The sequence below is a fragment of the Myotis lucifugus genome, unplaced genomic scaffold (assembly GCF_000147115.1).
Source record: "Myotis lucifugus unplaced genomic scaffold, Myoluc2.0 scaffold_1, whole genome shotgun sequence".
NCBI lineage: Eukaryota > Metazoa > Chordata > Mammalia > Chiroptera > Vespertilionidae > Myotis > Myotis lucifugus.
In genome coordinates, this window is record NW_005871049.1 from 24,299,621 (window position 1) to 24,371,709 (window position 72,089).

At 39.3% G+C, this 72,089-nt stretch overlaps 2 protein-coding genes across 3 annotated transcripts; one reads left to right on the forward strand and one right to left on the reverse strand.

The window, feature by feature from the left end:
- Window positions 1–5,004: 5,004 nt before the first annotated feature.
- On the reverse strand, window positions 5,005–24,481 carry TMA16 (translation machinery associated 16 homolog). 2 transcript variants are annotated; one of them, XM_023755320.1, is made up of 8 exons: window positions 24,347–24,481; window positions 23,287–23,335; window positions 17,931–18,043; window positions 11,110–11,147; window positions 9,769–9,853; window positions 8,432–8,580; window positions 6,841–6,883; window positions 5,005–5,393 (listed from the first exon to the last, which is right to left on the reverse strand). In XM_023755320.1, the coding sequence occupies exons 2-8, from the start codon at window positions 23,296–23,298 to the stop codon at window positions 5,213–5,215; spliced, it is 621 nt and encodes a 206-aa protein (XP_023611088.1). In that variant the 5' UTR covers window positions 23,299–23,335; window positions 24,347–24,481; the 3' UTR covers window positions 5,005–5,212. The 2 variants fall into 2 exon arrangements, with proteins under 2 accessions (XP_023611088.1, XP_006081891.1); XM_006081829.3 differs by lacking the exon at window positions 23,287–23,335.
- A 4,402-nt stretch (window positions 24,482–28,883) lies between these two features.
- TKTL2 (transketolase like 2) lies at window positions 28,884–30,635 on the forward strand. Its single transcript, XM_006081834.2, has 2 exons — window positions 28,884–28,981; window positions 29,096–30,635. The coding sequence occupies exons 1-2, from the start codon at window positions 28,899–28,901 to the stop codon at window positions 30,633–30,635; spliced, it is 1,623 nt and encodes a 540-aa protein (XP_006081896.1). The 5' UTR covers window positions 28,884–28,898.
- Window positions 30,636–72,089: the final 41,454 nt, after the last annotated feature.

Below are 72,089 nucleotides of genomic sequence, written 5' to 3' on the forward strand. Positions count from 1 at the left end.
GCTCATCAGTGCAGTGACATTATTATCATTGTCACTAGGGTGAGATGGGGAAGACTGATACAGTTTACCTAGCCTTGCCTTGCCAATGAACATTTTGGAACAAAGTGGAGCTATTAAAACTCATTATCGTCATTATTGTAGTTGTTATGTAATAATGGTGTAGGACTCACACTTTAAGAAAGATGAAAACCTTTTTTCTTTCCTTAAATCAGCCCAAAGGTGCTATTTTACATATCAATACAGTTGAAAGGACATCCTGTTATTTTGGGCTGTTTCCTCATATCTGATGAAAGCCCACTTTGAGATTGGATTTTGCATTAAAACAAACAAGAAACAATTATTTTGACTGTGTGCAATTTTTGAGGTTGAGCATTTGTACTTTTTTGGTTTTACCTAATTCTCTTGCATTAACACTTTACTGTTTTGTGAATAATGTGTATTAAGACAAATTAAGGAAAAGAATATAATTATCTGTGAAAGACTTTGTATATTAAACAAGTGACTCGTACCTTTTTTGTGGTTTCCATAGTTTTTTTTTTTAACTTACCAGAATTTCTGCTGATTTGTATCTGCAACATTCAAATGAGGGAGTTATTCAGATTTTTCAATGGTCTGGGTTTTTAATCTGAGTGTGAACATATTTAAAATTATTTTAAGGCCAACAGAGACTGACTAACCCATGAAATTGTAGAGTCTGATAAACATGCACTAACGGGGGAAAACAACAGAAATAATTATACAAACTTTCAAACCCTGCTTTAAAGATGACAGCACAGGCAGAGAAAACAGCAAGTGCCCAAGTCCTGACTGGGAAATGTCAAGCAAGGTTCAGCCAGTAAAGAAACCACAAGCCCTTGTTAGTGTCAGACAGTTCATTACCTAGATAGCAAAAGAAACCCGAGCTATGGAGCCAGCTGTCGAGTCTTGCCCCAAGGAAAGGCACAAAAAGAAAAGGGCCAGATGACAGGATGACGGAATGTATGGACTGTTACTGAGATGCTGATTCCACATGCAGCTGAGCAATGTTATGGCCTGCAGCTACACCCAGAAGAGATGACAGGTGGAAACACTGCTACCTCATCAGAACCCAGGAGGCAATGACAAACTGGGCCACAGGTCATCCCTGTAAGATAGGGAGGCAAAGGTGAAGGGGCCGATGACAGTTTCTCACAAGCATCTCATATCGTGTTCCAGGAAGATCACAGGGCATTCTAAAGCTCAGGTTGGCTGTGATCAAACCTGGCCTAAGTGGCCACACTCATGGTCATCAGGATGCCAGCACAGAGCTGTTCCACTGTAGGAAACAGCTTGGGTATTTTAGGAATGGACAGAAGGCCAGTGTGTCTGAAGGGCTAGTGGAAACAAGCTGAGGTTGGAGAGGCAGTCAGGAATCATTGCAGGACTCTTTGGCTGCGCTCCGAACCTGAATTTCATTCAAAATGTGATGGATGTCATTGTAGGCTTGTCAATTATTACAGGTGTACCATTCTGGTAGGGGATGTCGATAATGGGGGAGTCTATGCGTGTGGGAGGGCTATATGGAAGATCTCTTTTACCTTTCTCTCCATTTTGATGTAAACCTGAAACTGCTCTATAAAAGTAAAGTCTTTTTAAAAAGTGGTTAGAAACAAAATAGTACATCAAAGAAACAAACACACCACTAAAACTGTAACGGAATGATACTGCGACAACATTGAACAAATGAGCAGCATATCTTAGTGTACATTCTTAAAAAGCGCAGCTCTGGAGAATGGGTTAAGTGGAGCAAGAATGGCGACATGAAGGTGCCAGGAAGCCACTGCGCACAGTACAGCCAAAGGCATGGTGGCTCAGGGGAGGGTGACCAGCGGAGATCGCCTGACATGGGCTGATTTAACATTCTTTTTGCAAATAAGAAACCAGAAATACCCACTAATTACATTAGACTGGGGGAGGGCAGGGAAGAAAGAGAAGAATCAATGATGATTTATATCCATTTTTTTTTAGCGGGGGGGGCTTGAGAAATGAGGTGAAAAACTTGGGGAGAATCAAGGTTCCTGAGAAGGCAATAGGGAGTGGGATCCAGAACAGGAGTGGAAGGATTGGCCTTTGAAAGGAGAAAAGCTACTACACCCATTAAATCGAAAGAAAATAAGTTTCTGTTTTCTCAATTATGTATAAAAAGTTAACAGCTGAACACTGGGGAAGGTAGTATTAAAGTCAAACTAGGAAGCATGAAAGAGCAGTAAAAAGAAATTACCTCAGAGTTGAAAAATGAGCTTCTTAGGGGAAACCCAGTAGAATTGCTAAACAGTGTTGAGAATCCACTTGAGATTTGGAAACATAAATGGGAAAATGGTCTGTCTGATAGTCTCTAGCAAGGCTGAGCTGCTTGGGAGCAGGTAGAAGGGGACAGTTAAGTGAGCCTTACTTGGTTTGGGTGTTGAAAGAGGAACGCTGTGCAGTCAGGCAGGAATTGAGAGCACATGCAAGGAAGCCACTAGGAACTTCAGCAATGGAGAGGAATGGGAGACAGAGAATGGAGAATGAAATGCTCAAAGTCAAGTTTATAGAAACTTCAGGTGCTAAGGATCTGGGTGGGTGTGACCACCTAAAGGCCTCTGAAGGGAGAGAGAAAAAGACTGAGAAACTTCAAGAACACAGTGTGAGATCTGTTATTCACAAGGCTACTGGGATCACTAAAATCATTGAAATAGGAGAGAAGAAAACTGAGCCAAGAGCTAAAATCTTCAAGGAATGAACAGAAGGTCCTTCTGGGAGGTAAGACAATAAGGAAAGGGGGAAAAAATAACAGAACTGCAAGGAACTAAGGGAGAAATTACCTGAACGTGGCAGTAGAGCAAAGAGGACACCTATCCAACCTCTGCCCCTGAAGTACAGGGGGTAGGAGTAGAAAAAGCTTGTATTTGAGGCTAGAAAACGAGAAAAACACTTCAGTTGGAAAGGCAAGGAAGTGACTAGGATATTAGGAAAAGAGACCACGGATGTCAGAGTTAGTTGCTCTGAGCTTAGAAGTGTATCACTGGCCTATGTCCATGGAAGTTCAGCTCACTGATTTAGAGCAGCAGTTGGCAAACTATGGCAAGCAGGCCAAATCCATCCTGCAGCCTATTTGTGAATGGCATTGAACCAAGAATGGTTTTTACATTTTTAAAGGGTGGCAAAACACAAACACACACACACACACACAATTATACAACAGAAAGCACACCTGGCCTGTAACAACCTAAAATATTTCCTGGCCTGTAACAACCTAAAATATTTACTATCTGGCTCTTACCAAAAAAAAAAAAAAAAAAAAACTTTGATAGGCCCTAGTTTATACAGAAGTGCTAACAAAGTGAGTTACTCTGTCTCTGTTCCATGGCCATGGACTACAGAAGCCATCATACAAAGACAGACTACTGATCTAAAAGGAGTCTAGATAAGGGAGCACAAGTTATTACTGCAGAAAGAACATGTTCCATAGATAAAGATTAAGTGTATCACTTAAAAGCATTACTCCAAAGACAAAGTATGTCTTAGGCTACTTTGGTCCAGCAAGAAGTGACATGGCAAGTGTGGTTCTAGAGCAGGGGTGGGCAAACTTTTTTACTTGAGGGCCACAATGGGTTCTTAAACTGGACCGGAGGGCCGGAACAAAAGCATGGATGGAGTGTTTGTGTGACCTAATATAAATTCAAAGTAAACATCATTACATAAAAGGGTACGGTCTTTTTTTTTTTTTAGTTTTATTCATTTCAAACGGGCCAGATCCGGCCCGCGGGCCGTAGTTTGCCCACGGCTGTTCTAGATGATAAAGTCAATCATTCAACAAATATTTATCTGTTCTAGTTCCAAGCACTGTGTCTTGTTACATTTTTCTTGCTTTGATATCATAGGGAAAACTAGGAACAAATGCTTGAGGGGAAGAATAATATGTCACTTTCACATAACTGTCAGTTACTCACCTGACAGCATGGCTTTTTAAATATCAGACCACACAGCGCACTTACTATTCTCTTTACTGTAATTTATGACTCAGTTTTCATAGCTGTTTGAGACTAAATATAAATCCTCCAAAAGGAAATTTTCTAATGATTAAAGAGATAGAGACCTTCTTATGTAACCATAACCCATACTTTCACACAGATCACTAAAGCAAAGGCAAGTCAGCAGCAGTTACATCACTGCAAATGAAATAATTAGAAGTGAAATTATGAAAATAAATTTTATTTTTAATTTTCAAAAGTAAAACATCCATAACATTTTTAATAAACTGTTAATATAATTTAGTTGATACCTAGTTAACCTCATATGGCATTAATGTTTTATTCCTTTTTCTTGAAAAGACTCCAATATACTTGCATTTCATCCTTCAGGAATAGACTAAAGGATACTTGCATGCAAGTTCTGCAAAGAACAACCTTCTACTACCTCCATAATATTCATGACACTTGAAATACTGAGTTATACTAGTTGTCATTTAACCTACCTCTTAGAAGAAAAAATAACACAATTGAAAAAATTGGTTCTCTAATCTTTAGGTCTGTTTCCACAAATAAAACCTATCACTTTTCACAATGAGAAAGCAGAAAATATACAAACAAAAAGAGCTAACCTGAAATCATCTATTTCCTTTATCAAAAGATAGCAGATTATGTGTGAGAGATCAACCTAAGAATAGTCACTGCATTTTTTTTTCTTACCATTTAGCTCTGGCTCAAAGATAATAAATAAAAATAATGTATAATCCATCAGTGTATAGGAATTCCATATTATATTTAGATTTAATGTTTAAGAGGAACATTAGTGAAAGGCAATTTTGCTGTCATCACTGCTAAAGAAGTACCCACAGGACCCTTTTAGAAAACAGGTTGCTGTCATTGCCCCCAAATGTGAGATTAGGTGATCCTAAGTAAACATGAGGAAAAGAACTAAAACATTTTTTGTCCTTATTCATAATGCTCCTTCCTGCCCCAGATAGTAAGATAAAATCGATCTATTTTATTTTATGTCACTGTATCTATTTTAGCAATTTAATGTAAATAAAAAGCAATATTCATTTTTAAATAAAAATCAAAACATTGTTTTTTAAGCTGCAAATGGTATTCTCATCTTGTAAGATGAGCTAAATAGCAAATTCTTGTATCTAGACAATTCTTTAACATAATCAATTCAAATGTAACTTGAGGTTCTCAAATTACCTATTTTCAACTCAAGTAAAGAACAATTAGGCCACTGCAGTCATTTCCTCATCTGAGTCACTTGATTCCTCATGTAGCTGTAGCTCCCCTAAATCTTTGTCCACCGGTGTAGTAGTTTTCTTCTTGTGCTTCTTGGGAACTGCATCGTTAGCACACATTTTTCTCATTTTAATGTTTGGCAATTTCTTCAGATCAAAATCCCATTCCCTACGCAAAAGAAAGAGTATACATGGTTGGCAGGCTGTGAGGTGGGAAGCAAGAAAAAGTCAATATTCAAAACTCTGAAAGGAGCAGAACAAAATTTGTAAATTTACAAGCAGATTCAAATGCACTAGAGAGAAACGATATAAATGCATTAGACAGAAATCCCATATATTCAAAACTCCCAAAGCAATACAGGAAAATGTTACACAAAAATTACAAGGAGGCTCTGTTCCATTCTTTTACTCTCTCTAACCAGAACACTTCGGTCAATAGGGCTCTATGGTATCAAGAATCTCACAAGTAGGAACTGTAACATACCTGGCAACTCTCCAAAATACATAGTCAGAAAAGTTTTTTTCACACACAGTGGTAAGTCACAGATAAGTTTCAGTCATCAAACAACTTTTATGGTTATAATAGAAAACTGAGTTTTTCAATCTCAGCATTTACTGTGACAATCCTACATTTTATTTACTTGAGGGGCAATGTGAAGATTGTTTTGAGAACTGAACTCCAGCAATACTAAAAATAGTCTATGCTAAATTCTTCTCTTTTCTGGCTTTCTTTCAGAGAGGCAGAACATACTTGTTTTAGAAATAAAGAGCACATTTATATATCTAATTAATATTACAGGCAAATAAAGTAATGAAGGTATGAAAAGAATCTTAAACTCTATGTATCTAAATTATAAATACATATACATGAGCTAAAAAGTAAAGTATTTCTTAAATATGATCGGTGAACTTTATTAGAGCCAATATTTTTTAAGTACTAAATACCAAGTATTTTTCTATGAATTCAAAAGTATAAAACTATAAAATGATCTTAAAGGTAACAAAGAATATGACTGGACTTAATTTATCTAATTGCAATTAACATAAAATTTGAGACCCATCAACATAATCTAATATCAAAAAGGTTAATAGGAATCATTTTTTCAAGACAAAGAAGCCAAGTTGGAAAAAACTGAAATCCTACTCAGGGGTCTGGCTGGTCTGAGTTCTGTTAGAGACCAAGGACCACCTGGTTCAGGAGACTCAGCCTTCCCCTGTTATCACTTTCCATTAACCAACTTCTCCAACAGAGGATCCTGCAAACAGTCTGGGATGTGACTCTGAGCCATCACATCAGTTGCTTTTATTTCTTTTTTTTTTTAAAAAATAAGAATTGGTGAGGAATAGCGAGATCGGGTTCTTTTAAGTACTCCAGTAAAGCATTTTAAAATGTTTTGAAAAGGAAATAAAAGGCTCATGTCACTAGCATTTCAGTGTGTATCTGGTGTTTCAAATAAACACAACTTGGAAAATTTTACTTTGTCTGATAAAAGAGAAAAGGTTAAAAAAAACAACCTGACTTTCTGTCAGCTCTGATGTCTACACTGAAAAGAAGGAATTTTATGTCTCATGTATCTGACATGCTGTTCAGGGAACAATAAAAGTGACAAACTCACCTAAAAGTTTTCAGATTACCTGCATTTAGAATATCTGGAATCTCTGGGAAAGAACATAATTCATATCCATTAGGTAATGTTTTCTAAATTACAACATTTTATAGTTTCATTTATTATATCAGATGCAACAAATAATAATTGACAGACAACAAGATCATCTAAAGCAAAACAAAACTCCAAAGCACTGTTATAATGCTACATGAAAGTAAGTTTTGCAAAAATAGAAGGCTTAGCTTAAGGTGATTTAAGAACGCTATTAAATAATAAATTCTAGCATAGAATATTTAAAAGAAAACAAATCTACAGTAATCCTCCCTTATCTGCAATTTCACTTTCCAAAGTTTCAGTCACCTGAGGTTAACTGCAATTTAAAGTTATGAAATGGAAAATTCCAGAAATAAAACAATACCTAAGTTTTTAATTGCAAGCCATTCCGAGCTTGATGAAATCATCTCACAATGCCCCGCTCTGTGCCGACTAGGACATGAACCATCCCTTTGTTCAGTGTCTCAACCAACCTGCTGTCGGCCACTTAGTAGTCGTCTTGGTTATCAGATCTCCTGTTGTGGGATCCCAGTGCTTGTGTTCCCTTATTTTACTTAATAATGGCCTCAAAGCGCAAGTAGTGATGCTGGAAATTCGGAAATGCCAAAGAGAAGCCATAAGGGCTTCCTTTAGATGAAAAGGTAAGTACTGTACGTCTAGCAGATTATGCTGCCAAACCATCTGATTTTTTAAGGCAAGCCAGAAATCTATATTTTTCATGAAAAATCACCAGGTTTTTTTTTTATACTAAGAATTAATAAGCCAATCAATACCATTTGCAGGCTATATGCAGGCTTTGGGTTGTGGCAGTGGTCGGCAAGCTCATTAGTCAACAGAGCCAAATATCAACAGTACAACGACTGAAATTTCTTTTGAGAGCCAAATTTTTTAAACTTAAACTATATAGGTAGGTACATTGTTATTAACTTAATTAGGGTACTCCTAAGGCTTAGGAAAAGCCACACTCAAGGGGCCAAAGAGCCGCATGTGGCTTGCGAGCCGCAGTTTGCTGACCACGGGTCTGTGGGCTTTGTAAGCCTTAAGTACCTTCTCCGTTTAAGTGCTTTTCTTCAGACAGTGTTGGTAAACTAATGACATACTTGTCCTTAGGAATGGTAAGAAGTACTATCATGCCCAGAATGAATATTGGATTTCTGTATTTCTCAAGAATGACTGCAACAACCACTGCTTGGTTCTATAAGAATTACAAAGACGACAAGGACACAGTACCACCTTCTAAAGAAACTTAGATGTAGCTGGAGATGGGCAGATATTAACTCTATAACAAAGCAAACAGGTATGTGCCAGAGGCAAGGAAAAACTTTACTTTCACAGTAGAAAGAAATGATGTCACTATCACAATGGACAGTTTTGGGGAGTGTAGAAAAAAAAAGAATGAATTAAAAATGATTCCATATACTCACAAAAGAAAGGAAATCAAAGGAAGAAAATCAAACTAAATAGAATAATAAACCTTTGAAGTGCACTACAAATCTGATATTGCTATGTATGTTAGAAAGAAAAAGGAGCATGGCAGTGAACACACCGAGGCCATAGCCTTCATACTGCTGTCGCTCCCGCTCCATCGTCTGTTTGATGACTGTCTCCCGGGAACAGTGCCGCCTTCCCTGCCTGTCTTTGATGCTGTTATGTAATTCAATCTGCTCCAGCTCACTGCTGAATCGATTTAAATACCTGAAAAATAAGAAAATGATCTGAGTTACAAAGTCTGCATTTTGGCTTACGCTATTTCATTGAAAACATAATTCCCAGCCTTTGCCTGTCTAAATCTTTATATTCCTCTGAGTTCAAGTCCTTAGACCTCAGACCTTCCCTGGATAACTCAACCATTCTCAATATTTTTGCAACCAAATCACCGCCTGCTATTAAAATATCTATTAAACTTCAGATGCTCATTTTCAACTATGTCCTGAACATCTTTATTTGAAAGTCCTGTTAAGGCTTAACACATCAAAACTGAACTTGTCCTCCTCCCCGACCCCACCCATCCCTACCAAGCCTACTCCATCTCTTTGGCTCCCTATCTCAAGAAACAGTACGACCATTCATCCGACTGCCCAAATAAGGAATAAAAGTGTCCTCCTTCATTCCTTTCCCCCTTTTATGCCACATCTGTTTTCACTAAAGATTGAGACTTCTCCCTTTTTTATATCTCTGGAAACCTTCTCTTCCCTTCCCTTCACCACACTGCTACTAAGCAAGCAGAGACTACCACCATCTCTTGCCTGGAGTATTTGTTTCATCAGCCTCTCAACGGTTTCCTGGCTAATGCCAGGTCTCTCAGGCCATTGTCCTCATTCTCACTACTGTGACCTTTCTAAAGTTTAAACATGATCGATCATCACCAGAGCTTGCTGTAAAAGCCTCCCATGGTTCTGAATGTCCTTTGATAAAGTCCAAACTCTTAAAATGATATCTGAGGTCTTTCACGAGTTGGTTGTCACTTATCATACCTGTCACAATTACCTCCTTGAACCTGTTATTTCAGTCATATCAGATGTCTGCCAGATCTCTATATAAGGCACTCTCACCTGTTGGCCTTTTAGATATTCGTCTCTGCCAGAGGCTCTTCAATCTGCCCTCAGATTGAAGAGCCTCTGACCCCTACCCTTCAGCTGTCGCTTCAGATGATATATCCCCAAGAAGCCTTTACTGACTCCAAAAAATTGGATTAACCACCACTGTGAGGTACAGAACGGTTACAGCCTGATAAAGTGAAGAGGCTAGGATATAAATCCAAAGCCTCTTTGATTATAAAGCCCATTTGCTCTTCTATAAATCCAGAACACAACTGTCTCTTGAAGAACCAGAGTGAAAAATTCCTTTTTCTGACCCTTTTCTCATAACATGCCCAGTGTTTACCTTTCAATTAATTCACAAGCATCCTTCTTTGAATACCCTCCTTTTTTGGGATCCAGATGATTTTGAAACCACTGCAGTTTTTCACCTATAACAAAAAGTACCAAGATTCATTTTAATTTTCAACATCAACGTGTTTATAACAGTATCAAATTTTATTTCCACACTAAATATAAAACCTTGTGTGGGCTCAAAGCTAATTAAACCAGTCGTAAGAAATTAAATTGTCACATTTTAATTTGGGGAAGAAACAGGAGCGAGAGGGATGCTTCTCTGTATATATTTCTTATCCAATAAGGATGCAAAAAATTTTTAACAAGAATACTTAAACAGAACATGAAGTTCTAAGTATTTAAAAAGCAAAGGGTAGAACTTGTCTCAAATAAAATGAAAACATTAGATTAATAATGAAAATGGTATCTGCAGAACATTTTATAAACAGCAAGCACTAAGTCAAGAGCTTCACAATTCTATAATTAGTACTATTATTATTCCCACTTACAAATGAGAACGGTTAAGTAACATGTTCAAGGCCTCAAAATTAGTAAATACATTAAGTGTACAAGATCTGCCAGATACAAAGAGCTAATGGACCTCATTCTTATGAGTAAATCAGACCATCAGGGTCACTTGCACAGTGATTTCTCAAAATTAGAGATGAAGAAATGGCCTACCCCAGAGACTGATAACCCACTTAGAAATACTACTTCATTACCTTATGAAGTGTTTGGTAAGGGTTCAAATACCTTTAATTTTAGTAATATTTTGAAATTTCAGGCTTATCAGTAAAAATTTACTAACAGTAAATTTGACACCTCTCACCCCCAAAAAGAGATTATGATACTGAGATATAAACTGAATATTTGGGAACATAACATATGCTGTTTCCAAAATACTTAGGCCATAATTCTAATGATTAAGGAGCTAGAATTAAACTTCAGCCATAGATAGATAGATAGACAGACAGACAAAAGCAAATAGGTAGACAGGTACATAGGTAGGTGATTATAAACCAAACAATTTTTGAAATACAAAATTAGATATTATTAACAACTAGAGGCCTGATGCACGAAATTCGTGCAAGGGGCTCAGCCCACACCACTGCGGCTTCGTCTGGAAGGTCGTCCAGGACTTCCGGTCTAATTAGCATATTACGTTTTTATTATTATAGATGTTCTAAGAGTTTAACAATTGATTTTATTTTGTACTGTTTTAATCAAGCCTGGTAAAGAAAATTCACTTAGATAAAAATAGTATTTCACTAGGAAAGTCAAAAGAAAAATAGGTATAGGGCAGAATTTCACTATACTCTAGCAAAAATGTCAAATAAGTAAGTCCACTTACCAATAAGATTGAGCCGCAATGCCTTTTCATTCTTCAACCTTGGAAGAAAAGGTGCATAAGTATGTTAGAGAATTTTCAAAGCACGTTTTTAAAATCTGTCAAAACAACAAAAAGAAAAACTGCCTAAAGAACCTTAATTCAAAGATCATTCTTTCATACACATGAAATTAATTTTGTTAATAAGGAAGCACTGAACATCATGCTTTTTTTTAAATCACTGGAATGAAATGTTATTAGAAAAATTTTCTTAGCTCTTCAGTGACTAAAGGATATGTATAAAACAATAAGTTTTATACAAATAGAGATGAGAACTTGACTAGATTATGAATGTTGAGGTGGGTTTTGTAGAATATTGTGCACAAAAGAGTGATGACGTAATTAATGCCTTCTAGAAGACTGAGTTCTGCCACTAAAACCAAAATACATTACTGTCACTTTTAAACTTCAACAAGAACAAAACAGAATGTTTACTGTTCATAAATTTGAAAAAAATTATAACAAAGAACTCATTTATTCTCAGAAAACAGTTTAGACAGTACGTATCTCCTTTTGTTTATATTCTAAATACTAAGTCACCCAGAAGAGAGCTTTGTATAGCTAGTGTTTGCCATCCACTAAGAATACTGTCCCTGTCCTAACAAAGCTGACCAGATTTACTCCCCTACTTTAAACTGGAAAAGTGGAAAATAAAATAAAACGTCTTTTATAAAAAAAATTTTAACCATAGAATGGGAGAAAATATTCACAAAATAAATAATTAACAAAGGATTTGCATTCAGAATATACAAACAGTTCTTCCTACTTAATGAGACAACCCAATACTAAAAAAAGCACAAAAGATTTCAACAGATTTTTTTTCATCAAATCAAAGGTATACAAATGACCAATAAACACATAAGATACTTAACATTGTTAGCCATCAAAATTACTAAGTGTGCAAATTAAACCACACTGAAATACTACTTATACTGAATAAATTTTAAAAAAACTGATAATACAATATTTTTGAGAGGATATGGAGCAAATGTAACACACACACTGGTGATTAAAATCTAAAGTGGTACGATCATTTTGGATAAGACAATTTCTTACATACTTAAACATTACACCTATCATATGACCAACAATTCTTATAAACTTAATTTCTTATATTCTTAAACATACATCAATTCCAATTCGAGGAACTAAAAGAAAAATGAAAATATATGTCCACATGAATGTTAATGGCAGCTTTATTTATGATAGTAGGGGCTGGCAAATATTTTCTTAAGTGGCCAGATAGTAAGATGTTAGGCTCTGCGGACCATGTGGCAACTACTTGCCTCCGCCATTGTAGCCTAAAAGCAGAAACAGACAATGCAAGAGGAATGGGCATAGCTACTTTCCATTAAAACTTTTTTATATAAAACCAGTGTTGGGCCCTTATTTTGCAGATCCTGATGACAGCCAAAAACTTTCAACAATCCAAATGACCATCAACTGGTGAATGGATAAACAAACTGCATAGCCATACAATGGAATACTATCCTATCTAATAAAAGAGAAACATGGTAATTAGCCATACCTCCGCTACCCTTCCCATTGGCTAATCAGTGAGATATGCAAATTAACTGCCAACCAAGATGGTGGCCGGCAGCCAGGCAGCTGACGCGAACAGGGAGGCTTGCTTGCTCCAGTGACGGAGGAAGCCAACGTCCCCGCCTGCCTTGCCGGCCTCTCAGCTGATCTCTAAGAAACATTGTTACAAATATAGAAGCTAAACAAAACCCCAGAAACCTGCTTTATGTCAGCCGGGCTTCAGCCAGCAGGACCGCAACATTGTTTCAAATACAGAAGGTAAACAAAGGCCAGAAACCTGCTTTCAGCAGCTGAGGTCTCAGAGCTGGAGCCGAGTCTCAGAGCTAAAGACGGCTCTCAGCTCCAGTGACAGCCATAGAAGGTAAAGAAACCCCAGAATAAAAAAGAAATAAGAAATAAAAGAGAGGTTGGGAGCTTCAGTCACCTGCCAGCCTGAAAACGGCCCTCAGCCCCTCACCCAGACTGGCCAGGCACCCCAGTGGGGACCCCCACCCTGAAGGGGGTGTGACCAGCTGCAAACCGCCATCATCCCCTCATCCAGGCTGGCCAGGCACCCCAGTGGGGACCCCCACCCTGAAGGGGGTGTGACCAGATGCAAACAGCCATCATCCCCTCACCCAGGCTGGCCAGGCACCCAAGAGGGACCCCCACCCTGATCCAGGACACCCTTCAGGGCAAACCAGATGGCCCCCACCCGTGCACCAGGCCTCTGTCCTATATAGTAAAAGGGTAATATGCCTCCCAGCACCGGGATCAGCGGAGCCGCAAGGCCTCCCGAACCCGGGATCAGCGGAGCCACGAGGCCTCCTGGCACCGGGATCAGTGGAGCAGCGAGGCCTCCCAGCACCGGGATCAGCGGAGCCACGAGGCCTCCCGGCCTGGGATCAGCAGAGCAGCGAGGCCTCCTGGCCTGGGATCAGCGGAGCAGCAAGGCCTCCCAGCACCGGGATCAACGGAGCAGCGAGGCCTCACTGCCCCTGTGTCAAGCGGAGCCTCGAGGCCTCCCAGCACCAGGATCAGCGGACCAGCGACGCCTCCTAGCACCGGGATCAGCTGAGCAGCGAGGCCTCACTGCCCCAGTGTCAAGCGGAGCTGCGAGGCCTCCAAGCACTGGGATCAGCGGAGCCATGAGGCCTCCTGGCCCCTGGAGCAGCGTGACAGGGGGCAGCGCCCAAACCCCCTGATCGCCCTGCGGCTCTGTGACAGGGGGCGGGGCCACAACCTCCCTATCCGCCCTGCTCTGTTCGTGACAGGGGAAGGCGCCCCAACCCCCTGATCGACCCTGCTCTGTGCCTGATAGGGGGGAGCTCCCCAACCCCCTGATCGGCCCTGCTCTGTGTGTGACTGGGTGCAGCGCCTCAACTCCCCCATGGGCCCTGCTCTGTGTGTGACAGGGTGGAGCCGCAACCTCCCCATCAGCCCTGCCCTGAGTGTGACAGGGGAAAGTGACCCAACCCCCCGATCCGCCCTGCTCTGTGCGAGACAGGGGGTGGCGCTGCAACCTCCCCATCGACCTTGCCTTGAGTGTGACAGGGGGTGGCGCCCCAACCCCCTAATCGGCCCTACCCTGAGTGTGACTGAGGGTGGCATCGCAGCCTCCTGATCCGCCCTGCTCTGTGCATGACAGGGGGCAGCGCCCCAACCCCCTGATCGGCTCTGCACTGTGGGTGACAGGGTATGGAGCCCCAACCCCGGATGGGCCCTGCTCTGTGCATGACAGGGGGCAGTGCCCCAACTCCCCAATCGGCCCTGCTCTGAGCCTGACCAGGGGCTGCAGGGCAGGCACCTAGGGATTGGGCCTGCCCTCTGCCACCCGGGAGCGGGCCTAAGCCAGCAGGTTATTATCTCCTGAGGGGTCCCAGACTGTGAGAGGGCACAAGTGGGGCTGAGGGATACCCTCCCCCCACCCCGCCAGTGCACAAATTTTTGTGCACCGGGCCTCTAGTTCAGTAATAAAAGAGAAAGACAACTAATATGTAAAATAAAATGGGTAAATTTCACAAACATTATGCTAAGTGAAAAAAGCTGGCACACAATATTACCTACAATATGATTCCATTTATATGAAACATTAAGAAAGACAAATCTCATCTATCAAAATAAAGAGCAAATCAGTGGTTGCCTGAGGCTGGAGTAAAGATTGACTGGGAAGAAGCATAGGGAATCTTTTGGGAAGATGAAAATACACTATACACTGACCATGGGATTACACCAGTTTATTATCAAAACCCCAGACCAGTACACTTAAAATATGTCTGTTTTATTGTATGTTATTTATACCTCAAAGTTGACTTAAAAAAAAAAAAGATGCTTCAAAACTGGGTAGAGAATGGCTTTGAGAAGAATTCATTCCTTTTAAATAAGCCTGGAGGGAAGAATCTAGTGAGTGGTCAGGCTGAATGAACTCAATGACGGCCTGAACCTGAAGAGAATGAGTTGGGATAATGAAAAGTAGAGAGATATGAGATTAATTCTCAAAAGTAGTTGTTTCCTAGATTCTTACCCATTATACTTAATTTCCCTTTTTTACCTTTTCATACTAAGTCATTTTCATTTAGTGTCTAGAGTTCCTTACTACATACCCTGTGGGACAAGACATGACAGTACATAATGAAATGTTGCTATGCTGGGAAATCCTATCTAATAATGGACAAACATGGTAATTGACCGTACCTTCACTATGCCTCCCATTGGCTAATCAGTGCGATATGCAAATTAACCACCAACAAAGATGGTGGCTAATTTGCATACTGCAGGCAGGGCGGGACAGCATGAGCCGCCAGCGGGAGCCGCCATCCAGGCCCCGTGTGCAGCCCCAGGAGCCACCTGCCTGCCACCCGGGACCGGATCCGGTCCAGGCCGCTGGCCGGCCCCAGAAGCCCCAGAAGCCGCCTGATATGGCAGTAACTCTATCAGTAAGCACTCTGAAAGTCAGTGGCATAAATGCACCAATTAAAAGACAGATTATGAGGGTGAATCAAAAACAAAACCCACTTTAAATATAAAGACACATATAAATTAAAAGTAAATGAATTAAGCTGCACCTGTTTTGCTCAGTGGATAGAGCATTAGCCCGTGAACTGAAGTGTCCCAGGTTCAATTCCAGTCAAGGGCATGTACCTCAGTTGCTGGCTTGATCCCCAGTCCCTATCAGAGCATGTGCAGGAGGCAACCAATCAATGTGTCTCTCCTTTTCCCTTCACTCTCTCTAAAATTCAATGGAAAAATATCTTTGGGTGAAGATTAACAAAAACAAAGTAAATGGATTAAGTAACATTAAAGAGATTATAAGAAAAATATATTCCAAATTTTGTTAGTTGTATAATGGTTATGTTTAAATTAGTAACACCTAAGAAATTGGGTGAAGGGTACATTTAATATGCTGTAGTATTTTATAGTTTTTTTTACATGTATGAGATTATTTCAAATTAAAATATTAAAAATTAATAAAATATTAATTGAAATGTGTATGCATTACATGAAAAATCTCCTAATTGCTTCTAGCATAATTTATTAACACATTGTTTGCGGGTAGTTTTTATCGCGCGCTAACAGGTGGCTCTACTACTTACAGTCAACGTAAAACGTATAAAAACGTTTCCCGCATACAATGTGTTAAATTGTGCTAAAATTTACAAGGGTTCAATTAAAAAATATCTTAATTCTAAATGATATAATAGAAAATATATAATAGTAAAATTATAAGCACTTATCTGAAAATAAAAATGTAAAGAAGTGAATTTAAAGAAGGGATTAGCCAAAGAAAATATATGCACAACCCATGGACACAGACTACAGTATGGTGATGGCCAGAGAAAAGTGGGGGGCAAGAGCTGGGTAGAGGGGGCAAAAGGGGGGGAAATAGGGACATCCTCTATCTAATCTAATAATAGACAAACATGGTAATTGACTGTACCTTCGCTACGCCTCCCATTGGCTAATCAGTACAATATGCAAATTAACCACCAACAAAGATGGCAGCTAATTTGCATACTGAAGGCAGGGCTGGCCAGCGCGAGCCACCATCCGGGCCCCCGTGTGCCGCCAAAGCCCCACCCCCAGCCAGGACCCCCGTGTGCGGCCCTGGGTGGGTGGGACCCCGTCTGCAGCCCTGGGCAGAGGGGCTCCCTGGATGCCAGAAGGATGTCTGACTGCAAGCTTAAGCCTGATCCCCCGGGGAGTGGGCCTAAGTCAACAGGTGGAAGCAGTATTTCACATAGTTCTAAATTAGAGCATTCAAATACTGAAGATGAGGACATGTTTGAACTCTTAACTCTGTTGCTACTCACTCTTGCAACATCTTTAAGTATTCAGAGGCCGTCAATAAGAGTCGATCTGATCAACCCAGCAGATCTGGTTCTGTATTCTCTATCACTGGACAAAGGCACTGCATCCTAACAGATGTCCTCCCAGATCCCTGCCCCCTCCCTAAAAAGAAGCCTTAGGACAGTGATGGCGAACCTATGCCACACGTGTCAGAGGTAACACGCAAACTCATTTTTTGGGTTGATTTTTCTTTGTTAAATGGCATTTAAATATATAAAATAAATATCAAAAATATAAGTCTTTGTTTTACTATGGTTGCAAATATCAAAAAATTTCTGTATGTGACACGGCACCAAAGTTAAGTTAGAGTTTTTCAAAATGCTGACACACCGAGCTCAAAAGGTTCGCCATCACTGCCTTAGGAAATGGTACAAAGAATCCTGGGTTCTGTGAAAAAAGTATGGATATTCCAAGCTGCCTGACTACCTTTGTTCCTTCGAAAACCAAGTGTCTTTGGTAGGCAGAGAGTAACAAGAGGTGGTAATATCTTAAAATGATCCCCACTGATTTTTACCTCTTCATATTCATGTCCTCACTCTCCAACCCATAACATATCTCTTATTTATTTATTTATTTATTTATTTATTTATTTAATCCTCACCTGAGGATATTTTTAGAGAGACTAGAAGAAAAGGAGGGAGGGAGGGAGAGAAAAAAAGAGAAACATTGATGTGAGAGAGACACATAGATTGGTTGCCTCCCGCACACACCCTGGGGCCAGGGATAGAGTCTACAACCCAGGTACCTGCCCTTGACAGGGAATCAAACCATGACCCTTGGTGCTCGGGCCAACACTCTAACCACTTAACACACTAGTCAGGGCTAATATAATTTTTAAAGGAAGAATACTAATGAGGAAGAAATGTATAAATGGGCTTTTCACCAAAGCACAATACAAATAATAAAAAGACACTTACTTTTCCTTTTTTTCTTGTTTGTGGGCCTCCCTCGTAATTTGAGCTGCTTTTCTACTATATGGATGGATGACTTTTTTTTCTCGTCCTACACCTTTTCCCTTTAGTGCTTTAGGCTAAAAGGTAGGAAAACATATGATACATATAAGTCAGATATATAACTAATTTATGTCAAAAATTTTTCTTCAGAAATAAATGTTAAAAATAATAACATAACAGAAATACTTTGAGCCTGAAACACGACATCAGGATTCAGAAGATAAGCCAGATCTTTTAAATAATTCAAACAGTCTGTTTCCATGGTCATAAGAGAAATGATATATTGAGAACTATTCTCCATGATGTAAAAAAATTAAAGAAACAAACAGGGTCAATAAAGCCAGCTCTTCAGCTGTTCCCTCTTCAAAGTAGGTACAGAGAATGCTGAGAGTGAAGGGCCTTACAACTGGAAATTTGTGTTACAGTTAAGAAAGTTAAGGGGGCAGAAAGAACATAAGATATTAATAGGAGCTTTACTGGAGAGGATGCACATGGAACAGATTGGGCAGTGAATCAAACAAAATCAAAGTTGGGCACATAGGAAAATAGGAACAGAGGAAATAATAGGAGCCATCTCAAAATTAGCACATCCCCAAAGGAAACCATTATTTTCCCATTCAAGCCTTACGCCAGGTACCAAGGTCATAATTCATTCAGTTCTCTAAACCTGTACATTTCTAATAGTAAGTCTATTCCTACATAACTCTGTATCCCATTACACCTATTTATTATTTAGAAATTAGGTTTGGCTTCCTATAATAGACACACAAAATAACAATGGCTTAACCCAGATAAAGTTCTCTCATGTAAAAAGTAGAAGCTAGAGGCTCTGCTCCACAAAGCCCTCAGAGATCCAGGCTACTTCCATTTTATTATCTAATAACCTTAGGCTATAACTTCCTATATATACATATACAGCGTGTCCAAAACAAAGTATACACACACTTTGAGTAATGTAAAGGCGGTGTTTATTAAAATACATTTCCTTTTCATTTAACAGCTATCAGCTGTTAAAGTGTATATACATTTTTTGGGGGGGACACCCTACAGTTCAAGATGACTTAACACCAAGTCTAAACTGCAGCCAGTGAGAAGGAGAAAAGAAAATCAAAAGGCATACCCCTTTCCTTTAAGAGCAAGATCTGGGAAGTTGCAGTCTTCTGCTTGCATACCACTGACCAAAATTTAATCAGAGTTGTATGAGAGAAAGTAATAAATATAATCTTTATTCTCAGAAAATATAAATTGCTGTAGAAGAGTCTATTAGGAAACAGCTAGCAGTCTCTAACATACCTAATATTCAAAAAGGTCAAATGTTTCTAAAATACTCTCTTCAAAATATTACCATTGCTTTAATTCAGCTTCATGACCTTTCATGAATGGGATGGCCTTTAGGTTCTCACTGCCAGTCCTTTTTACATGGAAGTCACAAGAGCTTACTTTTCTACACTAACTCACTCTACTAGCTGACAGTTAGGTCCAAGTCCTTAACATGGAAAACAATCTACCCCCAACCTACTTCTCCAGCATTATCTCTCTTCCTTCGGAATATCCACCATCCCATTCTTACTAAACATTCTTACTGTTCTGTAAGTTCTTGAGACTGTACCTGTCACCTCTGCCTACAAAATACTTTTCTTTGTCCTTTGATAGGACGCAGCTCACAGTAACTTCCTTTGTAAAACTCTCCAGACAGAATTAATTAAAAGGACCACCAATTCCTCATTCACACATGTACCCATTCCTTCAACAAATATTTACTAAAATATTCCACAAAGACTTGTTGCTTGCTTCTTGATAACCTGACCAGAAAAGATAGCTCCAGGTCTGCAACACAAAATGGCACTGGAAATTGGTTACAGGTATAAGGGAAGAGTAAAACCATCATAAACAGTATGTGGATTCTTTTGTGTGCCTCTGCTCCTGTGGAGATGAGGAGCAGGGAAGAGAGGAAGGTGTGATAAAAAAAAATTTTTGCATGAAGTTTACCTAGCAAATATGTATCAAGTAAAAACTTTCAGAACTCATGGTAGGTTGCCTCTAAGATGGTCCCCAATGAATCCCACCTCCTAATATTCATGCTCATGTCTAATCCTCTTCCTTTGAGCGTAGTCCTAGCGACTCACTTTTAGTAAACAACATTTGGCATAAGCGATGAGATTTCAACCCCGAGGTTAGGTTTTGAAAGAAAGGACTTTGACTTCTGTCTTGCCTACTCTCTTGACTTACTCTGATGGAAACCAGCTACCATGTCGTGAGCTGTCCTATGGAGAGGCCTATGTGACAACTACCTAGAAGCTTCCAGCCAATAACTAGTGAAGAACTGAGGCCCTGTCAGGTAGTCCAAGAGGCACTGAATGTACCAAGAACCACGTGAATGAGCTGGGAAGTGGATCCTCCCCAGTTGTTACTTGGGGTTAACCAGGGATGGGGAACCTTTTTCTGCCAAGGGCTATTTGGATACTTAAATCATTTGTAGGCCATACAAAATTATCAACTTAAAAATTAGCCTCCATGCCGAACCGGTTTGGCTCAGTGGATAGAGCCTCGGCCTGCGGACTGAAGGGTCCCGGGTTCGATTCCGGTCAAGGGCATGTACCTTGGTTGCGGGCATATCCCCAGTAGAGGGTGTGGAGGAGGCAGCTGATCGATGTTTCTCTCTCATCGATGTTTCTAACTCTCTATCCCTCTCCCTTCCTCTCTGTAAAAAATCAATAAAATATATTTAAAAAAAAAATTAGCCTCCTATATTTGGTCAAACATTTAATTAACTCACCCCTAATGCCTTGGCAGGGCCAGACCAAATGATTTCACAGGCCTTATACAGCCCTTGGGCCAGACATTCTCCACCCCTGTTAAACTAAAGCCTCAGATTGTACCTTGAAGACAACCTTGTAAGAAACCTAGAGGCAAGGAAATGGTAAACCATGCCTGATCCCTGACCCACAGAAACTGTGAGATAATAAATGCTATTGTATTAAGCCATTAAATTTTGGAATAGCTTGTTACCCAGAGAGATCAACTAATTCAAGACCAAAAACCAAAACAACAACAAAATAAAGCAAAGATGTGCTCTTTAAAAAGATATCTTTGTTTCATATCCTAACAAATAAAATGAAAGTCACAAAAAGAAAAAAAGATGCTATCTGAAGCTGCTAAAACTTAACAACTACAGTTAGGTCCATAAAAATTTATTTAGAACAAGAAATACTTTGATACCCTTAGAGTATGAAAATGTCCTCAGAGCTTTAGAAGATCTCAGGTAAAGAACCTTCGAGACTTAGTACAAAGAAACTGAACATGTATTCTGACTCAAGTGTGCTTTATGATTCCTTATAATAACTTATTCATAAAAAGGTTGCCTCAAGGCAGGGGATGTATATTTAATAAGGCACAGAAATAACACTAAATTTCAAAACATTTTCCTATTTTTCAGTATATCACAATAAAAAAAAACACAACAAAATGCTTCAACAAGGAAACTGAAGTAAAACCCTGTCAATAAAATGTTAATCTATTAAGCAGTCTATTCAATATAGACTTAAGTAAAAAGCAATTAGTCTCTATTGGTCAGGGGTTCTCCAAATGAATTTCGTAGAGCATCTGATGATTCATGAATAATACAGAACATAAACAGATAACAAAACTAGGGGAGTTAAAAGTGCACTTTCAATGGAAGATTAACATTTTATGTTTTAAAAAATACCAAATTTAACTTTCAAAGAGATAGCAAAAATAAAATTTATTTTCATAGGCATAACTAATAGATTGTTCTGAATAACTGACTACATCGTACTTCAAAAAGTTTCTAGCCCAGAAGTATTCTAGTCAGAAAACTTGTACTGAAAGTATCTTTTCCCCACAATCTTTAATGGGGAAAATTCTAAACTATTCTTTGAATTCAGAATTGAGAGTTACAGAAGAAAACATAGTTTACTCAAAAAACAGCAACAGAGAGGTATTTCCAGGGCAATAAGCTTCACATATTCCTATTAAAATAAAAAATAACAAAGAGAAACTGGGGGTAGAAAGGTGGTTGTCAGGAATGAGGTGGGGGGTGGGGGGGAGAAATGGGATAGGTGGGCAATAGATACAAAACTTTCCAGTTATAAGAATGATTATGTTTCTGGGGATTTTAAGGCACAGCATGGTGACTACAGTTAAAAATATTATAGTATATACTTGAAAGTTACTAAGAAAGTTAATCTTCAAAGTACTCACAACAGGGGGAAAAAAGGTAACATGTGAAGTGGGGGATTGTTACCTAAGCTTACTGTGGCAACAATTTCACAATATATTCAACAAATCAGGATGTATATCTTAAACTTATACAATGTTACATGTCAATTACATCTCAATACAGCAAACAAGCAAATTAAAAAAAAAAACAAGATGTTTAAGCTGATTTGCTGTTATAGCTCACATTTGTAGGTGTGAAACCAACAGCACACAATTCTTGTCATTAAGGAATATTTAGGTAGTCAATTATAGTTAATGCCCACAGTAATCAAGGGAGGACAGTGGCATATGTTTTAATGGTTTATAATCTAGCCAAGTAGACAAGCACATTTAAACTCAAATAATGGGCTTATACAAAAAAAGAAAAAGTATACCTGTGAGTGCCTGCCTAGTAGCCAAGCACACACAAAACTTAAAAGCACTAGAACCTTTTTTTAAATGCAGAATAAAAAGTGTTGCATGGGATGAATTTGAAGAGTCATGTTAGTTAAATTTTTATATGAACTTGTGAAGCTCTAGGAAAGATTCACAATAAACAAAAATAAATGAACAAAAAACAAAAGTGGACAACTACAAACTGTACTGTTACTATTGACAACTGATACGAAAGTTAATTACAACTAACATTTACTAAATACCAGACATCTGGATAATTGGTTTACACAATTCTCTGAGGTAGGCACTATGGTTTCCCCAATTTAATAGGCATGACCACCAAGAGGGGTGTAGTAAGTTCGCCAAGATCATCATTTAGTAAAGATACAGGTGCCAAACTCAGTCCTCTGGGATGCCATAGCCCACAATCTGAGCTGCACTGAAAGAAGTTTAGAGGAACTGATATAAAGGTGTGGATGGAAAACTCCCAGTTCCAAGCTGAGTTTAAGTACAAGAGAGGACGTAGCAGAGTCACAGGAGATATACCAGAAAATCGAGAGGGTGGGAAATGTGCCAAAGAGAACAGACTCATATGCCCCTCTTTTGACTCTTACAAGGCAATACACTCCTACTCTCCAGCCTGACAAAAGTGAAGTTCTCATGGACAAGGACGGCAGGCGAATGCCAATCAACCCCAATCACTCACCTCCAATCCCATTATTAGTGTTTTAATGTTCCATTCTGAAAAGGAAAGGCTATAAAAGGAAATTGTAAGAGGCTGGAAATAGCACAAGCGTAGCGAGAAGCAAAAACTGAATGTACACAAACATGACTATAATCTAAAGCCAAAAGACTGTAGACATGAAAGACAGAAATAGCCCCACAACAAAAATAAAGGATCCGTGGAAGAGGAAAAAGACGTACGTTGTAGCCAGAGTATCCCAAGTTTTTATGATGTTGTTTTTATTAAACACTAGTTGTTATAAAACATGTTCCTATTTAAGAATGATTCTCAAGAACATAAGTGAAAAAAGCAAGAAACAAGAAACAGTTTGGGGATGCAAACGTAAGTGGTAACCTTAAAGGCAAGCAAGGGAATTACAAACACAGAATCTGGATACTTCTGACCTCTGAAGGGCTCCTGATGGTTAATCAAGGGGCACACAGAGGCTTGCAAAAGCTACGTTGTTTTACGTCTTAAACCGGACAGTGGATAAACACGCTTTCCTTATACCGCTCGTCGTTACACTTCAGTGGGCTTTACATAAATACTCTTTCCCATCTCAGTTTTTAATGAATACACGTTTCGGTGCCTGAGCGGGAACGGGGGGCGTGGAGGCAGGACTTGGGGCGAGAGTGGGGCCCTGGAGGGCGGTGCCTGGAGACCGAGGAGGCGGCGGCGGAGCCCACGCAGCCCACACGGGCAGGAGGAGCGGCACAGGGCATGGAAGCAGCGTGTTTACGAGTTTGGCCGAATAGCAATAGCGAGAACACGTGCAGCTGCGGATTTTCCGCGACGGGGAAGAACTTAAGCAGGAGGGAGGCGAGAAGGGCCAGGGCGCCTGCGAGGACTTGGGAACTCGAGAGCAGAGCTTCAAGGTCCGGACGCCGGGCTGGGGCCCTCCTCCCGGCCTCCAATCTCGGGGCACCCCCTGGGACAATCACTTCGCGTGCTCCTCTCCCAGCTTCCCCAGACCTCCCCCTGCCTCCCCGATCGGGAGCCATCTCGGGAGCCAAACGGGTTCAAAGGAGCGGGAGGGGCCCACCATGGTGACGTCCTCGCGCCCCGGGGACCTCCGCACTCCACGTCGGGCAGCCTCACCGACGGCGGCGCCTCAGCTCACACAGGGGATCCAGGCAGAACACACGTGGGGTCCCGAGAAGCCGGGGCGGACCCGACCGGAAGGGGCGGGGCGAGTACGTCGCTCTAAAACGTCCGGGGGAACCGCGACCTGGTCTTTTTTCGCCCGCGTTGGCGTTGAAGCCCTAGCCCTGCGGCAGCCTCCCCGCGTGCTCGCGACGCGCGAGGGCGGGAGCTTGGCCGGAGGGTGAATCCGGCTCCCTGACGCCGGACGCTCAGGCTCGGGGCGCCCCAGGCCAGGACGCGGGTCCTGGGCATCAGCCAGGTGCACAACTCCAGGCCGGACGAGGCTCTTCTCCTGGGCTCTTGGGGGCTGCTCAGGACTGACAAAATGAACCCCCTGGTCCTCCTTTCCAATCCCACTCTCCGTCACCCAACAACTGCTTAAGATAGTGTGCAGACATCTTTCGAGATATTTCCCTGAGCTTGAACAAATGCAGAGAGAGGTGTGTGTTTGTGTAGACTGGTTAAGTATTTGTTAACATTAGATACAGATACAATGGGAATACACGCTTCATTTCTAGGGCAAACATTAAAAGAATAGAAACAGGACACAAACAGAGAAAATAAATGAATAATTTTTTAAAAACACATTCAAAGCAGGGAAATAAAAAAAAAGAGAAACAGGAAGGTAAGGGAAATAGAAAATAAAAATAGGGTGGTAGATTTAAATCCATATGGTTGTGGACTAAGTGCCCTAATTAAAATAATAACATTATATTGGATTTAAAACACACAACTATGTCCTGTTTGTAAGAGATATCTAAAATATAAGGAAACAAAATTTAAAAAATATGGGACAGGTATGCTAAGCAAATACTAATGAAAAGAATGATAGTATAGATATATCAATATTAAACAAAAAAGACAAAGTCAAGAAGTATGGTAGATAGAAAAGATTACTTCATAAAGATAAAACGTTTCTATTTTAAATATATGTGTGCTTAATAATATTGCTCCAGATATATAATGGAAAAGAACTGATAAATTTTCAAGAAAGAAAAACCAACTGCCTTGGTGGCAAATTACCGTTTTTAGTAATTAATAGGAAAAAATCTGGTAAAATGTTAAAAATGATTTTGAAAACAACCACAAAACAACTTGACCTAACAGGTCTATTTAGAATACTATTTCCAATGCTTGCAAAAATACATTACCCACCCCCAAACCTATTGTCTTACGCAAGAATCTTATCTTCACTTGCTACATACTCGGCCTACTAAACTAATTCAAAACATGGAAGGAAAAAAATGAACTCAGCATTTGTATATTTCTTTTACAAAGTTTTATTTTAACAAAACTCAACAGTTCAGATAAAATATAAGTAAACTTAAGTGTTCCCAATCTCTAAATATAACTCACCCTCACAAAGTGAATATGTGTATATATATTTTTTTCCACAAATCATTGTAGACCTCTGGAGCAATCATTATGTCTGTTGTTTCCTCTACTAAAACCAAGTAGAAATTGAACTTATCAATTCTGCAATTTATATTTTCTCTCCAAAGCTATTTTTATTAGAGATGCTGATAGGTTTTATTTCTATTTGAAGTACACACTACCATAAATACTTTTCCATACTATTAGAAAAAATTAGCAAATAAATTACACAAAGGTAAGATAAAACATTTATTTTTAATAGATTTTAAATCAAGGATCAAAACTGGCACCTTGAGGATATGTTTTGTGTTATTTTTTTTCCAACACAGTGTTCAGAAATTTTTAAATTTTAAATGCCTTTAAATGGGTTTATATTCTCTAGTTTGTCAAAGAATCCTTCTCATATAACATCTGACATAAACTCATGGTACATTTCTAGCCCAATAGGCACTTGAGTTTGCCAATCCCTACTTCATGTGGATAAACCAAAAAATAATAAATGAATAGTTTCTTCCTATTTACAGAAAACTTTTGACTGTCTTCCAAAATGATCTCTAAAATGAGTAATGGACATTTTTCCAAGACAACTAAATTCTTGGCATGTTGACTTAAAAATATTTGGCTCGCCTTTTGTCAGTGATAACCTCTTCTTAATAGGGAAAATAGAATGTGGTATCATGTCTTTGATTTATTTGGCTAAGTTGTGTTCACAGCCACATTATGTAATTTTACATTATCAGCATACTCTATACTTACATGGTTATTTTCAATTGTATACTTGTAAATATAAACTAAAAGATGAAAATGCTTAAAGGAAATATTATTAAAAATTAATACATAACTTTCCAGACTTTTAAAAAATATATCACTTTAAAATACTTTACATGTAATTTACAAAATATCATTTTCTTTATAGTATAAAAATCCAGTCTTATTGAATGACAACAGGGAATTCATATTCACTACCTAGGGTATTAAATCTCCAAGACCAGATTCTTTTCTTAACAAAACTGACCTTTTGTAATGTTAAAGACTTTCTATTTAATACTTTAGGAAATAGTTGTGCAATGCTTTAAATGAATGGAAGAATTTGGGAACTTGAAAAGAAATGTAAAGCAGATCCTATTTCTCTGATCTTTTTTCATATGAACACTATCTCACAGATCATTTTTAAATTATCATGTTTACTAATTGGATTTATTAGAACTCTTCTCGCCAAAATAATAGTGAGCTACCTTTGTTAATATTACTGCTTTCCAGTCAGTCCCTAGTTGTTTGCTGAATGTGTTTTTTTTCTCTAATTCCTATCTTTACTCCTAGTCCAACTCTACTTTGTTTTTCTTTTCTTCTCCTTTCTCCAAGAGTATAAGTGAACATTAATTTGCAAAGGGCACTGGGAGTGAGGAATACAAGATGACCTCTTAAGGACTTTTCCTTCCAACATTCCTTTGGCAAGTATTAAAATCTTGTTATTGTCATACTATTATGATTTATTTGAATATGCATCCTTGAAAATAACAAAACTAGTTTAAATGGCAAATGACATTTAAAATATTTTTTTCTGAGTTATAATGTAAGGGACATATAAAGAGTAGCAAAACCCCTAGTTAGTTGTTTACAACCTGATTGAACACTGAAATCCTCCGGGGAGCTTTTAATATTACTGCTGCCCAGACACATCACCCAGAAATTCTGATTTAATTGGTTCGGAGTGCATACCAGACATGAGATTTTTAAAAACTCCCCAGATAGCTCTAAAGTACAACCAGTGTTAGGAACCACTAGTCCATCCACAGGTGACTATTTTCAACTTTGACTACACATTAGAAACAATGCATGCATTTAAAAAATATAGCTTCCCAACTCTACTTCTAGAAATTCAAATTCAGTTTGTCTGGGGTGGAACCCAGTATTGTTTTTGTTTGTTTGGTTTTTATTTTTTTTAGTGTCGTGATTTTAATGTGAAGTCAACGTTAAGAATTATTACTCAAGAATCAAGATGTTTAACATCAAAGCATGGGAGATGATATCCTGTCATTGTGTTTCATGTTTTTGATGACAAGCTAGAACCCTTGCCTGCTAGAAGAACTCAATGGCATAAACTTAGTTTTATGAGTAAGGAAGTTAATTTTGTTTTAAGAATTATTTGTAGTAACAGTAATAGTATTTTAGGGTATACTGGGGGAAATTGCAGTATACCCTGCCACTGAGCAGTTTTGGATTTGATCTTGTAATTTTTGGCCAAATTTGTCATTGTAGTTTTATCTCTAAGTCGGAATCTTCGATTGCTCTAAGAAAGCCTATGTTGACATAGTATCTCCATAATTGGCTAGACTGAAAGCGACTTTAGATAATGTCTATCGATGCTCTGCTGTAAAGAGTGATGTTTCCAAAACAGAAGCAATGCATATAAAAGAACCACAACCTCAAGAATGGCTTCCTATAACATATGGATATAAGAATAACTCCCTTTTGAATGTATAACATGAGGAAAGGTATCAAACATTTAGCCACTGTTAATAATGCTGAACATGTAAGTAACAAAGCACATATTTAAAACCCATTCCATCGGGCCTGGAAGGAGATGGTCACGTGCAGAAAAAGCAGCGGAGTCACAGTCACGTGGTGGAAGAATTCCGAGGCAGGCGGTGCATCCCAGTGGTCAGTCTCGCGACAAAGTCTGGCGCGCGCATGCACGCACGCACGCACGCACGCACGCACGCAGGCACGCAGGCACGCATGCACACGAGCCCTGGCCAGGCAGTTGCTGACCTCCTGACCTCGAGGAGGCGGGGCAAGGACGTGGGCGTCACGTGACTTAACGTGACTGACTTAACGGCCGAGGGGCTGCCGCCAACGTCCATTCTGCAGGAACCATGGACAGTGCCGCCGCCGTCCGCTCTGCGGGAACCATGGACGGCGCCGCCATGGCCGCCGTGGCCGACGACCCCAAGCCCGACGCGGACACCGTGCAGGTGCTGCGGGACCTGGCCAACCGCCTGCGGATCCACTCCATCCGGGCCACGTGCGCCTCCAGCTCCGGCCACCCCACGTCGTGCTGCAGCGCCGCCGAGATCATGTCGGTGCTCTTCTTCCACACGATGCGGTACAAGCAGGCGGAGCCCGAACACCCGGACAACGACCGGTTCGTCCTCTCCAAGGGCCACGCCGCGCCCATCCTCTACGCCGCCTGGGCGGAGGTGGGCGACATCAGCGAGGCGGACCTGCTGAGCCTGCGCAAGATCCACAGTGACCTGGAGGGGCATCCCACGCCGCGGCTGGCCTTCGTGGACGTGGCGACCGGGTCGCTGGGGCAGGGGCTGGGGGCCGCGTGCGGCATGGCCTACACCGGCAAGTACTTCGACAAGGCCAGCTACCGCGTCTTCTGCCTCCTGGGCGACGGCGAGTCCTCCGAGGGCTCCATCTGGGAGGCGCTGGCCTTCGCCTCCCACTACAGCCTGGACAACCTGGTGGCCGTCTTCGACGTGAACCGCCTCGGGCAGAGCGGGCCCACGCCCCTGGAGCACTGCACCGACATGTACCAGAAGCGCTGCGAGGCCTTCGGCTGGACCACCTACCTGGTGGACGGCCACGACGTGGAGGCCCTGTGCCACGCCTTCTGGCAGGCGGCGCGGGTGAAGAACAAGCCCACGGCCATCGTCTCCAAGACCTTCAAGGGCCGGGGCATCCCGAACGTGGAGGACGCCGAGAACTGGCACGGGAAGCCGATGCCCAAGGAGAGAGCCGACGCCATCATCAAGCTGATTGAGAGCCAGATCCAGACCAACCGGAACCTGACGCCGAGGCCGCCCGTGGAGGACTCGCCCCGCATCAGCATCAAGAACATCAAGATGGCCTCGCTGCCCGCTTACAAAGTGGGGGACAAGGTGGCGACCGACAGGGCCTACGGCTCGGCTCTGGCCAAACTGGGCCATGCCAATAAAAGGGTCATTGTCCTGGACGGGGACGCGAAGAACGCCACCTTTTCCGAGATGTTCAAGAAGGAGCACCCCGAGCGTTTCATCGAGTGCTTCATGGCCGAGCAAAACATGGTGAGCGTGGCGCTGGGCTGTGCCACGCGCGACCGCACCGTCGCTTTTGTCAGCACCTTCGCGGCCTATTTGACCCGAGCGTTTGATCATATCCGGATGGGGGCCATCTCCCAAACCAACATCAACCTGGTTGGTTCCTACTGCGGGCTCTCCATTGGTGAGGACGGACCCTCCCAGATGGCCCTGGAGGACCTAGCCATGTTCCGGAGCATCCCCAACTGCACTGTGTTCTACCCAAGCGATGCCGTCTCGACAGAGCACGCTGTATGCCTGGCCGCCAATGCCAAAGGCATGTGCTTCATTCGGACTGGCCCACCAGAAATTGCAGTTATTTACACCCCAGAAGAACATTTTGAGATTGGACAGGCCAAGGTCATCCGCCACAGTGCCAATGACAAAGTCACAGTAATTGGAGCCGGGGTTACTCTGCATGAAGCCTTAGCAGCTGCTGACCGTCTTTCTGAACAAGATATTTCCATCCGTGTCATTGACCCATTTACCATTAAACCCCTGGATGCTGCCACCATCATCTCCAATGCAAAAGCTACAGGCGGTCGGGTTATCACAGTGGAAGATCACTACCGGGAAGGTGGCATTGGAGAAGCAGTATGTGCCGCTGTGTCTGGGGAGCCTGACATCCTTGTTCATCAGCTGGCAGTGTCAGGAGTCCCTCGAAGTGGGAAACCTTGCGAATTGCTGGATATGTTTGGAATCAGTGCCAGACATATCATAGCAGCAGTGAAACACACTTTAATGAATTAAGATAGCTGTGTTCTTTAAAAGTCAGTCTGTTGAGTTTGGTCTTAAAACAGTTAATCTTTATATTGCATTAATGCTAGATGTTATCAAACCATTGTTTATATTATTGCACATTTTTAAAAACATTTAACACCTTTCTTCATTCCCAATTAGAAATTCAAGTTAACTACCTTTTGGTTAAACTGTGACTATACACAAATGCTACTCTCATTTTTGAATAATTGAAGTAGGTTATAACTTCATAAGTAACAGAATAGCAAACAAAACAGCTATGCCTAATACAAAATTTTCTGAGAAGGTTATAAATAACTGTTGGGAATCAAAATAGAGTTAATAGTTTCTTAAATGTTTCTAATTTCCTTGTAAGAAAATGTGAATTTTAGATTTAAGTAGCCCAGGTTTTGAAGCAAATTTGAGCTTTCATTAATGCAATTCTACCTGCAGCTTTCCAGACATTGTTTGACTGCAGTTAGTTGCCTTGGGATTTCCTCAGAAGCTTGACTTCATCTCTCCTCCGTAGTTTAGAGGCATAGAGCAGCAGTGAAGGTTCTTATAATCATACTGCTTTCTTAAAGAGATGAAAGCATAACTAGTTCTAGTCTGCATACTACACAGTTAGGTGAGGTTTCAAAAATGTTTTTTTTTTCAGTGACCAAACCAGATTACTAACTACCTTATATTCATCTACTAAGATTACTAAAGTTAATGTAATAAAGAATTTTAAAACTTCAACTTTAGTTTGTGCCATGTATGTGTTATTTGATTTCTTCTTGGTAAGGAAGACACTTCTATCTAAACTAGAAGCAGGAAGAGGCATGTCTCTTAACAGTAATCCTGGAAAAAGGTTTGAGCTGCAGATAAGTCACCAGAGAACAACATGTGGACTGAAAAGCCATGTCAAGCAGACTTCTTACTTTTAGGTGTAAGTACATAAATTATATGGCTAGAATACAAGAAAAGAGTACTTACCAGTCAGGTAAAGTTAAAGATGGACCAAGGTTCAAAACTAAATTTAAAATTATTCTGTATCTTATATATTAGGTCATTAGTTTCTTATTTTATTGCCCTTGTTAAGTGCACCAGGCCTCTAGGATCCTCATAGGATCATTGTACAAATTTGGAAAATTCAAATAAGTAAAAAAAAGCTCTTCACTTATTTATACACACACGAAAAAAAATCTAACTGTATTTGCTAGCATACAATCTATAACTGTGAATCTTCCAATATAGTCATTCCAATCAAGTAATATCAAACAAATATTACATATACCCATGAGTGGGGTGCTATTGAATAATAAATCTCCATCCTTATTTTGCAAACATTAGAGATAGCACTGATTCAGACACTACATAAGATAGATAAAATACTAGCACAAAATTATAATTTGGGTATGCATACTGGGAAAGAGCTTCAGCTTTTATAGCTTACTAGAGGCTCACTGCACAAAAATCGTGCAAGGACTCCGCCCCCGCTGCCGCTGCAGCAGCCTCTGCCTCAGCCCCTGCCGCCGTGGCTTCATCCGGAAGGTCGTCCAGTCTAATGAGCATATTATGCATTTATTATAGACTAGAGGCCCAGTGCACAAATTTGTGCACGGGTGGGGTCTGGCCAGCCAGGCCCCGATCAGGGCAGATTGGGGCCAGTCTGTTGGGAGAAGGAGATGGTAGGAGGTTGGCCAGACCTGCACCTGATTGGGGTTGGGGGGCCGATTGGGGGCGGGTCTGGCTGTGGGGAGGGGCTGTGGGTGGTGGGCCGGCCAGCCCTGCCCCAAATGGGGTAGAGGGGGTCAGTTAGGGATCAATGGCTGGGGGAGGGGCCGTGAGAGGTTAGCCAGCCAGTCCCACCCCTGATTGGTGTGGGGAGGGGCCAAATCATGGGCAGAGCTGGCTGGAGAGGGGCCGCAGGCCTATCAGGATGGTGGGGGCTCATCGGGGGCTGGGGGGAGGGGCCACAGGCAGTTGGCTGACCAGCCCTGCCCCTGATTGGGGCCGGGGAACCGATCTGGGGTGGGGCCAGGTGGTGTGAGGGGCTGCAGGAGGTTGGCCGGCAGGCCTTGCCCCCTATTGGGGTAGGAGATGGCAATCGGGTGGGGCCAGCCAGAGAGAGGGGCTGTGGGAGATTGGTCGACCTGCCCTGCCCCCTGATTGGGGTGGGAGAGGCCTCGCCCCCTATTGGGGTAGGGGATGGCAATTAGGGGTGGGGTGGCTGGGGGGAAGGGCCGCAGGAGGATGATCAGCTGGCCCCACCCCCTGATTGGGCGGTTCGCTGGCCGCAGTGGGCATCATAGAGACCAGTCATTCTGGTCGTTACGGTGTTACGGTCACTGGCTTTTTATATATATAGAATAGAGGCCTGATGCACGAAATTCGTGCAAGAGTAGGCCTTCCTGAGCCCAGGGAGACAACCAAGATGGCAGCATAGGTAAACACCTGAACTTGCTGCCACGTAAAACCACATTAAAACTACCACTAAAAGACAAAACAAATATCATCCAGAACCACGGGAAGGCTGGCTGAGTAGAAATTCTACAACTAGAAGGAAAGAGAAAAGCGCATTGAGTCCGGTAGGAGGTGCAGAGGTGCGGAAGAGCGGAGGTATGGAGGCGCGCGAAAGGGGTCAACAGCTGGGTATGCTGTTGTCTTTTTCAATCGGGCAGGAGATACAAGCTCCCTGCTGCTCTGAACTCCAGTTCTGGGTGAGAATCTGGGGACTCAGACTCATACGGAGAGAAATTGGACTGTCTGGCATCGGGCTGGAATGTGAGGGCAGCTTTCTCTCAGCGGTCATTGTTCCTGCATGGGGCTGCGGGGCTCAGAGACCCGGGGAACTCTCCAGGGCAGGGCTGACTGGCAGTCATTGCTGTTTGCTCCACCCTGGTGATTCCCTGAGACCCTGCCCCACCCAATTTACAACCCCACCCAAGTTGTGAACAGAGGCTTTTGCATACAAATGGCCTGGCCTTTCTCCACCTAAAAACCTGTCAAACTGCAGCTGGGTCAGAGAACCCCAGAGCTTCCAAAAGAAGGCCTAAGGTTCGTCAGCAGCCTGCACTGCTTTACAGCTGCACCTCATCTGGGCACCTCCAAACCCAAAACAAAGAGGAGGAATCTGCAGATCTCTCTGTAGTTCCTGCTGGGAGGCCTCAGGCAGTGGCTGACTTTGCACCTCCTTGGAGATCCAAGAGCCAGTGTAACCAGTGGTCAGAATGAGACTGTCCAGATTACAACTCTTCACATCCATAAGAGACACACTCAGGGGCAGACTCAGTGAGCGCCAAAGCCCCACTGAAGCAAGTCCTGCCCCATAAGGGTGTCTCCAGCACAGAAGTTCTCCCACTGTAGACACAACTGGTCCTTACAGCCCATTGGCCTGGAGTTCAATTCCTCCCAGTGATACCAACAGCAATCAAGGCTTCACTACAACAAGACTGTGCACACAGCCCACAAAAGGGTGCACCAAGAGTGTCCACCTCAGGTAATTAGGAAGGCTGAGCCACTGGGCCCTATAGGACACCTAGCACACAAAGCCACTCTATCAACACAGGGAAGCAGCCAAAATGCGGAGACAAAGAAACAGGTCACAAATGAAAGAAATGGAGGAAAGCAAACTACTGGATATAGAGTTCAAAACCACGGTTATAAGGTTACTCAAGAATCTTCTAGAAACCTCCAAGAAATACTATAGTGAGACCCTCAAGGATATGAAAAAGGACCAATTAGAAATTAAGCATACACTGACTGAAATAAAGAATAATATACAGAGACCCAACAGCAGGCTAGAGGATCCCAAGAATCAAGTCAAAGATTTGAAATGCGAAGAAGCAAAAAGCACCCAACTGGAAAAGCAAAAGGAAAAAATAATACAAAAATATGAAGATAGTGTAAGGAGCCTCTGGGACAACTTCAAGCGTACCAACATCCGAATTATAGGGGTGCCAGAAGAAGAGAGAGAGCAAGATATTGAAAACCTATTTGAAGAAATAATGACAGAAAACTTCCCCTACCTGGTGAAAGAAATAGACTTACAAGTCCAAGAAGCACAGAGAACCACAAACAAAAGGAATCCAAAGAGGACCACACCAAGACATATCATAATTAAAATGCCAAGGGCAAAGACAAAGAGAAAATATTAAAAGCAGCAAGAAAAAAACAGTTAGTTACCTATAAGGGAGTGCCCATACATCTGTCAGCTGATTTCTCAACAGAAACTATGCAGGCCAGAAGGGAGTGGCAAGAAATGTTCAAAGTGATGAATAGCAAGAATGTACAACCAAGATTACTCTACCCAGCAAAGCTATCATTTAGAATGAAGATCAGATAAAGAGCTTCACAGATAAGAAAAAGCTAAAGGAGTTCATCACAGCCAAACCAGTATTATATGAAATGCTGAAGGGTATTCTTTAAGAAGAGTAAGAAGAAGAAAAAGGTAAAGATAAAAATTATGAACAACGAAGTGACAACAAATACATATCTATCAACAAGTGAATCCAAAAATCAAGTGAATAAAAAATCTGAAGAACAGAATAAACTGGTGAATAGAATAGAATCAGGGGCATAGAAAGGGAGTGGACTGACAATTCTTGGTGGGAAGGGTGTGTGGGGAGTGCAGGAAGAGATTGGACAAAAATCGTACACCTATGGACGAGGACAGTGGGGGGGGGTAAGGGTAGGAGGTGAGGGGGGAAACCAGGTAGAGGGGAGCTATGTGGGGAAAAAGAGGAACAACTGTAATAATCTGAACAATAAAGATTTATTAAAAAATAAAAATAAATAAAAATAACAAAAGACTAGGCCTTCCTTGCCCCAGCTGCCAGCACCTGGGACCCAGGCTTTCCTCGCAGCCCCAGCTTTGTCTGGCAGGACGTCTGTTCTAATTAGCATATTATGCTTTTATTATTATAGATAACATGTGTGTAGGGCTCAAATGATCCATTTGCAGACAAACATGCATAAAGACACCTTTAATAATGACAGTAGATCAGACGTGTGTGTTTTTATAATTAATGAAATCCTAGAGACAACCAAAAATATTTTTTGTAGGAAGATGGGGAAGCTGTTCAGAATCCTGTAAAGGTTCTGTTTCATGAGGCATCTATCAGTGGCTATCAGCCCAGAGAAAAGAAATAAGAAGTGGGAATTATGTCTACAATTTTTCAAGTAAGATGGAATCAATCCAATTTTGTTATAATATTATCTAACCTTCAATTCCTCAAGAGTTTCTTCTGATGAATAGAAGTGTTCACTTTAATGTAGTCCTAATTATCATTGTTTTCCCTTTTGTTAGCACTTTTTGTGTCATGTTTAAAAAATCTTTTGCCTTCACCAAGGCTATTGAAGTTATTCCCTCGTGTTTTCTTCTGCAAACTTGATATTTCTATCTTTCACAGACAGATCTACAATTCATCTGGAAATATGTGTGATGTGAGATTGGGGGAGTCAATACAATTTTTGACACAATTTTATACTATCCTTAAAATTTCCTTTCTTTCACCATAACAGAATGTTATCTTTCTCATATATCAGATGACTGTACATGCATGGAATTGTTTCTGTCCCATTGGCCTATTTCTTTATTTTTGTGCCCATGCTACAGTATCTTAATCATCACTGCTTTTTCATGAGTGCTAATAGTATTTTAAGTCTTCCATATCCTCCACTTTTTGTTTTCAAGATTGCTTTACCTATTCTTGGTCCTTTGAATTTCCATATAAATTTTAGAAATAGGCTGTCAATTTCAACAAATATTCAATTTGTTGCTAATTACATCTGGATTATATTCCCTTTTAACATTCCATTTAAAGAGATCACATTATTAAAAGGGCTTTATTAAGTTAAACTAAAGAGATATCATTAAAGTAATTTTAGAAAGTTAGGTTCACAGTCTTCAAACTGAGATAGATGTACTTTTGGCGTGTTTGGGCAGCCCTTGGGAGTAGGTCCTGAAGACTTTCCAAGTCATATGTAAGCATGGAATATTTTTAATGGAATCTATTTCCAGATCTTTAAATCCGTGTGTTTGTTACTAAAATTGATCTGCCTGAGAATACCCCTATGATTTTTTTTCCAGTATCCTCTTTCATAATTGCAGTTGCCCTTCTTTCCAGAACAAAGCCATACCTTTCACCCATCCTTACTGTCATCATTCATTGCTAGTTGTGAAATCTTTGGAGTGCAAAACAAAGGAACATTGTGGTAGTTATTTCAGTAAGAAACTGTCCTCCTTCTTACCAAGTTTTAATTGGTTACATTGTAAAACCAAAGCTGTACCTAGAGTGCCTTATCTGAGAATAGTGGTCATCAAATCAGGTGTGATAAGCCATTTCAAGGAACAAATACTGATATACTTGTGAGGCCAATGTCTACAAAATCCTCCCAGGAAAACTGGTTTGGTATAGGATATAAGGAAGTTACAGAACCTTAATAAATATAAAGCCTACAAGAAAAGAAGACTTCATTCCAGTTTTTATATACTATGCTGAAGTTTGGCAGTTTCATACGGTTTGACCTAATACTATAATATGCTGATGCAGATTATGAAAGTATTGCTTAAGGTATTATGAAAAATGACAGATTTTGAGTGTTAGGCAGCAAAAAATAAAATAAAATTGGGAAAAGAAAATGGGAATATTGAATGAGAAGAGTATATTCCATACAAACTGAAAACCTCTTAGGCTTGAAGTAGCGAGTAACATGGCATATTCTAGGAAGTATAATAATGCTGGTGGTCTTGATCTGGCATCTAGAAGGGTTCAGAAATCTAGAGAAGGGGCTGTGCGTAAATTAAATAAGAGTCCAGAGACGAAACATAATTTTGAAAGGCATCATAGGGAGTCAGAGAAGACTTAGCTAAAGGAACTAAGTTCTCTTTGTCTCAGGACCCCTCGCTTTTTATTAACAGGATTTGTCCTAAGGCAAGGTGGAGATATACACATCAAAGGGTAGGGTTTCATACAGAATCCATTGTCAGATTGGAATGGGGAATTGCCTACGGCTGTTCAGGTGTTTGGCCAACAGGGGGCAATAACATGTAGACTGAGATGCCCTTAGCTGTCTGTCAGCAAGCAATCATCCTTTTCAGGTTTGGGGAAATGCCCTTGCCACTCCAGATGATTCAGCCCTGCTGACATGCTGGAACTGGCTTCCGGCAGTATAAGAAGCCTGTTGTTGAGAGGTCTTAAGTTGCCATACTGGGTTTAAATTTCACTCCATCACTGACTTGCTGTAAGACCATAGGCTATCAACTTCTCTGTTCTTCAGTTACTTCATTCCTTGTAAAATGAAGATAACAATAGGACCAACATCATAAGGTTATTAGAAGATTAAATTAGTTAAATGTAGAAGGCTTTCAGACCAGTGTCTGGCAAAAAGTAAGCACTAGTCAACGTACGTTGTTATCGTTGAAAGATTAAAAGAGAAGAGCCCTCATCTTAACTTGCATTCCTGAAACAAACCTGTCCCTCCCCTTTTCTTGGCCCTCTGCTCAGAGGTGTCTGATTGCATCATCTCCTGACCTTACTCTCCACAACTTTGCTCCATCAAGTTTCTCTCTTTACACCACTTTCTGTCTCTCCTTAAGGATAGCAAAACTCTTCTTCCCTGAGGAAGCCTCATACTGAAGTCAGCTGGAGGTGAGCTGACACAATGTACCACAATTTTCAAATCTTAATGCTTGGCAGTTGGCAAAGGCCCACCCACAGTGCAGAATTGCAAGGCCCCTGGAGCCACTGGTGTGACTCATTCAGTAGTCACAACATTTTACCCACCATACTGCCTTCAGGTCCTGTTGGGATTTTTCAACATCAAAATTGGCCTCATATCATCACCACAGCTTCAAAAATTTAAACTTTCTACTAGTATTTTACTAGTATTTTAAAATTGCACAAGATAATGCATACTTATCTTAATGGGAAAAAATACAGTTTTATTAATAAAAATTCAATGACCTCACACTTCTCAACCCATCTCTTTTCTCATCCCCTTGTGGTAACCATTGTTAACAGCCTGATCTTTTCATTCTTAGCCCCTTCTCCATACTCAGACAAATGGCTTTTCCCTCGGATAGTCTTACTTAGATATATAACACATGTAAATTTTAAAATTTTTTTCTAACTAAAATGGAACCATTTTCTAAACATTACACTCAAACTTTCTTTTTATACTTACAGTATTCTATAAACATCTCTTCAGATTAGTGGATATAATTACAACTTACTACTTATACTTTTTATAAGTCCAAGGCATGGGCATAACATAATTTACCCAGCATTCTCCAATTAGTAAACATTTGGATATGTCCATGCTACAAAAACAGCCTTATATAAATGTATATATTTTTGTTATTTAACAGTGTGTTGTTTTCTTCTTTCCTGGAGGTGAGATAAAAATAATGGGGCTGCTGAGTCAAAGGGTATGTGTCTTTTTATATTAATGGTTATTGATAGATTACATTCCAAAAATGATTTTAGTAAGTTTCCCTCTGATTTTTCTTAAGCACTGTCAACAGGGGATATTTTTACTCTTTTAATTTTTACCGATTTAATGAGTTGAACATAGAATCTCACTAAGGTTTTATTTTGTGTTTCTCTTCCTACTAGGGACATTGAAGATAGTTTTACATGTTTGTTGATGTCTGTGAGACAACTCTGAGTTTTCTGTTTAAATTTTCGCTTTTTATTTTCTTCAATTATTTGTCTTATTATTATTAATCAATAAGAGCTCTTTGTATACTGGTAATACTAAATACTAAAGCAAATTTAAAAGACAAACAATAGAGTCAGAAAAAATTACAGTGAGTGCAATGGCAAAAGCACTAGCAGCACTGAGCACTTAGAAAACAATAAATATAGTTGAATATAATAAATGCAATCAAAGATGTCTCTTTTTTCCCCCATAGCTTCTGGATATGCTGTCTTATTTAAGAAGATCCATGTTTCGCCACATCTATTGCCAAATCTAAGGCTGTGCAAATATTCTCCGAGATTATTTCCAATAATTTGACGGTTTTATTTTTATACCTGTTCGGGCGCCAGATGTCGTAAATGTTTCCTTCCCACATCCCGCGTGGTTCAGGGTTCAGGATCTGGAAGAGGAGCCGCGCACAAATGAAAGAGAAGAGACAAGAGATAATTTGGGAATATTGGGGGCCAGGCGGGTAAGTCCAACTCAAGGGGAAGGACTTCCACTGGTGCTCAGGCCGCACCAGCCTTTTATTTGGTTTGGGATCCACCCACAGTATAGCCCTTAGGCAGGGAGGTTCCAGTGACACACAGACTATTCTTATCAATAAGGATTTACATGACTAAAGGTGGGGAGGTTGCTTCAGCTACCATTACATGGATTAACAGAGGTGGTGCACAGCTCTGACCTTTGCTAGGGCTTCAAAGGTCACCAGCCTTCCGGGTTCTCTGTCTACACCTCTCTGCTAGTGAAGACAATAGGCGGTTTCCCACATCACCAGACATTCATTAATTTAGATTTTTTAAAATATTGCTTAAAGTGGAAGTTGAGCTTTGTTTCTTTTAATGGAGCTGCAAAAATTATCACCACTTGATATTTTAAAGAGTTCTTGTATTCAGATTACATTTCCCCAGAGAGCTATCCATTAAAACTAAGCTGAAACCAGTAACAGAAATTTGAGAGCTGGGTTTTCTTTAATTCAGTATATCTTTATTTCTGTAGTTCCTAAATTTAGTGATCTCTTTTTACTTCACTCTGAGCCAAAATTTGTTTCAAAAAATTTTGGCTATTTTGACTTGTCTATAAGATCTGAAATGAGAAAGCCCAAATCCCACATATACTGTTTCGCTTGTGACAAGGTATTTATTTGACTCTAGTAATTCTTATTTTCCTCATCTTTGCTATGACCTTAATGAAATATATAACATGGGGATATTGTAAGAATTAAATATAATAATGCATGTCGAGAAAATAGCAAAGTATTTAATAATAATAAGCTTTTAAAACAAATACAGCTATTAAATTGAACTCTATTAAAATGTTTTCCTTATTATCTGACATAGACCTGGATGCCTGCTTTAGAACCCAAACAAAAGAAATTTCTGGCCCTGGCTGATGTACCTCAGTCGGTTCACGCAGCCGATTGACGTTTCTTTCTCTCTTTCCCTCTCCCTTCCTCTCTCTCTCTCTAAAAAAAAAATTATATATATATATATCAGATTATTACAAGGACAAGATATAATGAACTGAAGAGTATTGTTATTTTTAAATATTATAATTTTAGCTTAATTTGGTTTTTTCTTTTAAAATTTACTTCAAAGATAACACCAGTAATTCTACTTACTTATTATATGTTAGTTCTAAAAGTTGTGAATTTTGACTACGGTCATTGTGACTAGTTTGATATGCTGCATGTCCTACATTCTTCTAATTTTGAAAATGTGTTTAAGATAGATGGTTGGGACAATCATTACATGCTTTTAAATAAATATTTTCTTGATGATTATATCTACTTCAATTTCTTTTTTCAATTACAGTTGACATTCAGTATTATTTTATATTAGTTTCAGGAGTACAGCATAGTGTTTCGATCCCCCTGATAATTCAAGTACCCATCTGACACCATATTATTGACCATATTTCCTATTCTGTACTTTACCTCCCCATGACTATTTTGTAACTACCAATTTGTACTTCTTAATCTTTTCACCCTTTTCACCCAGTCTCCTCCTTTAAATTACTGAGTAATCTCTGTATCAGTTTGCCATCTACTGACATTCTCAGACTATTATAGAATTGGATTTTTCTAAACCTAGGAATTTCACTTGGTCACTGGGGAGAATAACGTGGTTTGAAAGTAATACCCACCACCATATTCCTATTCATTCTCCATCTCAATCACTTTAGATAATGGGTTTTCATTTCTTGGCATTGCTGGTTCCTTTGTAGTTTAATCAGGTGGGCACATTCACGTTAGCACTGATTATTTTTTCCCTAGAAGTAAAAGTCTCAATTTGAAATTGGTATAGCATAATGGTATGGCATAGTATAGTCTATCTTATATCATTTTAGAAGAAGCTTTTAAAAACTGTTTACTTATAAAGCAGAAAAAAATTAATACCACCCTCAAGTCTTGCATCAAAAAGAACATATTACACAGATGGATTATAACATATATTCTAGATTGATTTTGTTTACTGCCAAAGAAAAAATGGAATCTGATATACTTCAGTTTTAATCAAGATTTTTTTAAGTTCCAAATAAAAAATAGAATTCAAACTGAGGAAAAGGAGAATTTATTGCCTTTTCTAAGTCACAGCTCCAGGATTAGAAAAAGCTCATGGGGTTAGTGCCAAATGATCTGTCTTTCCATCTCTTGGCTCCATGTAATTCTGTGATAGCTTTCTTTTTCTTTCTGTCTTTTTTTTTCAAGAAAAAAAAGGATGATTTTATTATATAAAATGGTAACTTTATTTTCATAAAGGCTCTGCTAGTCAAAACACACACACACACACACACATACACACACACACACACACACACACACACACCATTGAAACACCAGGGCTGACTTCCCTGCCCCCCACACAGATATCTAACTGTGATATAGTAACATGTGTTGCTTTTCTTTGTTTACTGTATGAACTTGGCCCTTTGGTTGCAAATCAATTGGCTATATATTAGTGGGTCTATTTCTAGACTCTCTCTGTTCTGTGCACTTGAGCCAATGTCTATGTATGCCAGTCCTACACTAGAGCATTAGGGTTAGCCTTGAAATTGGGTAGAATAAGAGCTCTAAGTTTATTTTATTTTTGCAAGATTAGTTTACATATTTAAAACAAATTTTGATATCATATGTTTTAAAATTTCCAAATATTTTTTATTTTCCAGATATGTCCTGTTATATATATTTATATTTAATACCATATTAGTAAAAATATGCCATGTTTGGTTTTAATTCTTTATTTTTATTATCTTTATTGAGATATTGTGAATAACCCACCATATGATCTAACCACATGAATGTTGCACTTGAAAAGAATGCATTTTCTGTCGTTGGGTGTAGCATTCTATAAATGTCAATTAGTTCAAATTTGTTGATAGTGCTATTCATATCTTCAATAACTTCACTGTCACAGCAGGCCACTACCAGTTAATGCCACTATACAGAATAATTTGTAAACTAGATCTAATTCTTTCCTCTCCAATAAAAACCGACCATAGCAACTTCTCATGAAGGCTTAGATGAGGAAAGAGCAGAACCAGCAAAAGTGTGAACATTCTGTTTATGTATCTTCCTTGGGCTTTCAGGAGACACTCCAAATAAGTATCCTACTTAGAATGCTACTATGTACAAGCATCATTTTAAAATATATATCTTTATTGATCAGAGAGGAAGGGAGAGGCAGAGAGAGAGAGATAGAAACATCAATGATGAGAGAGAATCATTGATCAGCTGCCTCCTGCACACTCCACACTGGGGACTGAGACTGCAACTGGGGCATGTGCTCTGACTGGGAATCAAACAGTGACCTCCTAGTTCATAAGTCAAGGCTCAACCACTGAGCCATGCCAGCCAGGCTACAAGCTTAGCTTTCGATGAGTATGATGAGTATGTTAATTCTTCATGTCTCCCAATGTCCAATGACCAGATGTTCAAGCCAAGAATTGTGTCTTCAGAGGAGACTTACGTTCCAAAAGTGGCTTGAATTTGTTCAGAATTCTAAGACATTGTTATGATTTTCCTATCAAAGTGAGCCACAATATTCTTCGAGCATATTTATGGAGCACTTAATCATCATCACATCTCTTGGATCATGGAGGCAAAAAATGACAGAGCTGATTAAACGTTAGCCTGTATCATCGGGGAAGTCTTTTCTAGGTTCCACTAAAAGCTGAAAAGTCTTTAGATCATCCAGTAAATATGATGTATGTTGTTTCCAAATACTAAGCATTGTGGTCTTTTAGTAAAGATTACAAGGTTGCAGAAATGTGTACTTCATTTGATAGGTGAAGTTGTAATGTGTTAAAGACCACTGTACCCCCTCTCCCCTGAAACTTCAATGAGGTGACAGATCCCTGTATTTTCTAGAGATTCATCTTTCATCCTCTGTATCTCACAGTTAGAATATCGCAGTTAGAATATTTACATTTTTTCCTGTTCAGGTCCAATTAGCATGGTGTCTTCGGTATCATAAGAGGTCCTGTGTGATGGTGAGATGATCCAATTCCTGCTTATTAAATGACAGCAAAGTGTCAGGGTTCACATAGTTCTGACATCAAATGCTAAATGTCCTGCTGTTTCTTCCAGGTTAAAGTAAATTGCTTCTAGAGGTCTCTGCTTCTTAAGAGAAAAAAATCATTTGTAAAAGGTGTGATGAGCTCTGATGTTATGCCCCAGCAAAGATAGCAGCAGCAATTGGAGTGTGACTTTCAGATTAAGCTTATTATGATCCACGGCCATTCTCTAATAGTAAATCAGTTTTTCACATTGGCTAAAAGTAACGTTAAAGAGAGATATGATAGGAGTTATTTTTTATTGCCTCTCTCTCTTTGGATGTTATAAGGTCTGTGAGGGCAAATAATCTTACTTATTATATCCGCTGCTGTGTTTACAATACTCAGGATGCTACTTGGCACTCAATCAAATGTTTGTTGACTTAATGAATATTTAGATGTAAATAAATTGAAAGGTGTATGAGAGAATTACAAGAGGATGCAGTTAAAGATACAAATAGGGGATCCTAACTTGAAGGCATTTTTATGCAAAGGATTTTTTAAAAAATATATTTTATTGATTTTTTTTTACAGAGAGGAGAGGAGAGGGATAGAGAGTTAGAAACATCAATGAGAGAGAAACATGGATCAGCTGCCTCTTGCACGCCCCCTACTGGGGATGTGCCCGCAACCAAGGTACATGCCCTTGACCGGAATCGAACCTGGGACCCTTGAGTCCACGCTCTATCCGCTGAGCTAAGCCTGTTAGGGCTATGCAAAGGATTTTAAAATGTATTACGGTCATTTATTATGTATTATTACCAAATAAGCTTTAAAGCAACGTGATGAATTATACTTTAGAAATATGATTAAATGTTAACATGGAGTATAGTTTAGAGGACAAAGAGCCTGAAGATAGGGAGGCCTAGGAACTTGGATAAATTAGTGATAGTCATCTAGGCCTTCGTGCAAGTCTCATGACTCAATCATTGTTCTGTAACGAGTTAGCTTAGTATTCATTTATGATAAACATTCTCAGTAAGAATAGAAATCAATTTTCTTAACTTCCTTAAAAATACTTATGAAAGATTACACCAAATATCATACTTAGTGGAAAAGTGTTAACTTATTTCCATTACGGGAGGAAAAAAACCTCTGTCAAGGATACCTATTGAAAAAGAAAAGAGGCCGTTCTGGCTGCTACCGCTGATTGCTGCCTTGGCACTTGTGGCAAGGCTGTGCTGTTTCCACCTTAACATAAACCATGTCATAGAACATCCGCATCAGCCAAGGTCACTCTGTGAATAGAGTGAGCAAAACCAAGGCTATATTCCTTAGTTATTCTGAGCACTGCACAATATAAGGACACCGTGCAAATCACAAAAATAACCAAGCACAGTCCCTCTGCATGCTACCTGAGCAACTGCTGTTTCTTATATCAATTACACCTTTAGCCCAACGCCATTCCACCTACCTGCTAGATAAAAAAGAAAATACACAATCATAGAATTGCCCACTTCAGAGCAAAACACACTTCCTGGGTTCCTCTTCAAAATTACTGAACATGCGCCCCCCTTCCTACAACAACCTCCTCCTAAGACCTTACTGAGATCCCCCATTGTTCTGCCATGGGGTATGATTTCTCTGGCAACAAGTAAGAAACCCAACTTTGATCCTGGTGTTTCTTGGGGTCCTTGGTTGGTGGGCATCTATACTACTTTATTGCAAATATTAAACGTTACTCAAAGAGTAGAAGAGAGGAAAACAGATTCTCTTAACAGGGATGCAAGAGCAAAAATATCTCCAGGGTAGTTACTAGTAGATTTCACTTACAGTGAGAACGTGAAGGGAACAGTCAGAAAAATGACTCAGGACCCAAGTTGCCACTGACAGTTGTGTAGGTTGCGTTCTTCCAAAAGGTGTTATGCACAGGGAGCCAGGGAGGCTCAAAACTGGGCCCCGCTCATCGACCCGTGTGCCTTGGCTTGGCGCTCTCATACCAGGAGAGAGGAGGGCCTTTGGAAACTTGCATGGTGGACAGTGTGACAACTATGGTGCTCTTGCGGTTAACATTTTTCTGTGAACTTACCATGAATTACAGACTTTTATGAGGATGAGAGGTTGAAGGATGAAGGTTGATTTGGACGTCTTGAGTTTCATGTAATGGCTGAGGTCATCAGAGATAAATATATTTAGGACATGATCAGCCCTAATTGTCTCAAGCAGACTGTGGCAGCGAGGCTGTGAGATCTGGCCTGAGGCACCTTTTGCCAGGAGCATGCAGAGTATGGCCCCTTGTTCACTTCCTCTGACAGCAAAGTAGAGGCCAGGGAAGGGGCAGTCTTCCATGAAGTATGGGAAGTGCCTATCTGCCCTCTGTAATTTATACCGTTAGAGGTGTGGTGGCCAGGGAAAGATCACAGAAAAGGGTCTTCTTCCTTGCTTTTACCCATGCTTTCGCCTTCTCTCTGATTGAATATACTCCCATTAGGTTTGACAAATAACTGAGCTCCCTTCAAACTCAGCTCTGGAATTAGCTCTTTGGTGAAGACTTCACTCCTCCTGAATTGGGCTGACACCTTCCCTCTTTGAAACCACACTATTTTATTATGACACAGATCTCAAATTCATACCTTGGATTTATTTACATATTTCTTTCTCTTTAAGAGTACATTATACCTTTTTTAAAAATCTCTATCACTCAGCACAACATCTGACACATAATGGTGTTTGATTATACTGAGTAAATTAAATTGGACTGAATTGACTTGAAGATTAAACTAATGTGATGGAATGAATATGGGGGCAGAAGGCAGAAAACCCAGTTTTCTAGCTTTGCCTATGCTAACTACATTCAATCACAGTTGACATTCAGTACCCTCTGTACCTTATTGTTTTTTAAAGTGTCAACATGAAGGCATTGGTTGATCTTTGACATCGCTTTCAGTATCTGTAACTCAGTGATTCAGACTGATGTCCCACATGGGTGACCTTTTTAGCTGAGTTTTCATAATTTGTATAAAGAATGGTGATGCATTCCTAGGCATAGAAGATCAAAGTGTTCCTTGATAATAAAGCTTTTGCTCAAATACTAAGGGCTAACTAGGAAATCTGGCTAAGAACACGTGGATATTTCCCAAGACTACTGGATTTCTCACACTGACTTAAAAACAAACAGGAGTATAATTTGTCAAGCTTTATCTAAATAGAATTCATACAATGACCTCGAGGTCTATTGAATTGCCTTGAATAGAAAAATGTTTACATTACTAGGCAAATTGGAACCTGTGATTTACTGGAAAGATTTTAAAGCTTATAACGTACAAAGAACCTGTGTCATTAAAGAATAATTTCCTTTCCATATTTTGTATTAAAAAAATCTTTGGCTACCAGGAACCAGTTATCATAATAATGTGATTTCAAATGAACTAAATACCAACAGTAGCTCTAGCATTATAAAGATGATGTTTATAAATGATTGAATTGCCTCTAAATTGTTTCCACAGGAACTATACTAATGAGTAAAACAAGGACATTTTCATTATCAAAATTATGTTATTCTCTCAAACTGCTTTTATAAAAAGATAGGTGATTTTTTTATACAATTGGGCGGATAAGACAACAGTATGTTTTTATGTAAAATAATTTAAAAATACAAATAATTTTCAATTTTATCAACCATTACTGATTTATAATGTCTGTATCAGGGTGGTGAGAAATATGTCATTAGAGGTGGTGTCTGCAGGCTTATATTAATTATATAGTCTTACATAATGGTAAATGTATTGGTCAATGTACTTTTAAGATTGACAAGAGCAGTTTAGGTCATTGTTTTAACCTTTAATAAGTTATTATTGCAATTCAATATGAACATAAATAAAGCATCAAAACGCTGGAATTTTTCCAGCTTAAAAACAAACTAGAGGCCCAGTGAATGAAATTTGTGCACTGGAGGGGGAGTCCCTCAGCCCAGTCTGCGCCCTCTTGCAGTCTGGGATCCCTTGCTCCTTACTGCCTGCCTGCTCACTGCTCCTTACCACTCAGCTTGCTGCTCCTTAGTGCTGCTGTAGGGGCGGGAGAGGCTCCTGCCACCCCCACTGCGCTCACCAGCCGTGAGCCCAGCTTCTGGTTGAGCGTCTGCCCCCTGGTGGTTAGTGCACATCATAGCGACCAGTCATTCTGGTCGTTCCGCTGTAATGGTCGCTTAGGGTTTTATTATATAGATGACTTTCAAGTGTTTTAAAATTGCATTGTGTAAAAAAAACCTGACTGTGTAAAGAATGTCATTTGTGTAAATACTAGGTCTTAGATATATTCAGGCTGAGATTTGAAAAGTGATTATTGTTCCCCAAATAACAGAAAATATGTCTATTATTTTTGGTGAAAGCCAATATAAATGTGCTAAACCCTAAAAATATTTCAGTACTGAAATATTGCCAGAAAGACAAATCACTTGTTCTTAGTAATAGTCTTTTAAATAAAGACCTGTTCCATATGTGACACATTGAAATCACATATCCTAAGACTCAGGAAAATTTGTGTAACTAGGGGGACAGGTGGTCGCCATCACCCTCTCAGGTGTCCCTGACTCTTTGTATTAGTTCCCTACTGCTACTGTAACAAATTCCCATGAACTTGGTGGCTTAAAACAACACAAATATGTCCTGCAGTTGCTAAGATAAGAAGTCCCAAATGAGTCTCACTGAGCCAAAATGAAGTTGTCATCAGGCTGCATTCCTTCTGAAGGCTCCAGTGGAAAATTGGTTTCCTTTGGCTCTTCCAGCTCCCAGAGGCCACCTGAATTCTTTGGCTTACAGCCCCTTCCTCTGTCTTTAAGGCACATCATTCCAATCTCTGCTTCCACCATCTTAGCTCCTTTTTCTGACTTTCACACACTTGCTTCTCTCTTATAAGGACCCTGTGGTTATACTGGGTTTCCTTAAATAATTGATCCAGGATAATTTCCCCATCTCAATATCATTAACTTAATCACATCTGCAAAATCCCTTTTGTCCTGTAAAGTAACGTATTCACAGGTTCTGCGGATGAGGACATGGACATCTACATTTTTCTGTTTTCTACACATAGAACCTTTTGCACTGTGGTAATGTCTACTGTTTACTTGTCAGAAAAAATGTTTTTAAATGCATGGAAATAAAATACATATGTATACAATGGAATAAATCATTGAATTACAATAATCAAAATATTTGAAATGCCTGCTTTAGTAATATGGGTAATTTTTAAATTATTGTGTTAAATAATACTTGCAATGGCTAATAACTATAATTTCAAAGTAGTAAAGGATAAACAATATTTACAACAACTGTTTGTGATATAAAAATATCTATGATTTTTATTGTACTACTAATAGTGTGTTGTCTTTTTGTTTAATTTTCTACACATCAATAATAGCAACAAATGCTAAACTTCAATTAGAACTTAAGGCAAAAAATATAATTTTTACTTTCTCCCATGATCTTGGACTGCGGGATAAGAACCCCTGTTACACACACTCAGCAGAAAGAAAAGATTTTGACTTGTCAGTGTGTGTGTGTGTGTGTGAGAGAGAGAGAGAGAGAGAGAGAGAGAGAAAGAGAGAGAGAGATATAAGGCCAGCAAATTGCTATTATTCTACAGTTCTTTAACAGTTCTTTAACTATATTTGCTTTTTCCTATCATTCAGCTACTAACTGAAAAGTAAAATAAACTAATTATGGACATTCTTTATATGTGAGATTCTCATTCTCCTGAACATTAGACACTAAGGTATTTATAGACACATAGAAATTCTTCTGTGTGTATTCAAATTTTGACATATCATGCTGATTAATTTTAATATTTATTAGCAATGAGATTTCTATAGATGTATGATATAGCATTTGTTGTCTAGGAGCTCGCATTTGACTTAGCACACAGAATGTACCTATTCTGCTACATGAACACCATTATATTCATTGTGGATATGTTGTGGTTTAATTATTCACAATTTGTGTTAGATAATTTTTTAAATATTTTCTAATGATAAGCAAGCCATATCTTTGCAATCCAAAACAAAATAAAAGAGTTAAAAACTATAAAGGCTATGGAGGCTCGTCTAAATTGTGATGTGGCTGAGAACTGGATGATTTAAGGCTGTTGGACTGATTTTTATAACTGTTGGAATAATTCCTTCTTGGACTAATTAGGCAATCTATCATAAAAACTCTGTTTCAATTTAATTTAGACACTCTGGGAATGCTTCATTTCATAGCCAGTAACACACTGAGAATGAAATTCTTTTATGCTTTTGAGATGATACAATTAAATTGTAGCCACAGGCTTATTAAGAATGCTTCTCTCTCCTACGGCACTTAATCAAAGAAGAAAATATGTGACTTTCGGGTAAGATGGCAAAATAGTGCATGTTTGTTTAACTCCCCTACATGCACTTTAAATGGAAGTAAATATCCCACAAGCAAATAAATAAAATAAAATCTAAACAAAATAAAACAAAACGGGAAACAGAGAATAAATTATTTCTATATTGAAATCACAACTTCAATTTCATACAAACATGTCAAATAATGCCTGCCTCATACGAAACAATTAGGACCAAATAGAAAAACAACTCTGAGATATGGCACAAATCCTTAATTTTGAGTTTAGAGTAACATGCTAGAAATGGGAGAGTTCAGGAAGACCCCACTGATAGGCATATTTGAAGGTGTTTGGGCGGAGGGTGTGTCTCAGTCATGGGCAACATAGGGAACCTCTGCTGGGCATGTATTTCTTCCATGCAGAGCAGGTGCGATTCATGTCAGGCAGAAGGAGAGCACTTACCACCGCACCGTTGAGATGTTTGCCTATCCTGCTGGAGTATGTGCTCGCTGCTTTTGGGAAATATTCCTCACCCAGCCCACCAGCAATGCCTGGTACAATCCAGCTCTCCGTCCCTTTTCTGTCCTGGTCTCATAACGCACATGCTCTTCTAAATCTCCATCCAGCTGGATAATTCATCATCAGTCTGAATAATGCACTATCTGTATGCTAACTTCATCTTTCTCATGTTGACCCTGCTGCTTGGTATTTCTTCCTATGGTTCTTCCAGGAATAAGTCCCGTTGCAGTCCTACCCAAACATCAAGGTCTTCTCAGAAGCAGCTTTCTTCATAACCCTTTCTTACTCCACTGACTTTTTATAGGACTGCCAAATAATGTTCCTTCCAAGAAGTCCTCTATGCTTCATTCTTTATGGCATCTCATCTTTTCCCCCATAACGCAGTCATTTCTATTTATGATGTTAATTTCTTAAGGTGAAAATCATGGCAGCTTTGTATTTATTTATTTATTCCCCATGTCCCAAAGTACAGCTCTTTGCATAAAATAATTATTCTGTGAATGCTGATGCATCTATATATTTTGTTTTGTTCAACTTTGAGAATCAAATAAACAGGAAGAGCCTTTCACTTCTGAAAGATATTTTTTCTCTGAACAGTGCAAGTCTCAGCACAGTAAAGCGTATCTTTCAAGGCCCTGCAATTTGTCATCATGACGCAAATGAGCTCCTCAGTGCCCTTAGACTTGCCAGACCTCTAACATAACTACAACACTTAACCTTGAGGTCTTATGACAGCTCAAGTGCCTTAAATGTTCTCTCTCAAATACTCAATTATCTTACCTAAATTGCTTCATCTTTTCTAAATATATTGCTTATATGTCATTAAATGGTTTGGACAACATTATAAACATAATTGTTTTGTAAGTTTTCTTGCTACAACCATTTTTACAGTTATATTTTACTTTATTCTCCCTTCTAATGTACTATTTTACCCACACAAGGGTATCTGTAAAGGATATGTAGTTTAAGAACATAGCTCTTAGAGGGACAGCTGTGAATCTGTCATAGAGCATTAGCATCTCACATTCATCCTCCCCTACTTGACTCTTCTGCCTTTTGTTCAGATGAAAGATTTTGTGTTTTTCATTCCCCAGCTTTTTTTCTTAATTTTTTATTTGGAAATAATTTAAATTACATAAAAGTTGCAAGCATAGTGCAAAGAACACCACTTAAATACACACACACATATATGCAGAGAGAATATATATATGTATACATATATATGTATGTATGTACATCTATAATAATAAAAGCATAATATGCTAATTAGACCAGACATCCTTCCGGACGACCTTCTGGATGAAGCCAGGACTGTGAGAGAAGCCCAGGTCCCGGGTGTCTGCTGGCGGCCAGAGGGAAGCCCAGGTCCCGGGTGCCAGGGGGAAGCCAGTCCCGCAACTGGGGGAAGGAAGGCCTACTCTTGCACAAATTTTGTGCATCGGACCTCTAATATATATATACATTTCTCAGAATTTTTTAGAGTAATTTGCAGATATCATTGCCTTCCTTTACCTCAAAATGTTTCAGTGTGATTTGCTACAAATAAGATCTTTTCTTACACAACCACAGGACAGTTTCCAACTTCAGTAAAGTTAATATTGACATAATACTATTATTTAATTTTCCATCCATATGCTGAAATCTTTATTTTGGTTTGTGATTCTGTATATGTGTTATTAACATATATATATGACTATAGTAAATAAAATAATATATAATACAAGGTTTTAATTATTTTTCTATCATTTCCTACTACTTTAGTGATTCCAAAATTGTTCCATGTATATTTGAAATTCTTCATAATTGGCAAAAAAACCCAATATGAGTTAATGGAAGGGACATAAGGCTGAGAGTCAAGAGAGTCAGTGGCAATCACTCAACTTTAAGAACTTCTTCAAAATCATTTGCTTTCTTGATTTTGAGTCTGCTCTGTGAAATGAGGCATATCACGTAACTTTTTTGGTCTTTGGTTTCCTCTTAAGAACTTCTTTTGTGAACCATAGTTTTCTGGGTGCTCTCCTGGCACTGTATGTCCAGCAATCCTCTGACTTAATTCTTTCCCACATACGACAGATGAAGAAACAGGGTCAAAGAAGTCTGTTTGCATTCCAGAAGTCACACTGCCAAGAAATGTCAGAGCAAGCATCTGAGCTCAGATTTGATTGCAAAATAATTGTTTTTAACTGCATATCAGTTCTAAACCATCCATGTCATTTTAGCACCAAAGTACTTCATCATCTGGTCCCACCATGACTATTAATTCTGACCCCACTTGTCTCCACTGATTCTCTCACTGCTCCCTTCAGTCTTGTCATCTTCCTACAACTACAGAGCTCTTTCCTACCACAGTAAGTTTACTCATGGTTTTCCTGTCCTTACCTCTTTATCTACATCCACATCTCCATCTCATCTGCCTTCATGGTCCATCTCTTGCTCTCCTGAATCCCTTTCACATCTACAACCTTCAGCATCATTTTAGTACTTTATTATAGTTTAAAATGTCTCCATTAAAAAAAATGTCTCCATTATTTCCAATGCACTGGGCATAACTTAACGGCAAGAATTATACTTTATAAGTCTTTTTTACCATGCTTTAATGCTGACCATAAAATAAAAGCTTAATTCCTACTGATTAAATTTCTTTTTGAAATTGATATGCAAATTATTTGAAAACTTGGAAACATGACACAAACATATGTCAATATAATTTCTGAATTTCAGTTCTCCCCTCTCTTTATCCAATAGAATTTTATGCAGTGATTTGTTATTTTTCAGTTATCTTTCTAAAAGCATGGTTTTTATTGTTGACTGTAGTCCAACAGTGAGTCAACATGTCTATAAGCTTTTAGGATAAGCTTCTCTCAATAGTAATGACCAATACTGCCCATTAAATACCTATAATAGGCTAGACATTATTACAGTTTAATTCCATAAAGCTTCAAAGAAATGAAAATTACTTCACCATTTTATATACTTCATCTAAAATCCCCAAACAACTTATCAGGACAGCTACTACTTATAGACACAGGAGCCAAAAATCAAGGATACCAATGATTTGTGCAGGTCTACTCCAGGAAAGATAGATGTTATTATTGCAAGCCAGTAAAATCTTATTTCAAAGTCTCTGATATTTCATCCATGCCGTATTTCCTCATCTTATTATGCAATGTAAAAACTATATTAGACAATATATAGCCAATGGGTGCGTTTTAGTGTATATAATCCTATATAATAAAAGCCTAATATGCTAAGTGTCTGACCGTTCATTCGACCATCTGACCAGTTGTTATGATGCACACTGACCACCAGGGGGCAGATGCTCTGACTGGTAGGTTAGCTTGCTGCTGGGGTCCGGCTGATCAGGACTGGGCGAGATGGCCTGGACATGCCCTCACGCAATCCGGGACCCCTCGGGGGATGTTGGAGAGCCAGTTTTGGCCCCATCCTCAGAGGCCAGGCTGAGGGAACCCCACCGGTGCACGAATCCATGCACTGGGCCTCTAGTATACATATAAAGTATAGAGAAAATCAGTATTTTGCATTAAATATTTTTCTTCTTTTGCTGTATTTTCTATATTATTTCTATTAAAGATTTTTATGATATTTTAAATTGATGGTGGGAAATGGGCTAGGTAGGAAAAAATGTAATCTAAACACATTCAAAGTCATACTCTCAGTAAAAGTCACCGAGCCAACAAACTGCAGATAGATTTACTAGTAATTATTTCTTGGAAAATTTCCAGTAATAACTCATCGTGGATCATGCTTGTGAGATAGGCACTGACTAAATTAACAAACCAGGAAGCCACATATCCTGGAAACTAAAGAAGATCAAGTATCATCTCAGAAACCATAATCTGTTCATGAGATACTGTTGTACTGACACATATGTCACTAACTGATAAGGAATTTGAAAAAGGCAGTGTGGAAAGTGGATATTGGTGTGTGACCAGGGAGAGGTGCCCTGATTCTAGACTTATTCTAACTGGAAAATAGAGAAAATCAATTTATGAAAGTACCAAAGCTTGTCAAATGTGCCTTAGGAGCACCTCATCTTATGGGTTATAAAGTAAGTTCAATGGGCAACATTTTTCTATAAAACATACTTTCCAGATTCACCAGGGAAAACTAGTCTTTTCAGAAAATTGACTCATTATTAGGCTAGGATAATATTAGTTTCTTCTCCATTCAAAATTAATAAATTTAAGTCATGCTGTGGTCAGAAGATCTGAACATAGTAATGTGAGTCAGAAGGTTTGAGTAGGCACTTAAAATAAGTTTTAGAAAATGGGAGTATGGAGACCAGATCCTGACCCCTGGTGGTCACCTGGAGCAGGTTCTACTCTCACCCTCACACCATAAATTAGACCCAAGTAAAGGACTGAATAACAAAACAGTGGGGTTTTGAGTACATTTATCGTGTCTGTGAGCTGGAAAAATGGTCTGACTCTAAAGGAAAAATCATATATATCTTTACATCTCTTCCCTTTATGAGGAAGACTAGAAAGCAGAGTCCTAAAAGTATATCCTATCTAATAATAGACAAACATGGTAATTAACCATACCTCCGACACGCTTCCCATTGGCTAATCAGGGCGATATGCAAATTAACTGCCAACCAAGATGGTGGCCGGCAGCCATGCAGCTGAAGCGAACAGGAGGCTTGCTTGCTCCAGTGATGGAGGAAGCCAAGGTTCTCCGCCTGCCGCTGCCCAGCTCTGAGCTGCACTCTAAGCAACTATGTTGCACTTATAGAAGCTAAACAATCACCAGAAACCTGCTTTCAGCCAGCCGGGCCTCAGAGCTGGAGCTCCAACAGTGTTTCAATTATAGAAGCCAAACAAACCCAGATACCTGCTTTCAGCAGCCGAGGTCTCAAAGCTGGAGCCGAGTCTCAGAGCTAAAGCCGGCTCTCAGTTCCAGTGACAGCCATAGAAGGTAAATAAATCCCAGAATAAAAAAGAAAAAGAAAAAAAGGAGAGGTTGGGAGCTTCAGTCTCCCGCCAGCCTGAAAACGGCCCTCAGCCCCTCACCCAGACTGGCCAGGCACCCAGTGGGAACCCCCACCCTGAAGGGGGTGTGACCAGCTGCAAACAGCCATCAGCCCCTCACCCAGGCTGGCCAAGCACCCAAGCGGGACCCCCACCCTGATCCGGGACACCTTTCAGGGCAAACCAGTGCACCAGGCCTCTATCCTATATAGTAAAAGGGTAATATGCAAACTGACCCTAACAGCAGAAGGACTGGGAATGACTGGTCACTATGACACACACTGACCACCAGGGGGCAGACGCTCAATGCAGGAGCTGCCCTCTGGTGGTCATGGCGCTCCCACATGGGGGAGCTCTGCTCAGCCACAAGCCAGGCTGATGGCTGCCAGTACAGCAGTGGTGGTGGGAGCCTCTCCTGCCTCCTCAGCAGCGCTAAGGATGTCCGACTGCAGTTTAGGCCTGCTCCCCGCTGGCAAGTGGACATCCCCCGAGGGCTGCCAGCCTGCCAGAGGAATGTCTGATTGTCATCTTAGGCCCAATCCCCCGGGGAGCAGGCCTAAGCCAGCAAGTGGTCATTCCCCGAGGGGTCCCAGACAGTGAGAGGGCACAGGCCGGGCTGAGGAACCCCTCCCCCCGAGTGCACAAATTTTTGTGCACCAGGTCTCTAGTCTATATAGTAAAAGCCTAAGCGACCGTTACTGCAGAACAACCAGAATGACCAGTTGCTATGATGCACACTGACCACCAGGGGGCAGACACTCAATGCAGGAACTTCCCGCTGGTGGTCAGTGTGCTGGGGGAGTGCTGCTCAGCTAGAAGCTAGGCTCACTGCTGGAGAGTGCAGCTGTCACAGTGGGAGCCTCTCCTGACTCCATGGCAGCACTACCAAGAGGCAGCAGCAGGCACAGCAGACCAGGATGAGTGCAAGTGGCACAGGTCCTGGCCCTGATTCAGGCTCCTCCCTGGCCGCCTGCCACTTGGTGCACTGCTACATCCCCCGAGGGGTCCCGGACTGCAAGAGGGATGTCCAACTGCCGTCTTAGGTCCGATCCTGGTGCCATTCTCTGTAGAAGGCAGTCAGTTTGAACAACTCAGTGACTCAGGGAAGTGCAGGGAACTCAGGGTGAGCCTGCCTCCATGCTTGACTCACTCACTGGATGGTGTTTGCAGGACAGCCCATGGTGGCCCAGCCTGTGCACGTGCACCAGCTGCTGAATTTCAAGCAGCAGGCAGCCATCCAGCCACAAGCCAGCAGGCAGACATCCCCCAAGGGGTCCTGGATTGCGAAAGGGCTCAGGCTGAGCTGAGGGACCCACCCCCCAGTGCCCAAATTTCGTGCACTGGGCCTCTAGTAGTTTTACAACTGAAGAAAGAGAAACAAAAGTTCTATGTTGATTTTGATGAAATGTTCTCTAACAGCATTTGTTATCCTTGTTTAAATCAGATATGTACAGGATAGTTATACAATATATATTCATAAAATATTTCTTAAATTGTGATTAACAGATTTTCAAAAGAGTCTCCACTGACAAAGGAATTCTTTAATGGTGCCAATTCTTAATCTTCTCTGATGGATGGTTTGCTTCAGTTACTCACATACATCACTTTCATCTACACGATGTCATAAAAATCCAGCTACATGTAGCTAACAGACTTTGGGTTTCAATTATGTTGAGACATACTTGGCTCATGACATTAGGGCTAAAATCTGATGGTTTCATAATGTTGTCCTCAGCCAAACATAGATGAAGATAGAAATCTGCTCGCCAGTTGTAATAGTTATAAATATAGTCAAATTGCCTTTGCTCATCCAAAATAAACCATTTGATAATGGAGTCTCCTGTTTAGGGGACTTTCTGGGAGGTTGTTTATAGATTTCCTGTGCTTTCCCTTTATTTATAGTTAAGCTTGCTGCCTCCTTCAGTTCCTTACTTTACCTTGACAATTTATGTAATTCAATTTTATCTGGATTCTAGTTTAGGAAACCCTGGAAATTCAGATTTATACTAGAGTATGATAGATTCAAATCCGCCAACATTGACTCACTAATACACCTAACCTCAAGAAAAATGCTAGAATAGTTTTACACTAAGTCAAATTCAGAACCAGATTTCTCAACTCTATTCAAAATGAATGGGATCCTCCTGATTCATGTTTTTAAAATATATTTTTATTGATTTCAGAGAGGAAGGGAGAGGGAGAGAGAATTTAAAAAAATAATGAGAGAAAATAATTGATCGGCTGCCCCATACTGGAGGATCAAGCCCGCAACCCAGGCATGTGCCCTGATTGGGAATTGAACTGTGACCTCCTGGTTCATAGGTCGACACTCAACCACTGAGCCATGTGGTTTTTAAGAGAAGAATGTGGAATGTGGAATAAAGACAAGACCACAATTTTGTCAGCGGTCACAGCAATTTATAAGTGCCATTTGATTTTAAAATCAGATGGACATTTGCTGTGTTATTAGAAGCAGTACCCGTCTAATAACCACAGAATAGATTAATATTTTGAGAAAAGATGTTCCCAGAGATAAGTGGCTCAAATCTTTTAGAAAAAAATTCCTCTGAAGAAATTCTTAGTTTTCCCTTTGATATTCTCATCACAATAAAGATGTAGTCTGCCAGAAAAGAACTTCATTGGTGGGGAAATAATCCTACTTAATAACACAAGCATTTTCTAATCACAATTTTTTTTAACTGATAAAAGATGTTAGTCCCATTTTATTCATTTTGTGGATGGAGAATGAGAAAACCAGAAAGACAGAACAACTTTCTCCAGATCGCATAATTTCTTCATGATAAAATCAGGATTACACATGCTGCAAAGAGCTGACTTTTTGCATGCTAAAAAATTTGTTACAATAGAAGATGATAACTGTACTGCTTCCAGCGATCCGAAGACTCTAATCCAATATCTATAATACCCAATTTTTAGCATTAACTTATCTGATACATGAAATAAGATATGAGAAATTTGAGCAAAATGATATAAATAATCCTACCTGATTACATCTGGAAAGTTGTTCTTACTCCTCCTTAGAGAATATTTTTCTAAAAATGATTTGAATATTCATGTCTGTCCAAAAAGAGTGTCTGTTACCTGCATACTTCCCAATAAACATAGACAAGTATTTATTCAATTGTTCTCATTTTCACTATTTCTTGTTAACCAAAAAAATGTCATTACAAAATATCCTGTTTATGAAATGTTACAGTTTCCAGGACTACAGCATTTTGTACATTAGCCATATTTTTGGTGGATGTTTATTCATCACTTTACTGTTCTAAGTAAAAATGTCTCCAAATCATAATGTAAGATGATTCACTTACTCCCTGCCCATTGGGCATTGATTCATGTGCACTTTAGTTTCGTATAATTGTCATTTCTTGTCTCAAAATGTATCTGACCTATTAGTAATAAAGAACTTTATTGATGTAGTTATGTGTGATTTGTTACTAACCAGTATTTGTCATGATCCAGTTAAAATTGGAGCAATGCGTCCGATCTTGGAAGCATAAGGATGAATGTAGAGCTATGTTTCCTACCTATTTCAAAGGACACCCTCTCTCTTTATACTTTGTATTGCAGTTGACATACAGTATTATATTAGTTTAGGATATAAAAGGATACCATTTCTCAGAGTAAATATGTGGTTAAATAAATGTCACTGAACTTTAAATTGTTAAAGTTAATTTTTTCTTAAAAAGATGCATGCATAAAATACTATATTTTACAAGCAAGTAGGGGAGGTAGGTAGTGTATAAATATAGTTGAAACTCTAAAATTTGATAAGTGATAAACATACAGTACACACTAAATAACACGAAGGCAAAAGGACTGAGAAACTAATTTTTTCATTGGGAAAATAAGTGGGAATGTTAGAATGAGCAATCAAGTTCTGAGGAGAATTGTATTTTGTTTAAAGAGCTGTTGCATTAAAAGTTTCAATATAAAGTCCAGTAGAATTGTCCTTTAAACACTTGGAATTAGGTTATAAAACCCAGGTTAGAATTAGAGGTTAAAGATAAAGTTTCAAACTATAAAAACAAACATGGATGTGATAGCAGATGTGGTTTCCACTGAGGATATAGAAGAACCAAAGATATTACTTTACAATTTTAACATTTTGAAAGATATTGTTTTTTTGATTTTGAAGACAATCTTTCCATTATTTAAAAAAATACATGTTCTTCTATGCTGGATTTAGAAGAGATGTTTTACAAAGCTAAGGACTTAAGGGTCCACTCTGACTTCGCAATATAGAGTTCTTTCAGTATCTTTTTGGGACATGAAGTTGTCTCTGAAGCAATAACACACAAATAACTGGCAAAATGATTGTGTTGAGTGTTATTCTCTCTGTGCTGGTAATAGTGGGGAACTAAAAGCACAAAAATTGAAGTCAAAGCCTGAGTCCAAATCCTGACTCCAGCAACTTAGGTTCTTAAAGCTTTGGATAAGTTATTTCACTCCCTGTGAGCCTTAGCTTTCATTGTAACAGGTGGATAATAACATCAACCTCAAAGCTGGTGTGAAGATTAAATTTATATTGTGGTAAGAAATTAGTATTATGACAATTGTGCTTAACATGATCATTATCACTATTATTACCAAGTGACAAATTTGCTCATTTGGAATTGGGAGTAATGGTGTTAATTGAGCATTATAAAATACAATTAAGGTAATCAAATATAGGCCACTTGCCACATTTTTAAAAATATTTTTTATTAATTTCAGAGAAGAAGGGAGAGGGAGAGAGATAGAAACATCAATGATGAAAGAGAATCATTGATTGGCTGCCTTCTGCACACCTCCCACTGGGGATCAAGCCCGAAGTCCAGGCATGTGCCCTGGCAGGTATCGAACCCTGACCTCATGGTTCATAGGTCCATGCTCAACCACTGAGCAACACCGTCTGGGTGCCCATTGCTACATTTTGACTGATCCATGTTAGTAAGAAAATAGAGAACTCCAAATAATGACAACACCCCTAAATTTCAAGAAAATGTCTGGATACAGTTTAAATAATCAATGATTAAATTCCCAAAGCCCTTGCCCTAACTGGTTTGGCTCAGTGGATAGAGCGTCGGCCTGCAGACTGAATGGTCCCAGGTTCGATTCTGGTCAAGGGCATGTACCTTGGTTGTGGGCACATCCCCAGTAAGGGGTGTGCAGGAGGCAGATGATTGATGTTTCTCTCTCATCGATGTTTCTAACTCTCTATCCCTCTCCCTTCCTCTCTGTAAAAAATCAATAAAATATATTAAAATAAATAAATAAATAAATAAATTCCCAAAGCCCTTAATTTAGACATTTGTCAAATTAGTTTATGCTAAACAAAAGACACAAGTATAAAACACACTTTTTGTTATCTCAAATTTTTATGTAAGACCAAGTAATTTATAAAGCTGCATCATTTCTTTTTTTGTAGCTTATAATTTAAGCTTCTAATTCCATCTCAATTTATGATTATGACTATATGAGACACACTTGCACGCATTTATCTCATACCAAGTCTGAGGTCAAAATTAGTTAGTCTAGGCTAGGGCCTAGACTAGACTCTGGTTAGTATATGGTTCCTTAAGTTTGTAAAGTCTTCACATAATTTGGTGGGTTTTTTTTGAAAATGTGAAGGAAAAGAATTCATAGTTTTGTTTAAATCAAATTCTCAGAAAGTCCATGACCCATAAATTGTTAAGAACCATCAACCTAGCCCGTGGTCGGCAAACTGCGGCTCGCGAGCCACATGCGGCTCTTTGGTCCCTTGAGTGTGGCTCTTTCTAAGCCTTAGGAGTACCCTAATTAAGTTAATAACAATGTACCTACCTATATAGTTTAAGTTTAAAAAATTTGGCTCTCAAAAGAAATTTTAATCGTTGTACTGTTGATATTTGGCTCTGTTGACTAGTAGGCAGTCTGTATCCCAATAACTCTAGGGCAAAGCTGCAGTAACAAATAGACCCATAAAACTCAGTGGTTTAAACAACAAGAAGATGATGTCTTCCTTTTATAACAGCTCAAAGCACGCATTAAAGTCAGCATAGTGGCATTCCTTCATGTATTTACTCATTTACCAGGCTAACAGCTTCTGCCATTTTTGATAGGTAACATTCAAGGTCAGTTTGGGCATTGCCAGCCTAATCATTCAGAAGGGGAAAGAAGCATGGAGAATCATGCTTAAGGAGACTTAATTAGTCATCTTTGAATGTGACACATGTGACCTCCAATGATATACTATTGGGAAGAAGCCAGCTTATACAGACAAACCTGACTATAGGGAAATTGAGTCTTATTCTATGCCAAGAAAGCAGAGGACAATGGATGTTAATGAACCTCTAGCAGCCTTTGCCACATTTTAAAATGGCAAAGCCAACACTTAGTTGAAATGGTTTCTGTATTCACTGGTTACTTTTGGGATATTTGTCAGAGGCATACAATTTGCTGTGCTTCAATTTCTGGACATATCACCTCCTGATAAAAAACTGAGACACTATATCTTAAGACCTGATGTACTACCATTGGTAAATGTTGACAAGAATATAAGGGACAAAAAGGAACATATGTCTATTGTTTGAAAATTGAACCTAAGTGAAACCATTAACCCATGGCAATTTCATGTTCTCTTAGGTCACCATGGCAATGGAAATAAATCAGCTTTTCATGGGACAAAATATGTACTTCAAAAATATAATTTATATAGGGAATAATTTGTTTTTCATTTTCATGTTCATTTTTACAAAATGAATGCCCTCCTGATTTTAACCCCTTTTCTGCAGTGTTGCTACTGTTTTCAGTGAATGATGTTGCAATTATATGCAATAAGTAGTGAGTGGGTCAAGTCATTTTACTGTTTAGCCTTATGTTGGGTGACAATTCATACAAAAGATCTCCATCCTTTTTTACTTGGTTAAATTTATATAGAGAAGCAAAATAAATTGATACATGAAAGAAAAATATGAATCCATTTAGGACAAAATTTTCTAGCTAATTCAGTGGCTATGGAGTTTGAACCTTGAATGTCACAGAAAAGGGCCTTGGTTTTCCATTTTCAGGTGAAGTTTCATATAAAAGCTCTGATAGCTTGTCACTTTGCTTTTTTGCTACTCTCTAAACTCTGTCTGAGACTATACATTATTCTAAATCAGTTTTGCATGTTTAGTATCCACTGAACCTAGCAACTATCTGACATTTATTGAGAACCTAATAAGTATAATATATATTAGAAGTAGGTACTTTATGGGATACAAATAAGTACAAAATAAAACAAGATTCCTATTCTGAAGAAACCATCTACCATGAAGTCTAAACCACAAAAAGCTAACTAAAAATAAATTACAGCCCTGGCTATTGTGGCTCTATGGTTTGAGCGTTGGCTTGTCACAGAAGGGTCACAAGTTGGATTCCTGGTCAAGGGCACATACCTGGGTTACAGGTTCATTCCCCAGCCCCTGTCAGTTGGGAAGAGTGCAGGAGGTAACCAATTGATGTCTCTCTCTCTGTCTGAAAAAGTAGATATTGTTTTAAGAAAGAAAAGATCACTGAGATGTGTAATAAAATGCAAAGATTTAGACTTTACATTGTTGATGTCACCCTTGCTAATGGCATGTAAAGTGCAGTTTTGTTACGTACTAGTATATCCTGTTACTTATTAAATAATTCAATTTGGTCACCACCGTGTGTAAGTATTTAGTTAAATGCTGTGTAACAATGAATAAGACATTGGCTGCACCAATTTACATTCCCACTAACAGAACACAAGGGTTTCCTTTTCTCCACATCCTCACCAACACTAGTTATCTCTTGTCTTTTTTATGATAGACAAGAAATAGATTATTTCAAATTCATATTTTATTATTCATTTAATATATTTTATATTTTTATTAAACTTATTGGTTAATAAAAGTATATAGGCCTCAGGTGTATATCTATAATAATAAAAGCACAGTATGCTAATTAGATCGGACATCCTTCCGGACATCCTTCTGGACGACCTTCCCGACAAAGCCGGGGCTGCGAGGGAAGCCGGTGCCGGCAGATCGGGGAAGGAAGGCCTACTCTTGCACGAATATTGTGCATTGGGCCTCTAGTAATTCTATAATACACCATCTGCATATTGTATTGTGTGTTTGCCATCCCAAGTCAAGTCTCTTTCCATCACCATTTATCCCCCCTTTATCCTTTTCTACCTTCTCTCATTCCCTTTCACTCTGGCAATCACCATCCCTGTTGTCTGTGTCTATGAGGGATTTTTCAATTGCCTAATCCCTTTACTTTTTTCACCCAGTCCCCCAGCTTCCCTCCCCTCTGACGGCTGTCAATCTGTTCTCTGTATCTGTGAGTTGTTTCTATTTTGTTTGTTAATTTATTAGATTCCTTTAATCATGTTAGAATTTTCTTTTTAACTGTCAGTTGATTTCTTAAATGCTAGAGGATGTAAGCCATGTACATTCTGGCTCATGCCCCAAAACATGAAGCATTGTCCTAAGTAATTAAAATGGCAGTCCAGGTATCTAACCATAAGCCCAGTGTATAGTGTGATAAAGACATTAGTCCTCAGCTATATCCTGTTCTCTCCTTCTCTAGCACATGAGAGGAAACCATTTCCCAGTCTCTTTCACTGTTTAGGCCATATCACTAATTCTGGCCAGTGTGATGTGAGAAAAACTAAAGTGAATTACTTTCAAGCTGAGCCTTTAAGTGTAGGTTTCTACCTTTAGCTTCTCTCTCCCTCAGCAGGGACACCCCAGATGGCACGTGTTAAGATCCCAGAGTCATCATGAAATGGAAAGATACTAGATTCCTCAAACTCACTGCATAAGATTGAAATAAGACCATTGGTTGTTTAAAGCTGCTGACATTTAAGATTTTTTAAAATATATTTTTATTGATTTCAGAGAGGATGGAGAAGGAGAGAGAGATAGAAACATCATTGACGAGAGAGAAGCATTGATCGGCTGCCTCCTGCACCCCCCACACTTGGAATCAAGCCTGCCACCTGGGTATATGCTCTGACCAGGAATTGAACTGTGACCTCCTGGTTCATAAGTCAATGTTCAACCTCTGAGCCATGCCGTCTGGGCAAGATTTAAGGTTTTTTGGCTACTGTAGCAGAGCCAAGCATGCATTATCTTGACTAATACATATTCAGTAGGTCCTCAGGTTACGTCGGAGATCCGTTCCTACAGTGCCACGTAACACGATTTTCACCGTAATTCAGAACCCACCTACATAAGCACCTATGTCACTCACATGGAGCACATACACAGCAATAATGAAGTGAAACAGCAAAAGAAATTTAAAAGAAATATAACAATTTCTGACCTTTACTTGTGGTAAATAAATAATAAAAAACATAAAGCACATATGTACATACGTCGAAATGATGGAACTTTTTTTTTGTTATAAATACTGTAAATGGGAGATGGTGACGTAACCACAAAACAACATACGTTGAGTCCGACATAATCCGAAGACTGCCCTGGTAGTCAGAAAATTTAAACTCATCTATATATATAAAAAGCCTAAGCAACTGAACGACTGACCACTCTCGCCAAATTGTTTATTCGCTTCAACCTGAGAGTCTCAACACAGGAGCTGCCCCCTGGGGGGCAGGGCACTCTCAATAGCCAACCTTCTTGTGTCTGACAAACCTTCCCTCAGTCCCTCCCCCCAGCTGGCCAACCTCTGAGTTCCCTCCTGGCGGAACGGCCCTTCCATTGCTCCGCCCCCCCCAGTCAGCCCCAATCACTGGCCAGGCCGAGGGACCCCCCCTCCCCTGTGCATGAATTCATGCACGAGGCCTCTAGCATAAAAATAATACCACATATTGACATTCCAGGGTAAAAAGTTGAACCAGGATTATTTCAACAACATTTGTTTTGTGCCTAATTTTAAACAGAACCTCCATGTACATAAAGATATATATCCACAACAAACTTTAAGTTAGGTATTACTAATCCCATTTTTTATAGATGAGGAAACTATGATGTAGTGAGGTTCTGAATGGCTCATGTTTATACAGCTAAAAAGAGCCAGAATCGAACTTTGAAGCCAACCTCGCTCTCTTCATTTACTCCACCTAGCCATCGTGTACTGAGAAAAGGCGTCATAGGTTCTATCTATCCCTTCTTACTTCTAAGAATTTTTTAGACAGGTAATTTGGTATCTGATTTCTTTTGCATAAGAGACTCTGAGCATATTGCTGTCATACCTTATATTATTTTTACAGGCTTAAAAATTTTCATCATTCTGTATGGAGTAGTTATTAAACTCATTTTTTTTTCATGCCACAATTTTTCATTTCATGCAATTCCAATATTTTGTGAATCTAAGTCCCCAAATTGCATCGCTCAACTTCTTCCAGCATGACAGTGTATGTAGCACAGAGCTGCATGGTGCTCCCTTCATGGTTGTTCATCACTCACTGTACAGCAAGCATGTCAAACTCAAAGGCTAACACGGGCCAAATAAACAAGGTTTAAGTTTATGTGGGCTGCAAAAAAACAAAAGCTTCAATTTTCATAGAAACATAGGTTTATTTTGATAGAGACATGCTGAATACAAAGGGCTGAAATAAATGAGTAATCAATCGTTTATATAAAATAATAGAACATTTTAATAAAAATTAATATTTTTTCTTGAACATTAACTTGCCAGACATTGAATAACTGCACAAATTAATAGGCATAACACAAATAAACCTATTTTTCTTGTTCTCCGAAAGCAAAATATTTCCTGTTGCGCACACCAAACAAGTCAGTGCAAGACTAATGACGTGGCAATCGGCTGCTAAAATATCCACTGCTAGTATTAGTGGAGAGAAATGTGCACCTGCGCGTAAGGTGCATAAGGGAAATGAATGCAACAAGATTATAGTAATCAGTCATTAGCGAACATTGTAGTTCGTTATTAATAATTATGTATAACGGGATATTGTAAAAATTAAATTATGAAACTTTTATTAAAATGTTTCTTACATACCGTTATATTGGCTGGGCTGCAAAAATATTTGTTGTGAGCTGCATGCGGCCCATGGGCTGTGAGTTTGACATGCTTGCTGTACATCCATCTCAGGAAGCAGACATTAGGGAATTAAAATCTGGGTGCTTATTGTGGGGCTCTTTCTTTGTAGGGCTGCTGCAGGTTGGTAGTGTTCCTCCACTAAAGGCTCCACTTAGTAGGTAGTGCTGCCCACAACACACGCTCAATTTTCTGCTCCCTGTCCATGCACCTTCAAGCCTGGATGTGATAGCAATTTTTGCTATTGCAAGCACTGGGACACTGCATTATCCCTAACTGGTTTCTCTAAATCTTGTTCATGTCTTCATAAAAATAAAAAAATAAAATAAACATTTATTGAAATACCTTCTTGCACCTTGTGCTAATCCACCATCTTTTTCCTTCCAGGAATCTGACTGATTCAATAATGTGATAGTTACATAATTTAAATACCTATTAAAATGATTGAACATTATTGTAATACTTGACAAGTAGAATTCCAAATATTGCATACTAGCTTTTCCTAAACTGTTTTCCTTGATTCTCTAAAGTTCCATAATCTACTAAATGTTGTTTTTAAAATGGGGAATTTCTTTTAAAGATACACCCATTAATGTTTCACAGAAGGCTATTCGCATACCTAAAAAAAGAATTTGCACAAAAAGTCTCTAAATAATTTTATAATGTTAGGTATAAAATATCTCTCCCTCTTTTGGTTAGTTTTGTAAGTTTGCTGGCACATAGTTCTTTAAAAAAAAAAAGAAGGAAAAGAATACTGTATTTAATAGAAAAATAAGGGCAACAAAACAATTAAATGTCAAAATTTTAACACTGACTGTTAATATTAAATTAGTTTCCCAAGCTTTGTTGCTCAGGCTTCATTCTTTAAATAATTTAATTTAGAATGACATGATAAATAGCTGTTTTATTTTGTTATAATCATTTATTAATAGTTATTAGATTAACTATTAATTGATATTAATAGCGAGTGGTCGACCTCCCAGTAGAACAACCGCCCTAGGGGACAATTTGCATATTAGGCTTTTATTATATAGAATAGGTCCAAAGTTAAGCTTCTCCGATTCTATACTGGATATACCTGTCTCAGAAAATGTATTTTTCCCCTCTTTCACTAAATTTGTTTAATCAATCAGTCTGATGCATCCTTTTTCTGGCCTATTTATGTTTACTTTATGGATCCTTCTTTTCTACTAAATTTTAAACAGAAGCCTAAATGTAACTCATTTCCAACTCTCCTTAATTAACTTCCAGCTGACCTTTCCACTTAGCAGATAAATTCAGTCTTCTCAGTGTAAAACATGTAGTTATGCTAATTCAATATTCTTCTGAATTAGGCCAGATCCATCTTCAATGAAATTTGATGTTAAGACTATTTTGTGTCTAGAAGTATTGCTGTGGTCTCCACACACATACCGTATATTAATTTTTAAACTCAGTAGCAAAGTTTGATATTTACTTTGCCAGCTTCATTGCTTAAACTGAATTGAAGAGCTGGAATAAGCTCTTTGGAAATTGGCTGTGAATTTTAATTTCTAGCTTTCACCAAATCAGTATTTCCTTGGAAGTTTTTAATAAGCTTACTTTAAAAATTGCCCAACCTGATTTTTCTCTATTTTTTCTTTTCTCTCTCTCTCTCTCTCTCTCTCTCTCTCTCTGATTAAGGATCAGTAACTCTCTTCTCACCAGATGATTATTATATTGTCAAGGAATAAAAACTTAAAAAAAGATCTTATTGTTGATTTTGTGATTATATAACTGTACTAGACTTAGGAGAGCAATTCACTTCAAGATTAATAATTTTATTAGAGAGTAGGGCCCCATATAAAGTTTTCTCAAGAGTGTAATCAGAAATATAAATATCGCAGAAAAGGTAAGAATTAATTAGTATATCCTTTCCAGAAGTTAGGATAAAACTTATTTATTCATTCAACATTATATTATGGTCCAGGCATTCGCCCTCCTCACACCACTCCCCCCCCCCCCCCAATGATTATATAACCAGCTGGTTGGATCTGGAGGGCATGTTGTCACTTTTTTCCTTTCCAGGCATTCCCTTGAAACTTTTAAGTCCTGGAATCCAGGATGTGAAAAAAAATTAATGGGTAAAGGGAATTTTGATCTCACCACATTGGGAGACTTTTCACCTTTCTAATGGCATTAACCTAGGAAATCTCTTTCTTCTTACTATATTCTTAACTAATTTAAAAGTGAGAAACTAATTTAAAAGTGCTGAACCTCATTTGCAAAGTTTCAGTCCTTGATTTGGGCCTCTCCTAAAATCAGACTGCCATCTACGTAGAGAGAATCCGTTTTAAAGGGGGTCACTCTGGTTTTGAACCTAATTATGTGCTTTCATGTGATGAAATCATCAGGAAATTTTATATCATCAGGAAATAATATTCAGTAACAATAAACATTGTCAAACATGTTTTTGAAACTTCATCTCCTTCCACCTGTTTGTTGTAACTTGTGGGCATTCTCAAGGTTCATGGATATGCCTGTCATTACTAATAATTTGCAACATAACATCTGATTCAAAAGTTCTTAGATTTGAGGCAGCTTCAATCTAAGAAAACCAGAATGAGTAGCAGCTGTAGCTGGCTATTGTTGAATGCTGACACCTCAAATACAATGAGGGCATCAATAGATAAGACTGACTTTATTGCTTACTGCAAGAAACAACACCAGCCCTACAGAGCATTACCAGTGTCTTGGGCTGAAAAAAGTCTATTTGTTTGTAGGGTAACAGTGTCCCACAAGCTGAGAGGCTTAAACAATAGAAACTTATTATCTTGCATTTCTGGAGACTAGATTCTGAGATCAAGGTGTCAGCAGGGTTGGTTCCCCCTGGAAGCTGTAGGAACAATCTGCTGCCTTCCTTCCCTAGTTTCTGCTGGTTTGCTGGCGCTCTGGGAGTAAGCACACCCATGTTGGACTAGAGCCCACCAACATGAACTCATTCAAACTGATTGCCTCTGGGAAGTTCCTATCTCTAACTGTAGTTAAATTCTGAGGCCCTGGGGGTTCAAAATTCAACATATGAATTGGGGGTGGGGAGGTAGGGAGACACAATTCAATCCCTAACAAAAAATAAGGTCAAAATTTATCAATAATTTGGAAGTTTCACTTAAGGCTAGTGTTTCAATGTAGGAGACTAGATTGGTGTTGGGTAGGGTCATAAAACAGTCTAGGATTGGAAGAAAGATCAAGGCATGCATATTGAGGTGTAATAATGACATTCTCCATTGAAGAGTTGATGGGTCCTAAAGGAAGTTCTTGTCAAGTACAATCAAACAGCTTGGTTGGACAGAGCCTCCAGGGAAAATATAATGTCGATAAAGGCAGTGAAATAGCAAAGTCATGTTACTGTAGGTGTTTGTGGGACAGTAGTTTCAGTCCTCAGTGTCCAGGAGTGATGATCTGGTCCTCACTCTGAAGACTAAACTTTTATTTTATTTTATTATTTTTTTAATATATTTTATTGATTTTTTGCAGAGAGGAAGGGAGAGAGATAGAGAGTTAGAAACATCGATGAGAGAGAAACATCGATCAGCTGCCTCCTGCACATCTCCCACTGGGGATGTGCCCGCAACCCAGGTACATGCCCTTGACCGGAATCGAACCTGGGACCTTTCAGTCCGCAGGTCGATGCTCTATCCACTGAGCCAAACCGGTTTCGGCTGAAGACTAAACTTTTAGGAAAACAACCACCTCACCAAAAAGGAAATTTATCTATTTGTTTATTTTTACTATTTTGCTTGTAAAAATGCTTACATAAGCAGTACATAGGATTAAAAAATAAATATAAAAATTAATTCTAGAACAAGATTATGTCCATTTTGCTCCCAAAGGATTAGTATGAAATCCATTTCCATTAGAGTACAGACAATAAAAAATTCCAAAAAAAAATCACTTTTAGAGCTTCTACAGATTACTTTTTCTGAATGATTAACAGAGGATTCCAGCTGTGTTTGTTAACCCCTATTAACCAAAAACCTTGCATTGCCATGTTGCCATGTGCTTGTTAGGTCGGAGAGAGCCCAGGATCAGATACATGCAGACATGGGATGAGATAATGGACTTCCTCTGGAATTTCTCACAGACCTGGGATTTCTCACAGGTCAACGTGCCAGACACAGATGGCTCCTTCTCCCTGAATACCTTGCTGACCCCCCTGCAGCTGAAGCCTCCTCAACTGAATACCTCAGCTCATGTCCCCGCCCCTCACCCAACCGCAGTATAAAAAAAGCGCCCCCCGCCATGTTGGCGTGAATCCACGTGCCCTGTCTTTGGGAGTACGTGGGTCTCCCGGGGACGCAGAATAAACTTTCCTTTCCTTTCTTTTCTCATTCACTGGACTCTATTTCTTGCGCCGCCTCCTGAGCCACCTAACCTAACAGTGCTAAACTCTGAAGCAAACTGCTTTCATGTGTCTCTATTCTCTGCTCAAATGATTACATGGAAAAGAGAAAATGTAAATTTTCAGTGCTGGACTTAAATCAGCACTTCCCAAAATATGTTTCACTACTATAGTCAGTTTGAATATTTTTTTCAAAAATCCTCAGTGACTCTTCACAGTTGGGAGTTCTGTTCTGTGGAACACTAGCATCATTAGGATATTAACAATAGTTGGTAAAGTGTTCTCAAAATTCAAATAAATTTAGAGAAAATTAGATCAAGCAAACAGACAAATTTCTTGACTGCAAGATATTTCATACATTTTAATATGCTACTGTTAACATATTAACTTTTGCATTTATTAATTATTATTAATATTTAGCATAGTATTATTATTTAGGATATATTATTGTGAATTTTTAAAACAGAATATAGTATACAGTCTCCATTACTTTTCCCTCCCTCCCCACTTTTTAAAATAGAACATCCTATATGGGTTGAGATTTAAGAGAATGAACATGGTAGCTTAGTTTAATATGCCCACTAACCACTACTTTTCTACCCTGTTTTGAACTGAAATATGTAACCCCTTGTATTCCCAATACATCCATTAATTCAATTCAAATCTTAGATTAAAAATTAGATTAACCAGTATTCTTCTGAAAGGGCACAAAGCCCATCTCTTTAATACCAAATGGAATAATTCGACACAAATTTCTCTTATCAGTCAGCCACATGCATCTTTTCAAATGTCCACTGATGAAATATTCATTACTTATTGTCCTGACTGTGCTCAAGACTCAAGTTTTATAAGGAATTCTGATCTTCTGAGACATTTTCTCTTGTTGGAAAATATAATTAAAAACAAAATCTCCTCTCCATCCGGAAAACCTTTGCATAATAAAGGTAGAAGAGAAAGAAAACAACCTTATTAGTGAATAAACATTAAACTAGAATGTAACACATATCACAGACCATCAGTTAAAGGACTACAAAG

Bases quoted from the DNA above. Each gene is read 5' to 3' on its own strand.
- TKTL2 (XM_006081834.2), top strand. From the start codon at position 28,899: ATGTCGGTGCTCTTCTTCCACACGATGCGGTACAAGCAGGCGGAGCCC. The intron at 28,982-29,095 runs GGGCCACGCCGC...GCATCCCACGCC, and splicing joins GACCGGTTCGTCCTCTCCAA to GCGGCTGGCCTTCGTGGACG.
- TMA16 (XM_023755320.1), bottom strand. The intron at 8,581-9,768 runs GTAAACACTGGG...CTTATTTTTCAG, and splicing joins GCTTGTGAATTAATTGAAAG to GTATTTAAATCGATTCAGCA. The intron at 6,884-8,431 runs GTGTGTTCACTG...GTTCTTTCCCAG, and splicing joins GTATGAAGGCTATGGCCTCG to AGATTCCAGATATTCTAAAT.